Source organism: Macrotis lagotis, chromosome 1 (genome assembly GCF_037893015.1).
Source record: "Macrotis lagotis isolate mMagLag1 chromosome 1, bilby.v1.9.chrom.fasta, whole genome shotgun sequence".
NCBI lineage: Eukaryota > Metazoa > Chordata > Mammalia > Peramelemorphia > Peramelidae > Macrotis > Macrotis lagotis.
Genome location: NC_133658.1, coordinates 320768096 through 320840184, shown reverse-complemented (window position 1 = coordinate 320840184; position 72089 = coordinate 320768096). Strand labels below are relative to the sequence as shown.

Here is a 72089-nt window from a genome sequence, read left to right as displayed (position 1 = left end):
AAGTGGCTTGCCCAAAGCCAAACCCTGACTCCAGGGCTGGTGCTCTATCCACTGTACCACCTAGCTACCCCTCTAGTACCATATTCTACATGAAGTCTCTCTTAAGCCCTCTAAGGGTTATTGTCCTCCTTTCCAAACTTCAGTGAATTTATTCTTTATGTATGTATGTATGTATGTATGGGCATATATAGACATATATTAATATACACACCTATACATAGGTGGGTATATATACATATACATGTATACATATGTGCATATACACAGTAAATATATTATTTATATTTATATGTGTGTATAAAGGTCATCTCCCCTGTTAATTGTAAGTTCCTTAAGAACAGGAACTATTTAAATTTTGTTTTTGTAGCTCCAAATCCTGGTACTATGTTTGGCATATATTAAGTGTTTAATAAATCCAACTGAATTGATAAGAACAAGGGAAAGATATAGGCAAAATGCTTTAATAATCCCGAAGAGAGAAAGATGACTTTCAACTGGGATTCATCCCTGAACTGGGCCTAGAAGTAAGAGAAGGATGTCAATTGATAAAGGTGGGAAGAATGTGCATTCCTGGAATTATGTAACTTGATCTTCACAATAAAAGATAGAGCCAGTCATATCATCACTGAAAGGGCCTTAGTGACCATCTAGTCTAGCCTAAATATATGAGAAAACTCCTTTATAATATGCTCTAGAAGTGATTATCTATTTATATTTTTCTTTTTTTTAATAGAAGAGGTAACAACTTCTGAGAAGAAAGGTGACTTCCCAGAGACATCTAGCAGATTAGGTGCAGGAATTCTAATCTAGGTCTCTGTGGAGGGTTCTCTGCATTGAACTACTCAACTTGCCTTAACATCACCTACAGTGGATATAAAACATGAGGCTAGAAAGCTGTGGCTGGTGGCTTGAAGAAAAGTTGAAGACTTTGGTGAAATTTAGGATTCAAGAAGCTTATCACAGAAGTGGCATGCACTGTAGACTGGAAGTTGGGAGAACTGTGCTTGAGTCTGACATTGATTTGTTATGTATGTCTTTTTTTTTTTTTAAGTTTTTTTGGAAGGCAATGGGGTTAAGTGGCTTGCCCAAGACCACACAGCTAGGCAATTATTAAGTATCTGAGGCTGGATTTGAACTCAGGCACTCCTGACTCCAGGGCCGGTGCTTTATCCACTGTGCCACCTAGTCGCCCCTATGTATGTATTTTGTCAAGTCACTTACCTCTGAGTCTCAGTTTTTTGATTGTACCAGAAGGGAGTTGAACTAAATGATCTCTTATAGATTCAAAGGTTTTTGAGATGCTTGAGGGCAGATTACACTGTGAAGTCTGCTCTCTGATAGCCTTTGGCCTCTCTTAATGTGGAGTGGAGAGGGGAGTATAACTCAAGATCCTTTGATGTTTCATATTTCAATGATAGTCCCAGGCCCTGGTCTGAGGCAAGCAGGGAAAGATGGCCAGAACTATGCATGAAAACCACAGCTGAGGCAGGTGGTATCTTCGCTCTGGAATGGGGAAGGAGGTAGAAGAGGCCAGACAAGCTATACTCCACCCTGTGGGGGTGGAATGTAGGCACTGATTGTGTTTACAGAGAAGGAGCTATTTCTAAAGGGAAGGCTGCTGACTTATGAGTAGGCAACTGGAGAACTAAAGTTCCATCTCTAAGAGCCCAGGGATACCCCATGGTATTTAGTCTTCTCTTGAATATGGTGACTTCTATGTTGATCCTGATTTGGACTTTCCTCCTAAATGAGATATCTTTAAAGAAAAGATAAATATATAAAGGCATTTACTGAAATATCATATAAAATAAAGAAATTATAAAATATTTTTGCATTTTTTTTTTTTTTAGGTTTTTGCAAGGCAAGCGGGGTTAAGTGGCTTGCCCAAGGCCACACAGCTAGGTTATTATTGTCTGAGACCAGATTTGAACCCAGGTACTCCTGACTCCAGGGCCAGTGCTCTATCCACTGCACCACCTAGCTGCCCCTTTTGCATTTATTTCTATTCAAATAATGATATTTTATTCTTTTATTTTTTAAGTCCCAGTTCTTTCCACCTCAATTATATCCTTCTCTTAGGATTATAGAAATAGAAATGACAGAATTCAGAGGTCATCTAGAGCAATGCTTTCACTTAAAGGATTTGTTGCTATTGTTATTTTGAACTTGAGGAACACTAACAAGCAAGAACATTTCTGTCTATAAAAAACAACAGAAAAAGAAGATTTCATAGGTAACTGAATCTCCATTAATTATAGCTTGGGTCATTGTTATTTTTTCAAAAACATATACTAAAGTCAGTACATCTTCTCTTGTTTTTGTTTTCAGAATTAAAAAAAGCTTCCTGGACATTCTTTATTCTTTTGACACCTCTGTCATGGGACTTCATTTCTCCTCCTCCAACCTTTGTCTATAGTAAAAATGTCATTTGTAAAAAGTCAATATAGTCAAGCAAAACAAATTTACATACTGTCCACATTCAAAGGCTATGTTACATTCTGTACCATCATTGGTTGATCACTGTCTTTTGAAGCAATCCTCTCATTTTACAAGTGAGGGAATTGAGATCCAGGGAGGACAGAGTAGCAAGGTTTTTTTTTGTTTTTTAGGTTTTTGCAAGGCAAATGGGGTTAAGTGGCTTGCCCAGGGCCACACAACTAGGTAATTATTACGAGTCTGAGGCTTGATTTGAACTCAGGTACTCCTGACTCCAGGGCCTGTGCTCTATCCACTGCACCACCTAGCCGCCCCCAGAGTAGTAAGTTTTATAAATGAGTTAGTGCTTTTCCTAATGCTGCTCTTCCTAATTTTGATCTTCCTATAGCACCTTCTTCTTTCTCTCTCTTTTTTATCTAGGTCTATTTTTACTTCCATTTAGAAAATATTTTTTTTTCTAACTACATTCAAAGATAGTTTTCAATATTCATTTTTTAAATGTTTTGAGTTTCACATTTTTCTCCCTCCTTCACTGTTCTCTTAATAGGGTGATCTAATATACATTATACATGTATAACTTAGTTAAACATATTTCCATATTAATTATGTTGTGAAAGAAGAATCAGGATCAAAGGGGAAAAAACCATGAAAGAGAAAAAATAAACATAAATTTAAAAAATAAAAAATAGTATGCTTTGGTTTGCATTCAGACTCCATATCACTGTGGTCAATTTGAAGATACAGGGCAGCAAGGTGGTTCAGTGGATAAAGCACCAACTCTGGGGTTAGGAGGACCAGAGTTCAAATCCACCATCAGACACTTACTAGCTATGTGATTTTTGGCAGGTCACTTAATTCTAATTTCCTCACATTCAAGATCATCTCCACTTATCCTGATCCATATCTAGCCACTGGACTCAGATGACTCTGGAAAAGAAAGTGAGGCAGTAACTTAGCAAAGAACCCCTCACTCAAATCCAAATCATGTTCTTGTCATGGTATCATCTCCTTGATATCATAGTCTTCTAGAATAAAGGACAACAAACAAACTCCATAATGCCCTCTCTTGATGTGGACGATATTTTCCATCACAAGTCCTTTATAATTGTCTTTGATCATTGTACTGCTGAGAAGAGTAAGTCTATCATAGCTGATCCTCACACAGTTTTGTTGTTAATGTGTACAATGTTCTGGTTCTGCTCACTTCACTCAGAATCAGCTCATGCAAGTCTTTCTAAACCTTTCTGAAGTCCAGTCACTCATGATTTCTTTCTTTTTTTTTTTTTGCAAGGCAGATGGGGTTAAGTGGCTTGCCCAAAGCCACACAGCTAGGTAATTATTAAGTGTCTGAGGCAGGATTTGAACCAAGGTACTCCTGACTCCAGTGCCGGTGTTTTATCCACTACACCACCCAGCTGCCCCCCACTCATGATTTCTTAACCAAATAACAGTACTCTATCACATTCATATACCACAACTTGTTTAGGCATCCCCTTAACTTTCATTTCTTTGCCACTACAAAAAAAATTATAAATATTTTTGTACATGTGGGTTTTTTTTTCTCTTTCTTATGAACTCTTTGGAATACAGACCTGGTAGTGGTATTGCTGATCAAAGGGTATACCTTTTTTATGACCTTTTGGGCATAATTCCAAATTACTCTCCAGAAAGAATGGAGTTCACAACATCAACAATGCATTAGTTCTCAGTTTTCCTATATCCCCTCCAACATTAATCATTTTCCTTATTTGTCATATTGGCCAATCTGATAGGTGTGAGGTAGTATCTCAAAGCTGTTTTAATTTTCATTTCTCTAATCAATAATGATTTAGAGCATTTTTTCAAATGACTATAGATAGCTTAAATTTCTTCATCTGGAAATTATCTTAATATTCTTTTACTATCAATTGGAGAATGACTTGGATTCTTATAAATTTGCCTGAGTTCATTCTCTCTCTCTCTCTCTCTCTCTCTCTCTCTCTATATATATATATATACATACATATATATATATACATGTATATATATATATATATATATATATATTTATTTATAGTTTTTGTGAGGCAATGGAGTTAAGTGGCTTGCCCAAGGCCACACAGCTAGGTAATTATTAAGTGTCTGAGGCTGGATTTGAACTCAGGTATTCCTGACTCCAGGGCTGATGCTCTATCCACTGCACCACCTAGCTGCCCCATTCTCTATATATTTTAGAAATGAATTATCAGGAAACACTAGCCCTATAGAAACTTCTTGAGATAACACATGGAAAACACTTTGTAATCCTTAAAATGCTATGTAAATATAAACTTATTATTCCTAGTTCTCTATTATGTAGTTTCAACAGTTGTTTTAAAACTTTAGTTGGAATTGTTTCAGCAACTGACTGATAATGAGGTTTGCATTTTTTATATTTTTTATTAGAAAAAAATAGGATGGTTTCTATCACATAAAGAATGACTCACTACTTCACTGGCACTATTTCTCTAAAGAGAAGGACAGGTGATCTTAAGTCTTGGCTTTACTATGCTGTGATATTAAGCATGATTATAGGTTGTTGCACTTGGGCTTTTATTAAGCCAGAGTTTGGGGGAAAACATGACCTACATTTAAATAAGCAGAGCACATTTAGAAGGAAAAAAGTTTATGATGCAGTCTTGGGACATTCCACTTCTACTGAAATCACTGACATTCTTATTTTCCTCTCTGAAGTTGAGCAAAGTCCTGGCTTTGGAGGAAAGACCCTAGTCAGGCTGATGCTTCCTTGGGTGATCTTCTTTTGGTGGAGCTAAAGAAGAGATTATAATTTACTGCAGGAGGAATCAGAGCTTTCAAAACAAATAATTCAAAGATTCTAGAGCTCTCTTTTCTCTATAGCCATTCTGTCTGAATTCTTCACAGAAGCATGTATGAACATGACATAGGAAAAGTAGACAATATCCCAATAAGGATGGAGAGAAAAAGAGTAAAAGAGCTCCAGGGGCTGAGCTAGATCATTTTGGAGCCTAGGACTCTTCAAAGAAAACTGAACTGAAGCTGTGATGTGATAACTTTGAGCAATAGCAAACACAAGCTCTTTCTGTATGTGGAGAAAGCCATACACCAGTGGTACTATCATCAACCCATCAGTTAGCAGGCATTTATTAAGTACCTATTATTTTCTAAGCCCTATGCTAGGTGGGTGATACAAAGACAAAAATGTAACAATTCCTGCCCACAAAGAACTTAGATTCTTGTGTTTTTTAGCTCCTTACAACCTGATCTGACAGTTTGGTAACTGCCCCATAGTAACTGACAGTAACTGACTATCTTTACCTGGAAAAGCTGAGATTTAGGAAGCAATACAGTACGGTGGGAAGAACACTGGCGTACATGGGCTTACATTCCACCTTTGTCCTTTACTTCCTGTATGACCTGGAGTATTTAAGTTTTCTTGATTAGCCCTCAAATGAAATGAGGAGGGTGGACTATGCGTTTGTTAAGTTGACTTCATGTTTTAAAATTGATCCTAGGGTCAATATTTGTGGCCTGGACACAAATGTCAGGATCAGGCAACTAAGAGGAACTGACTTCCATAGAACATCAAATCATTTCAGCAACTAGTGATTTTTGAGTCTGTGAAGGCAGAGGAGGCAGAGGAGATGAGGCTCTCCTGACTTGAAGAAAAGTAAAAAAAAAAAGATAAAATAATAGCAATACTTGCTCACTAATCTATGTTTTATAAATATATATATATAATTTCTGTAAGATTTCATTTTCATAGACAAAATAGCTGAATTTGTGTATTTTAGGCTCAAATATGGGGAAAAAGATAAGATGGGGCAAGGGTAATCACCTCAGACTGAGTAATCCCTTACAAACTGACATGAGTACATACAATAAGCACATACCTGTTGCTATTTTTCTGTCGCCAATGTAATGTTTGTAGACCCTTTTATTATATATGCTCATTTTCCATAGTCTGGATGATGCATTTTCACTTGGTGTATAAGAGATTTAGTATCACAGATCTTGATTTTAACTGCTCAAAAAACTACCTGGTGAGGCAGTTAGTACTTTTACTTCACTGAATGTGTGAGTGTGCTACCTCTATTAGGCTTATACGTTGTAAATCCTATTTGTATCTCCGAGTCATAGTCTGGGAACTCTTTTCAAAGGAACAAAGAAAGGAAATAAGGTGAAAAAGTTAGACATGTTTGTATCCAAAAGTTAGTAATGAAAAATAAAGCCATTTATATATATAGCCAGAGTCCCAAAGTCCATTTGTCTGGGACTCTATCATCACTGGTGAAGATAATTACCCTATGTCTTTGTGAGAGGCAATATGGCTTGTAGTAGAGAAGAGAGCACCAGGAATTTTGAGTGTCTTCAATTTCTATGGGCTCTTCAGTCTGTAGTCACTTTGGGCACTTCTGGCTTCCAGCTTTGAGTAATAACTGGAAGATGCCAACCCCACTTCAAATTACTGAAGAAAAAGATTCTGAGAAGAAGCTGATATGAGAGGAGCTGGCAGTCTCCATTGTGTGTCTCCATAACCAACTTACTACACTAGAGACTTTGAGGAACTTCCCCTTGGTGAGATCTAGAGCTCTTTTGGTTGAGCTGTTATCTTGTTCCCAGTGGGAGAAATGCCATTCTTCATTGTCTGGAATATGTTTTTCTGTAGATACTTTCATTTCTCTTTTCTTATCAACTTGGATTAATGGATTTCTTTGCTTCTTACTATGTGAGTTCATTGTGGAACTGGTATTTGGTGGGAAAGGGGTCAAACACTGAATATAAAATTTGGATTCTTCCCCCCCCGCATTAAAGAATTAGAGGTTTGGCATGAACCTGAAAATCACATTTTCTAGATAATAATAATATTTAAGGGATACAACTCTAGTTTGGTACCCTTTCTCTCTAATGAGAGCAGAGTGACCAGATTTCTGGTCTTAACCTCTTGCATTTCTTCCCAGCAGGATTTAAAAGTTTTATTTGGAGAAGTGTGGTTGGTGTTGGTTGAAAGAGGCTAACAATGTCTATTCTACCTCCTTTGAGTCATATGACACCTCTATGTGACATGTAAGGCTGGGGGAGCATTCCTTGCTACATATAACTTTGGAGATATTTTTGGAGTCCATAAGATTTTTTTTTAAGGTTTTTTTCAAGGCAAATAGGGTTAAGTGGCTTGCCCAAGGCCATACAGCTAGGTAATTATTAAGTGTCAAGAGGTTGGATTTGAACTCAGGTACCCCTGACTTCAGGGCTGGTGCTCTATCCATCGTGCCACCTAGCTGCCCTTCAAGATTTTTTTTAATGTTTTTTAATTTTTTCTGTTTATCACATCACCAGTTATTGCAAGAATCCTTTCCCCTCCTCTCCCTCTCTGAGAGCCATCCCAGATTTTTTTTTTAAGAAAGGAGAAAAAATTCAGCCTAGCTATCAATATATTGAAGTGTCATGTGTAACAACTGCCATGAAGGCATAGATTGAGGATATCTTCATATTTCTTCATGAGTCCTGCTTGATCTTTATAATTTTGTTAGTTAATTTTAATTTTTTATTTTTTCAATTTACATGGTTAGTTACTGTGCATATTGTTTTCTTAGCTGTTTTACCACAACACTTCATAAAGATCTTTGAATTGTCATTGACACAGATAATTCCATTATATCTTATGTACCATAATTTGTTTAGTCATCCCTCAATTAATGGGTATCTGTTTTGCTTTTAATTTTTAGCTACTATAAAATCTGCCTCTATAAATATTTTGGAATATAAGGAGACTTTCTTTTTCTTTTTTGCAAGGCAAGGGGGTTAAGTGGCTTGCCCAAGACCACACAGCTAGGTAATTATTAAGTGTCTGAGTCTGGATTTGAACTCAGGTCCTCCTGACTCCAGGGCCAGTGCTCTATCCACAGTGCCACCTAGCCGCCCCGAGACTTTCTTCTTATCAACATCTTTCTTGGAGTATAAATGTAATGGAATCATTGGTTTATTTGCATAATTCCAAATTGCTTTCCAAAATGGTCTCATTTCACAACTCCCCTGACAATGTAGTAATGTGCTCATCCTTCCAAAACCCCTTCAATATTGATTGCCATTTTGGTGTTATTTTTTCTAATTTGCAGGGTATAAGGTAACAGGGTAGAGTTGTTTTGATTTGTATTTCTCTTATGGTGATTTGGAGAATTTTTTTCCAGTAGCTATGAATACCTGCAATTCTTTTGAGAATTCTATGTTTACATTTTTTGATTATATATATATATATATATATATATATATACATATGTATATATATATATATATATATTTGTTGGAGAATGGCTATCAGTCTGACATACATTTCTTGAATCTCTATGGCTAGGTTGAGTCCTTTCTGTGTCCTTAGCCTTCATAACTCACATGTTGTGAAAACATGTGGACTTTGTAAGGGTATTTGGTAGTTTGTTTCCCTTCAGAAGTATCAGATAACTGACATTCCCAGGTATCCATCTGTATAAGAATAATGACAGAAGTAGGTGGTCCCAGATACATATCCAGGTCCTTCATGTCAGGAGGGTGTCTCTGATGAGAGCTATGAAACATTTCTCAAGCTTTTTAAGTCCTCCATGACATTTAACCACCACCTTTGCTTAATGCATACTTGAGTATGGGGCAGGTGGATTACTTCCATGCTTTTTCACTTATACTTCTTTCCCTGAGTTTCTGGTTAATTTTTCTCAAATATCAATCACATTGCCATGTAGGGAACCTATATGAGGCATAGGGATATCTGGGGGGGCATGTAAGAGGTTCAAAGGTTTGTAGCAAGTCTAGGTATCTTTATATGGGAGTAGCAGAGTCTGTAAGAGATGGGGGTGGTGGGGAAAGGAGGAAATTCTATAATATGTTCAGGAACCTATAAGGAATCTCTAATATCTATATGTGTCTGTGGAAGAATCTAATAAGTCTGGAGAAGGGGACTGAGGATCTGCAAAGAGTATCATGGGGGATAATTCTGGGCTTTATAATCATTAATAAGTTTATGAGCAACATGGTTCCCAGGAACTGGCTGTCCTACTGTTCAAAAATTCAGCCCCAATTCACATTTATAATCAAACTGGATAGTTTACAGGACATTATGCTAAAGACATGAATACTAAAGCACTTCTTGGCTTCATTCCTCGTCCAAATGTCATATTCTCAACTAAAATGGGCCTTGGGCACATAAAACAAATAATGCTACAACTATAACATGACTGCAAATGAGTTCTCAATGGAAAAAACAAACCATTGTTGGGCTAACAGTAAGAACTTAAGATATGATTTATTAGAATAGAAACCAAGCCCTTGTCTGCAACAGGAGGTAAAACTCCCATCCATTTTCCCCAAACCCAAGCTTGAGATCCCAAATCCTGATCTAAAAGGGTTCATCGTCATCATTTCTAAGACAGTCCAGCTAGATAAGCCCGACTGCCTATCTATGATGGGGATGAGAACTACCGGGCACTAAAGAAACAAAAAAACTATTACAGTTAAGATAAAGTGTATGAAGCCATTCCTTTTCTTGTACTGTTGTCCCATACTGCAGACTATTAGCTCTTGCAACATTAAATAGCAGAAACATAGACAACCTATCTTCTTTATGAAATGAGTATGTTGCTAACAAGGAAGAAATGAGGAAGATAAAGAATTTAGAGAAACATAGGGAGATTAATAATGTAAAAGAAAGGAATATTAAGATAAAACTCAACACTATGAAATTGGTAATAATTAAACTTGGTTCTATAAACAAGCTCTCCTTTCATTTCTGAGGTGGTCAAGGAGCCATGTGGGTGTGGGATATTATACAATTTCCTGAATTATTCTATATACCTCCATCTTTTCCTAAACTTTAGAAGGGAGGATAAATGGAAAGGGAAAGCGATATAAAAACAAAAGGCACCCAAAAACTTAAAAGCAGGGTGGGCAGCTAGGTGGTGCAGAGGATACAGCGCATCAGTCTTGGACCTAAGTTCAAATTTGGCCTCAAATAATTACCTGTGTGACCTTGGGCAAGTCACTTAATCCCACTGCCTTACAGAAACAGAAAGAATTTAAGAAGGAGGTGGCTAGGTGGTGCAGTGGATAGAGCACTGGCCCTGGAGTCAGGAGTACCTGAGTTCAAATCCAGCCTCAGACACATAATTACCTAGCTGTGTGGCCTTGGGCAAGCCACTTAACCCCACTGCCTTGCAAAAACTTAAAAATTTAAGAGCATATACAACATAAAACAAAACAAAACCCAAAACTGCTGGTCAGGTGAGGCTGATTTGGGCTTCCTATATTTGGAAATAGGGACTATATCTGTTATTAAATATGGTAAACTCTAGAATGAAAAAACTTTCATTTAATACAAGATGGTAGCATCTGTGCAACTAGATCCAAGTCCAGTTCTCTCCCCTATACCATGTTGCTTCTCTCTTATGTAAGTCATTATTAAATTAGCCCCTATATGTTCCCAAATATCTATCAACAGTTTTTTTTCCTCAGGTGGGATCTGAACATAAATCTGGGCTCCTGAAGACTATTCAATATTCAAGGTCAGAACCTGAATCTTCATTATTAACAGGTCTGTGTCATGACATCCTAATGCAAACTATAACCTGCTAAGTTTTGCTCCTAGAAGGGAAAATGTTGACTAGTCAGGAGAATGAAACTAACCAATAGGCTAAGAGGAAAGATCTTTTCATTATTCCTGTCCCTACCCCCAACATCTGAATATGTACAAACTATGGTCCAACTAACCCTATTGCTAAGGATGGGCTTTTTTTTTTTATCAGTTTAATCAAATCTTACTCTTGATGTTCTTCCTCTGGGGAGGCAGGGATCTCTGGAAGTTGGGTGGGCCATCCAATCTAGATGGGTCCTGCCAAAACTGAAGCTACAAGGTACTCTGAGGAAGATATGGGGCAGCATGTGCCAGTCAAGTCAAATCACCACCATCATCTTGACCAGTATCTCTCTTTGGACCCTGATGGAGAACAGTCAGGATCTTGAACTTTCTAAGTCTTTGGAACAGTATTATTTTTAGACATCATTCTGAATGTTAGCCAACATTCTGAGTTGAAGCCTGACAACTCTTCCTCTAGGTGCTAGTCATCTCTACTGAAGATCCAGAAAAAGTTCCTGCCACCTGTCCCTGGCACTGCCAAATAGTTCCATATCAGAAACTGAGGCTGTTTTACTTCTGTAGGGTAAAGACCATGAGATCTTTCCAACTGACCTGCAGTTAAAATCTTATTTAAATTCTGAATTAGAATGTAAACCTCTGGGGCAGCTAGGTAGTAGATAGAGTACAGATTCTGGAGTCAGGAGGAGTTCAAATCTGGTCTCAGACAATAATTAATTAGTTATGTGACCTTAGCCGAATCACTTGAACCCTATTGCCTTGCAAAAAACAGGAAAAAAAATGTGAGCCCCTTGGGAACAAGGACTTTCTTTCCCATTTACTTCCCCAGCTCTTAGTACAATACTTTATTTAGAGTAAGTGCGTAATAAATCTGATAATTTATTCATTTATGTAAAAGAAGTGGGTAGTCCTGGGGACATCAGTAGAACAGGGAACTCAAACAGTTCTTTGTTTCTTCACTCTCCTAAAGGTCTGATGACTTCTGGGATGACCAATAAGGTACAAACACTGAGTAGGGGGAAGGGGAGAGGAGTCCTTGCTGCAATCTCCATTCTAAGGACCTGGTACATTTGAGTCTTCCATAGCATGAAATATGGGGGTTATTTATAGGGATTCAACTTTTTTAGCTTGAGCCTCCCCCAGAATACCTTGAGAAAACTCACTAGGGGGTAGTTCAGGGTTTGGCTTCCCTTCTTTCTTGTAAAAAGACTGCTGGCAGCCTGATGAACTGCATGCAAACCAAAAACAAAAGTATGTGTGCCATTATGGATAACAAATCAAATGATTTTCCTTGTAGTGTTTTTTGGTATTTCTTTCCCTTTCAAACACACCTAAGAAGTGATGGAGCCAGAGTGGGGTGGTCATTAATCAAAGTCTTTCATTTGGCCATGAAATTGAGGCACATAGATGTTAAGTGACTTGCCTAGTCATACAAGTATTGAGTGGTTAAGACTAGGATTTGAACTTAGGTCTTATGACTCCCAATTCAACCTTCAGTCAATATAAATTCACTCTTCCCCTTCTTCCCCCTTATTTTTGAAACCTACCTTTGCCCTTTATGGTCAGTTGGGCTACAAATGAAAAATAGGTCTGGCTTTGTAATGTGGGAGGGGCCCAGTCTCTTGAGCTTTCCTGGAAAGGACTTCATTAGGTTTCTGGTGGAGGGTTGTCAAGTTAGATATGATAGCTACTACCTACATCACCTCAGCCCCTAAGGGATGTTAAACTGGGCTCAGGCAGGTCTGAGAACCAAGAGGTTCAAATTAAGTTTATAGGTTTTAGTTTCTTGCCTGAGAGTAACAAGTTAGAACCAAGCAGGCCCAAAAGAGTTAACATCAAATAAAATGTGATGGGGGATGTTTTCAGGAAGGGGATAGCATCAAGCTCCAACCAAGATTAGAGAATGCCAGCCCAATTGATTCTTCCTCTCTTGGTTAATGTTCATCTGCCCAGTTGGAGAAAACATCTTGGCAAACCTAGAATGAACTGACTTCTGAGCCCAGATGCCCAGTGTTCATTATTATGAACTCAACTTGATTGCAGACTAAACTGATTGTAAATTTGTTTTTGGATCATGAGTCCTCTGTTGATAGCCCAAATCATGCTCTTCTGGCCTGAACTGTCTTCATTCAAGGGATCTGTATAACTGACTTTTGATTTGAAGATTTCAGAGACACTAAACAAAAGTACAATTGCTTTTGAGAGTGGAAGAAAAATGATCACTGGGGCTGTCAATGAATATGCCTGAGAGCACAAGGAGACTTCTGAGAGGTCTCGAGTCTACAGGTGGTCTTGACCAAGGTCCTGAGCTGATCAAGTGGGAGTGCAGAGATCTCTGAGAGGAGAATCCTGATGGACAAAAAAAAAAAAATTGAGAGTGCTCCATGGACAAGGAGGATTTAGAAAGGCCCTCAAAGATAGCTGACTGTAGGTGCAAAGTTCAAAGCATCAAATGATGAAAAGAGATTCCCTTTTGGCTCAAGTGATGTGTTTTGACACCAGAAATCATCAGATACTCAAACTGCAGGGACATTCAATTCCTTCAAATGAAGTCCTTTTAAAATCCATTAGCTCTCCCTTTGCCAGTGAGTTATTCTGCTCTATGCTTAGTGGATGATAGTCATTACAGTCCAAATAACTGTCACTTCCCATTAGAATCTGCCCAGTCTGTTTAATTTGCCAATGTTATTTCCCAGATCCTCTTTTGGACAAGTCTTGTCCAGGAGTCTCTCAGGGTCCTGGGGCATTGGGGGGGGGGTTAAAGTAGAAAACAGTCTGGATCCCCTCTCCCCCATCAAAGTTCCATTTTGGAAGCACAAGTCACCTTTTATACTTGATCACTCATTCAGGTCTCTTTTGAGAGCTGACCAGTCCTCATCAGATGACTTGTGACAAAGATCATATCAGTAACACACACACACACACACACACACACACACCAGGGAACAAATATACAAATAAAATATATTAATTTCAAAGTACAGAAAAAATATTAGAAGTTCAATCATTTTCCATTCCCCTACTAAGAAGTATTTTTATTCCTGTAACAATTTACTAGCAAATACAATGAAGAGTTGTAAGATGATGATAACCAACACAAGGGGAAAGGGATTGTCAAGTAGACTGGCAGAAGACTGACTAGTTATCAATTTCCTATTTTAAAACCACTATACATCAATGCAGGTGCCTGTCAAAATTCCCTCCAAAGGATAGAGCATCTGGCCTGGAGTCAGGAAGAGGTGAATTCAAATGCAGCCACTAGTGGTGTGACCTAGGCAAGTCACTTAACCAGTTAAGACTCAATTTTTACATCTGTAAAATGAAGATAAAATGAGGATAACTCCCAGGACTGTTGTGAAGATCCTATGAGAGAATAATTGTAAAGAGCTTAGCACAATCAACTAGTATTAAAGAAATATTCACTGGAAAAATTTCTAATGGGGCCATTTCCTCATGGGGCTGACTGAATTCTTCTCTGGAGATTTCTGAAGTCTGGTCTGATAGCTAATGTGGAAATGGGCATATTTCCAGGATGAACATTTGCCATACCACTTTCTTCTTAATTTTCTTCCTCTTGACCTTCCATTAATAAATTTCAATAAAACAAACTCTCTGAAAAGTGCTGGTATTATATTTATTTAACTTTCTATCCTATAACTAGAAACCAAAAGTATGCCCCCATATCTCATATTTCTAATGGTCAGAACCTTGGATGTGTGAGGAATAATAAGACAGACTTTAAAATCATATGCTAAAACAGTTGTTGGGGGCAGCTAGGTGGTGCAGTGGATAAAGCACTGGCTCTGGAATCAGGAGTACCTGAGTTCAAATCTAGTCTCAGACACTTAATAATTACCTAGCTGTGTGGCTTTGGGCAAGTCATTTAACCCCATTGCCTTGCAAACACCTAAAAAAAACCAAAACAGGTTGTTAGGAGGGGAAAAAAATTAACAAACAACTTATGAAGCAGCTTCTCAGATTCCAGAGAGTCACAGATCAAGGGCTTGTTCTTGAAGTACTGGGGAAATACTATACATCAAAGTTATATTTCCCCACTGGGAGGCGCAGTTGTATAGGCATGGAGGATGGCAATCACAAGAAATCATTTCAAATAAAATTTTTAACATTCCAGTGATTCAGATGCTAATTTTAATTGACCTTTTTAGCAAGAAAGGAATTTAATCCAACTTTTTAGAAAGAATGGTTTATATTCTCCACCTCCTCAACACCAACTTTCTTCCTGCAAAATTTGCTATTTGGCTTCTGAAACTGGAGGTTTCTAAATAATTCTTAATCTCCATATAATAGGTCTTTTGTCATCTTCCTAAAGTGGATATAGGACATGACTTCCCTAGATTAGGGGTTCTCCATTTACTTTCTAAATTAAAAAAATTGTCTTTACATCATCTGTATTTTCCTTTGTATTCCTCTCTTGTGAATTTGAAAAAATCTACCTAATATATTTAATGAACTAAATCAACAAATTTATAACCATATAAATATATAATAAATAATAATTTAACTAACATACATAAATATAAAAGCTACTCAGAAGCAGGTTTTAGGGCAGTAGTGTTGTCTTCTGTCTCTGAGGTCAAGTTTGGTTTCCACTTAATTCCTATGAATCCCTTTTGTTTTTCCTTTCTATCCCTCATGTATTGCCAAGGTTCTCTGTGATATTATCAGTTCTTACTGATTCAATGATTATCTGCTTGAAGAAGACTCTCAGGTCCATGTCTCCAGTCCTAATCTCTCTCCAGAATTTCAAATCCACAGCATTAACTACTTATTACCCATTTCCAACTGGGTGGCCTGCAGTCATTTCAATCTTAACATGTGCAAAAAGAACTTATCTTTTCTCAAATTCATCCATCTTCTGAATGGAAATCTCCAATTTCTGTTGAGTACCATTTTTCTACTGCTCAATATGGTTTACAACCTCTGGAACAATGGCAGCTACTCTTCATTCTCTCATCTCCTTCAGTCAATCAGTTGTTAATATCCTGGCTCTCTTCCTCCAGATCTCCTTTTAATCACTCCCTGCCTCCCAGCCCCCCTCCCCCCCAGATATTCCTAAAATACAAGGTCAGTTAGGATCATTCCTACTTAAAAACTCCAGAGGTCACCCTGTGCTTCTCCAATAAAATACAATCTCTTTTTTGGCACCTTCATTCCCCCTTCAGGTTACCTTTATTTAAAATTTTTTTTTCAAGGCAATGGGGTTAAGTGGCTTGCCCAAGGCCACACAGCTAGGTAATTATTAAGTGTCTGAGGCTGGATTTGAACTCAGGTACTCCTGACTCAAAGGCCAGTGCTCTATCCACTGTGCCACCTAGCTGCCCCAGGCTACCTTTCTTAATGTATAATGTATTTTTCTCCTTCACACACTACACTGGTGTACTTGTAAGATGCGTTCCCTCCTGACTTTTCTCTTCAAATCCTTGGTTTTCTTCAAAGCTTAGTTCATGCGCTATCTCCTATAATCTTTTGTCATTCCCCTAGCAATTAAAATCTCCCTCACCCACAATGAACTTTCATTTTGTATTTACTTTTATGAGTATTTGTAAATAGTAGATCCTTGAGGTCAAAGACTAGATCTTGTTTTTATCTTTGTAGCCCTATGCCTAGTATATACCTTCTCCAGCCTGCACTGGAAAACATTAGATCAGGAGTCAGGAAACCTGTCTTCCCTTTCCCAAGGCTTGTTTCCTCATCTGTAAATGGATTATATTTGAATATTTCTAAAATTCTTTCTAAATCTGAAATTCTTCGGTTGAATCAATCACATTTTAAAATGTATATTTTTAATCTATTTGGGAGACAGTTTAGGCCACACGGCATAGAGAAGAGCCTGGAGGTCAGGAAGATTCAAGTTCAAATTTGGCCTCAGACATTCATTAGCTCTGTGGTCCTGGATGAATCATTTAACCTTATTTGCCTTTATTGACATAAGAAAATGGCAAATCACTCTGGTATTTTTGTCAAGAAAATCCCAGGGACAGTATTGCTGTGCTAATTCCAAAGATCATAAAATTAGACTGAACAACAAAAATAACAATAAGTCTTTTCTTTGTTGTATATTGCAGTGTATCCATTTACAATAAATTGTTTGAACTGAATGCTTATCCCATGTCCTTGTGCAATTCAAAGTTCCATGTCTTGGGAAATACAAAAGTGTCTCTAGATTATTTTTGGTTTTCAAGTAATTCTTAGGCTAGCTATCAATTCTTAAAAAAAATATGTATAATCTATATCAGATTACTTGCTGTCAAAGGTGGGGAGAAAAATATGGAGCTCAAAACCTTACCAAAAAATGCATCCTTTCATATATTTGGAAAAAATATTTATTTTTTTAAAAATGGTATGTAATCTTTTTTCTCAGCTGTTGATTCCAAGACACTGTCAAATTTCATAATCCTTAAATTGGAATTATATTAAAGATATCCTTTTAACTAGTCATAATTCAGGTCAAAAATCAAAGAAATGTTCAAAAAGGAAATTGGTATAAAAGGGATTAGTGGACCATTTAGATTAAGAACAGAAAAGGACCTATAGCTGGAAGACAAAAGAGCTTTATCTTCTCATTTACAGATGAGAAAATTAAGTGACTTGCCTGTGGTCAAATAATTGTTTAATCAGAGGTCCAGGCTTTATGACTCTTATTCTGGTCTCAAGCAGTATTAATCTCATTTAATAAGAAACTTTTGTGTTTCCTGTTCTAATTCTAGTTTCTCCTTTAAGAAAAGGCTAATCTAATTAGTGATTATAAAAATATTAGGTTAAATTGATTATTATTTTTAAAATCTTATGTTATATTAATTGGATTGAGACAGAGTAATAAGTATCTAAGTAAATATCTAAACTACAAATGATAAAAGACGAATGATGTGTATTTCCCTGCATAAATAATTTAATCAAAAGAATTCTGATGGATTTCTATTTTGATCCATAATCCAAATCTAGTAGGTGCTAACAAAAAAAAGTATATAAGTGTATAGAAGAGCCAACTATTTGTCCTGCACAAAAATCTGTCCAAGCAATCTGTTCCACATTTCATACTGAAGTACCAGTGAGTAGCAACTACTCTCTTTCAGTCTGAGTGGGACTGATACCCCATTTAGTTTTCACATAACTAAGAACTACTGTTTCTGTGCAGGCAGATACTGGTGATTCTAGAACAGAAGATGATTCCACTGGCACTAATATTGGCTATATAGTATATGAGGATGGATAGGTGGATGGGATGTCAAATCTTAAGTCTAGGTAGATTCTAAAAGTGTTTATGTTTTCAGTTCATTAGTACTAATTCATTTTTCTAACTTTATTTAACTGCCCTGATTATTCACTCCTACAGTCATAGTGTTTTAAAAATAAGTTGGAAACACTAAAGAGAATGATAGCTAAATTTACTCCAGAATAAGAGCATAGTTCACCATCAAAACTTCACTATTGAGCAGTGGATAGAGCACTGGCCCTGGAGTCAGGAGTATCTGAGTTCAAATCTGGCTTCAGACACTTAATAATTATCAAGCTATGTGGCCTTGGGCAAGCCACGTAACTCCATTGCCTTGCAAAAAAAACCTAAAAAATTAAAAATAAAAAACTTCACTATCATACTATATCCCTAGAATAATTTTTTTTACATTTTCCCTATCTCTACCCCTCCTCTTTTTATGAGACAAACCTCAAACTTTCAACAATATGTGTGTATAGTGATATGCCAGTTTTCCTTTTTCAATTCTAAAGCATAATTCAAATACAATGGACTAATGGAACATGAATATTACACAACACAAAAAGTCTTCTGAGTGCAACTCACAGTTTACAAATGCCATATTTATAACTATGACTGGGGGGTACAGAAGTAGCAGTCAATCACCTTTCAGGAACCTATCAGGACAACCACAAACAAAGGCTGAAGAGACAGCTCCATCTCTATGGCTTCTTTATTTACTGACCTATTAAAAACAGTACTTTTGTCAAAAGGAAGGCAAGGAATCAAGCAGAGACTAGATGAGACTTAGAAACTAACAATAGCCATACATTGGGGTCAAGTGTAAGATCGCTTACTTACTGTTATTTTAACAAAGAATAACACAATGAGGAACCTGCGCTGCTTCTTAGTTTTTTCCTTCCATGACCTTTAGACACTGAATTAACTAGATATCAAACAGGGTCACAGGGATTGAAAAGGGGATCACAAAACAGTAAACACACTCACCAGAATTTGCCAAAGGGAAAGGGCAGATGAGATATGTGCTGTAAGTAAGCTGATGCCTTCAAGCTTAAAAATTCTATGATTTTATGACTATAATCTAACATTTGGGGCACCAATTTAATTTCAGAAATGCCTGTTGATATCAAAGTAGAAAGTCACCAAACCTTGATTTTTTAGGCCACACCTAGATGACCTTGGTAAAAAAGATAGACAATGATTTGGTCATAATGCTTGAAATTGAGCTTATTTGGGATAATTCAGATGTGAAAGGGTAAATTTCAACAAAATGATACTAAAAGTATTTTTCTTTTGGTTTCACTTCATATTTTGCTGTTCAGAAAGTAATAATGTTGAAAGGAGAAACAACTTTCACATTTTTTTATTGAACAGTTTTATTCTGCCTTAGAATAAAAACCTTGCTTTAATGTTGCAAGGTACACTGCAGGTATGCCATGCTGCCAGTTATTAGGGTACAAAATACCCCACTCATTAACCCAAAAGGCTAGGGAGACGCACCAATTCATACTTTCACAGCATGTATCACTGGTATTATTTACAATTTCTTGTTTAAATAAGCCTGGGACGTCTCAGACAGTCTACATAGTTATTGCAACAGTACAGCACTTGTCTTTATGTTCAAAAATCCCAAAAAGTTGTTCAGTGTCATGATTTATGGGTCCTCAAAAAGATTGTGTTGGTAACATGCAAACAAACAGTACTAAACAATATTATCTCAACTATGGCTGCCAAATACTGGATCTTAATAAGGAAACCAAATTACAAAATACTTCCTTTGTAGTGCTATACAAAAGATATAAAATTAAAATTAAGATAAGAATATCAACCACCTTTAAATATTCCCATTTTCTTTCCTACGGTGCAGTTCTCCACTTCTTTATCACTACTGAACATTTTGAGGATAAAGTTAACAAAATCAGCAAATTAGATAAAAACATTTTAATCTTTGGATCCCTTTATTCCTGTGGCCTCCATAATAATACCTGAATGGCCAGATTTCATTTTTTCCATTATAACTTAAACATATCAAAAAGATTTACTAGTAATTTTTAATTGGCAATGAACTCCATACTGAGTTGCTTGAGGTTCACTGGTCAAGGGACCAGTACTGTAATGTCATAAGGGCTATCAAAATGCAGCAACTTTCAACACTCAGAATGTTCTTTCAATCCAATGGAATGGGTCTACAAGTATCACAACAAAGACAATTTTAAGAACCAACAGACTTTTTTTAAGCCCAGGCACATCAGAAAGAACATATTAACTGATGCCTAGTATTTTCTAAAAAAGTTATTATTTATCAGCAAGTAAAGCTAAGTGCATTCTGATCTATGATTATTCATGTCCTTATAATCTTAAAGATCTTCTTTATTTGGACAAATCCTGTGATATGCCATAAGCTACAAAATGAAGTTCTTGCAAGTGAAAATGAAGAATTTATCCTCTTTTATATAATGGAAGAACATACCAAATCTTCATTTATATTCCAAATATAAAAATCAAACAAATTTAAAGCCTGAAAAGCTAAGAAAAAACCAACTATTAACTCTGTTCCTTAGCATATCAACTTTTGCAATAACACAGTATGTTTTGCTGACTTAAAAATGTTTATTTTTTTTTAAAAAATTAGTTGCTTTTTATACAGCTATACAAAGTTCTTAATGTTTCTTTGGCAATGGGATATAATGGAATTTTACAACTATATAAAAAAGGTACCTTTGCCTAAGAAACAGTATTTACTGTGTGTACATAGTTGACTGACAAAGAAAATTCTCTACCATCCAGCACCCTAATTAGTTGACGAAATAAGCTACCTCAAAAGGGATATTACAGGATTTCCCAAAAAACAACCTTCTGTGGCTCAAAACACTCACAGTATCACGGCCCCATCTGCAGGTAACTTGCAGTAATTATCAAATACAATTTAGTGATAAGAAAAATCCTCTCAGTGATGAAAAAATACTTATAAGTTCCATCGAAGTACTGTTTTAGCTTGTGTTTAACTATACATAAGAAATTACTTATCCTTCTGCTATTCCAAATATATTTAATGCTCAACATTTCTGAAGATGGCCATTTTTCAAAAAGTAACTGCATTATACCCTTTGAAATTAAGCAGTGAAACCCCAGTGCTGGTGACAAGTATACAGCAAATTCACTTCTTCATTTTTTTCAAGGATTGAAGCTAATTCTCTGGACCATGAAGACCTAGATAGACTTTCACCTAGTTCCAAGACTTTTCCATGGACTATGCAGCAACTTTGTTGTCTTTCTAAAAAGGGGAGGGAAAAAAAGGTTACCTTATAATTCAAATAACAGTCTTACGAATAAGTTTTTGTTCCTTTACCTATTGGGGCAGTATAATTTTCTTTACTTGTAGCCTAAATTCATCCCCTCTTCCCATTCTGTTTAATGGTTTTTATATGGTTATGTATCTTTTACATTTAACAATTTTGAAATTACTTTGTTCAGAGAGAGAGAGCATAATCTTCTCATTAAATCGATTTTCCAATTCACTAAGGGTAATATTTGTACAGAAATCCTGAAGTGTACATTGATGTTCTGTGTTCTGTCATATAATACAATGAACTGGTCCTAAGGAATACCTTCTCAGATGTAAACAAATGCTGTTACATGAACATTCAATAATTTATTTTGGGGAAAAATATAACTGATTAGTTGGTATTATAAATTGTTCAATAAGGAACCTTAGCACACACTGAAAAAAAGTTCAAATTAAAGTGGTTACTGTTGGGTATTTCAAACATTCAAAGATGACATGCTGTTACAAGTATGTAGAATAGTATTATAACATAAGGCAGGATGGTTAACAAATTTAGGAGCAGATTCAAGGATTTTTTTTTTTGCCCAACTTTTAGCCTTCAAAATGACTATAAGTTCTTATAGTCAATCTACAACTATTTACTCATAATCTATTTTATTCCCAAGAGGATGAAAGGTGCTATAGTATAGAAATAAACTCAAGAAGATTATGGCCTAGTTGGGGAGACAATACAAAAACAGAACAACAGCACAAAGGGCGCTAGAGAAGGGAGACCTCAGACTTGGCAGGAAATTAGGAAGAGAATTTAAGGTGGACTTTGAAGAAGGAATTGAATTTAGATGGGGTTGGAAGGGACAGTAGGTACAGCTTCCCATGCTAGATAACAAGATATGGCACAGAGATATGTTTTATAGGACACAAAGAAGATCTGTCTGACAAGAGAAGAACAAGAATGTTGGAGAATAATGAGAGATATGGGTGAATATATAGCACAAAAATTTAAGCAAGTGAGAAACAAGATACTTCATATTTTAAAAGAAAGAATGTTAGAGATAAATGAGAGTTAACTCTTTCATTTTATAGATGAAGGCTGAGAGAACTAAGGAAGTGAAGGAATTTGCTCAAGATCACAGGAATAGGACACAAACCCAGGTCTTTTGATTCCTATTCTACTATCCTTTTCTCTATAGCAACAATCCTCAAACTTTTTGAGATTGTTAAAGTAATCTAGGCATGAAATTGGGAGGCCTTGGATTTTGGAAGGTGGCAGTGGCAAAATGTAGGGATAAGTGTAAAATAGTAAACAATTCAGAAGAAACAGTAGGACTTGGTGTTGGAATAGATTCGAAAGAGTGACAAAGATGACTGTTTGATTATTTGGTCTGGGGGACTGATAGTCCCATTATCAGAAACTTAGAGAAAGGTTATAATCTGTTTGTGATATGGATTATGTCAGTATGTTGATGACAGCAATGATTCATATTTACTGAAGAGCTTTAAGAGTAACAATATATTTTCCAAAGAAGGCAGGTATATGGCGCAGAGGATAAAGCACTGGCTTTGCAGTCAGGCATAAGGGAGTTTGAACCCAGTCTCACTCCTAGCTGTATGGCTTTAGGCAATTCATTTAACCCCGAGTGCCTCTCATTTAGGGTCATGTCCAGTCATCCTGATTCATATCTGGCCACTGGAGTAAGACAGCTCTGGAGGAGAAAGTGAGACTGGTTTAGCATAGCACCCCCTCACTCAAATCCAGTTCATGTGCTTGTCATAGCATCACTTCCCTGATGTTGTGGTCTTCTTTGGGAATGAAGGACAAAACATTGTGTTGACCATAAAACAATTCTGTTAAGTTGGTAATACAAGAACTTAGATTATGAGTTGTTAATAGTTATATTTATGATGTTTTAAGGCTAAAATTCTTTTGCAAGTCTCTCTAACCAAGCCTAGCATGCTCTCTACTATATGCAATTACTCTTCCAGATGATGGCTGGGTATCCAAATAATAATGTCCTATTTTGAGAAGCCAAACATATGAGCCTCTAGAGGAGGGGTCAAATCTGGAGGACTGGAGTTATAGAAATAAAGAAAGTGCAGTATCATGTAAATGAAGGGAGGATAAAATTTCAAAGAGAGGGTGGGAAGAGTGTCAAAGAGATCAACAAGGATCAAGATTGGGAAAAGGTCATTGGATTTGGCTAAGTAATACAGATCATAGATGAGAAATTTTGGTAGAAATTTGGTAGAAGGCAGATTTTAGATCTTAAGATTGCTATGTTTGATCTCTGGTAAAACTTGGGATGAAAACTATCATGTTCTTAACTCTTGAATTGCTGTCAGTATGTCTCTGCTTTTAGCTACCCTTTCTATGTGTTCAGCAGAATTTTTAAATGCTGTTTCCCCTTTCTCTTGGAAGACATTTTTGGGTTACAGATTTAAGGAGGATTTCAGAGGTCATCTAATTTAACCTCCTCCTTTTATAGATAAGGAAATTTATCTGAGCCCTAGGGTGATTGTGTGACTTGTGCAGGCACATAGATCTTTCCCTTGTACTGCACCCTTAGAGACAAAGTAGGGCAATAATATGAATGTGATTCAGACTCCTTTTTAAAATAATAATCAATTTGTGCATGCACATGTTCTCACACACAGGAATAGATCCACTGTTTTACAGGACAACAGAAGGGAAAAAAAAAAAATCAAACCACATATGTACTACTCACCCTATATTCAAAATCTGCAAATTCCCTGCCCCCTCGGCCACCTCTGAATCCACCACGAAATCCTCGAGGAGTGGCAAAGCTACCACCTCTTCCACCCCCACGACCTCTGCCACCACGGAATCCTATTCCTCCTCTACCTCGGTAGCCTCCACGGCCACGATTTGGACGGAGGGGAATTCCAAATGTTTCAGCATTTAGTCTTCTTTCCTCTGCCCAAGTTGGTCTTCTTTCTCTATAAAAAGAACAGGCCTTCCAATCTTGTCTACATTTTGTTATCCTAGGTTTTTTAAAAAAATTCTTTAGTACAAATTAAATCAGTAATTTCAGTATTGTTCAAAACTGAGTTCTAAAAAGGTAATAAAAAGTACCTGGCCCAAGCCATTATAAGCTACTAAAGTATAAAAAATTCAGTGAATTGCTCTTACAGACTAAAAGAAAGATTTTAACCACATGAAAATATTCATATCAGTCTAATTATGTAAAAATGCTGGCAAACCTCACAACAAAAATGCCCTAATTTCAGACAATTCATAACTGAGATTTTCTAAGGATAACAAAACCAAGGGACAGAAAAAGTTTTTTTTAATCCCATTAGAATAACTGTGATTCATAGCTATTAAATTTTTTAAAAATTTATTAAAGACAATAGGGTTAGGTGACTTGCCCAAGGTCACACAGCTAGGAAATTATTAAGTGTCTGAGGCCGAATTTGAATTCAGGTCCTCCTGACTCCAGGGCCAGTGCTCTATCCACTATGCCATCTAGCCACCCCCTGTAGCTATTAAATTTAAAGTGTGAGGGGTGGCTAGGTGGCGCAGTGGCTAAAGCACCGGCTCTGGAGTCAGGAGGACCTGGGTTCAAATCCGGCCTCAGACACTTAATAATACCTAGCTGTGTGGCCTTGGGCAAGCCACTTAACCCCATTTGCCTTGCAAAAACCTAAAAAACAAAAAACAAAAAAAAATTTAAAGTGTGAATTCCAACTTAAAAATTTACACGTTGGTGCCAAAATAGGTCATATTCTCTCAAAACTATTTTGAAAATAATAAATGGTACCTGAACAAAAATACTCTGCAACACACCCACACCCACACAATGTTAAACTGCCTTAAAAGCTAATTCTGTTTACTAGATACTTCTGTTTTTTTTCATGCAATAGTGTTCATACATTTTTTCCTTAAACTAAGAAACTTCAGGACTCTATCCACCTAAAAGACTATACCTATTATCATCACAGGAGATGTTATCGAAGAAGGATTTAGTTTTGTCATAATAACAGTTAGGTCCAAGTGGATCTTCTTCATCAGCATTTCCTTCACTGTTTTGGGTGTCTACTCCTGAATCACCTTTATCTTCACCATTTACAGGCTTCTCTTGTTTCTCAAGTTTATCTTCTAATAAAACAAACAAAAATGACCATAAATACTGCAGAAATAAAAGTTTGTAAATTCCTATTAACAAAACTTAACATTGGATAAAAAATCAGGCAAACCACTGGTAATTCACCAGTCATACAAGATGGTTTCTGGGGAAGAAAGATGATTTACCTTTTAATTTAAGCTTATTATGAAATTCTCTGTCAATTTCCTCCTTGTTGAATTGTGCATTAGCACTTTCAAAGTCAAAGTCTTTCTCAAACTTCATTGGGCCATCCCGCCGAATCCCAAACCTTCCTCTGCCACCACGATGACCTCCCCGTCCTCTTCGAGGTGCTGAAGGGCCACCTGGAACTATGAAAATTAAGATAAAGCCATATATTACTCTTTTAGTCTTTATAAAATTCAAACCTATTTTGATGCCTTAATACAGCATGGAAGCAACCTTGGTAAATGATGATAAGGATAGAGCAAGTGCTGGAAGGTCTTTCTAAGTTAGGAAGGTTTTGAATTTGAGTCTATCAACAGACTGAACTAAAGTTTTCTAAGGCTAATCATTGCTAAGTTCAAAGGAGCATGTCATTAAAAGGTAATAGGTTAACATGATTTTTGTGGAATCTTAACTCATTCAATCTTCTACTACTAATATGTAGAGGGGTTTGATCTGCATTAAAGGAGAATCCTCCAAACTAATTAAATCACAGACCTGAAAGGAACTGAAGTCTATATTAAAAAAAAAATACACCCAATTAAAAGCATCTGCAAGAACATATTGTACACATATCTAAGGATTTTGTTAAAGAATATAAGATATAAAGACATGGCTAGATTTCCAGAATACCAGAAAAGGTAGCATATAAAAATCAGATTTTATTTAATCAGTTATATTTGGTGAGTTTGCTAATTTTAAATGAATTTATAATAAATTGTAGTAGAAAGGGTGCTAAATTTGTTGTCCTAAGTAATAAGTTCAAATATTTGTCTTGCTAATTAATAACTGCGTGAGTATGGACAAGGTACTTCACATCTCTAAGGCAATGAGGCAGGGAGTCAGAGTAGATGAACTCTTAAAGTCCCATTCAGCTCTAATTCCTATGATCTGTAATAGTGACAGCGAGATTCAGTTCTGAGTAACGTACCTGCTTGTCTCTTGTTTTCATTTCTGATTTGTTCGTTTTCTGGTCTGGAAATTTTGTGTGCTTCAGCTATAGAACAAAAAATATACAGATCAACAAATCACTATTAGATGATAAATAATTGAAAGCCTTGTGAACAGGAATATGAAAAAACTCTCATGTTATGGTCATGCTCATATTGATCTTCCATTTCCCCCACCCACTTTAAGGGTTAAATTTCACAGACTGAACATTATAAAGTTCAAGTTTGATTTAAAATTTTCATCACTTGGATGAAAAGAGGACTAATGGAAAATGTTTGGTCAATCAATTAAAGGAATAAACATCTAAAGTTCTACCTCGCCTGTGCTCTTGATTCTCTATTGCTTTTTGGCTGGTAGATGGCAAAGGTCTGGCTGATACAGGGCTCCTTCTCCCAACAGGTGCTGGAGCAGGTAAGTGGGCCGAGGCGGTCTGTACTGCTTGTTCCATGGTTGGGCTTTTTCTCAAAGGGTCTAACTGAGGGCTTGAACGACCTAAAATGTAACCAAAAGATAAGAAACTACCCTAACCTTGTGGATTTCAAAGTAATCAATCCAGGCCCTAAAAGGAAAAAAATATTTGCATTCTCAGCTCCACAAATCCAGACCGAAGGGAGATATCGTATTCTTTCTATAGAAAGGGTTGGGTGGGCCAATTATATTTTACTCAGACCATAACTGAAAACTGGTCAGCTGTTGAATATTAGTGCATTTCAACTGAGGATAACTTCACATCACATAAAAATCTGATCTGGAAAAGTGTTTTTTTTACATAGCCTTTTAGAATCATTGTTTATAACTTAAGACTTACAAATCGAGGAACATAACTACTTAATAAAAGCTTCTTGGTTCCAATGAAATAGCAAGGACCATAAGATTAAATAAACAGCCCACCCCTTCATTTACATATGAAAAACTGAGGCCTAGAGAAGTCAAATTTAAGTCATTTAAGTAAGTGGCAGATCCAGATTTGAATCCAGACTCCACTCCAAATCTACTTCTCTTCCACCTGTATTACATTTCCCCCTACCCCCAACTTCCTACATGGTGCCAAAACCATGTTTAAGTATTATATCATAATCTCTCTGTCTCTCTCTCTCTCTCTATTAAAAATTGACATAAAACATTCCATGGAAATCCCAAATCAAAATCTGAAAGTCATTTCCCCTATTTTTGTTGAGGCAAACTTTAAAAAGATGTTTGAGTAAATTCACAATGTTTCAAACATTCTACTTTTTCTCTGGAAGCTAGTAAACAAATATAGAGTCTAGAAAAGTAAAACCTTAAACTCTGAAGAGTAATTTTTATTTAAATAATTTTTATAGAAATCTAAGGAAATATTCATTGAAACATACTTTTAATACATAATTACTGTGATGAGGCTATTGTTACAGATGCTTTTAATGTTTTTCTCTATGTTTAAGGACTCTATAACTTTTGTATCAAGTGCTTCTCTTCAATAAAAGGGATATTGTGATAAAGCATGGAAGAACCACAAGTTGAAGCATAATGGTAATAAGAATTAATACTTTAAAAAAATTGTTTTCACTGAAAGTCTACAAGTCAGTGAAATTAGAGACCAATAATAGAATACAACCAATAGGCTACTTCTATTTAAAAGTCTACTTTGTAGGCTGCCTTCCTATCTTTTCCACATTTCATAGAAAATAAAAGGGAAAAATAGGCTGGATATTCATTTGCACCCTCATTTTCATCCAAATAAGTAGGACAACTTTTTAAAAGTACTTATATTGATAGCTGTCAAATTCAAACTAGCTGGTTTTAAATGAGAATTTGTATTCAATTGCTAACCAGTTTATCTTCCAAAGTGATGCCATTTTGAAAAAAATCTGATTTTTTGTATGGATGAGAGTGATTACAAAACTATCGTAAAATTATCAAATGGAAACTGTATATGACTGGGAGTTTCATTTTTCTTGCTTTGAATAGTCACATCTTAATGACATTTAAAAGTAATATTTAAAAATCATATATATTCATATAATGCCTTTCTCTGAGGTTGATATGTATAATCTGTAGATGTTAGCTTTAAATCTAATCTTCAATATTTTCATGAAAACAGGAAATGAGTATATACTGTATCCATAATAAAAATGGATGAAAATGAAGTGAAAAAAGTTAAGATAATTCTTGCAGATCATATAGCATGGTAGTAGTGGTGGATAATTGTAAGATAAAAATGAACATTAAGTTTAGTACATGGTAAATAGTATTTATAAATTAAATAAAGTTTGAAAAAATGTCAATTTTTAAAGGACTATAATCAGGTCTTTTTTTGGCAAGGTGATGGGGTTAAGTGACTTGCCCAAGGTCACGCAGCTAGGCAATTAGTTTCTTAGGCTAGATTTGAACTCAGGTACTTCTGACTTCAGGGCCAGTGTTCTATCCATTGTGCCACTTAGTGGCCCTAAAGGACTATAATCAATAAATATTTAGTAGTGCCTAATATATATACATACACACACACACACACACACACACACACACACACACACACACAAGGTACTTTTCTAGGCACTGTGAGAATACAAGTAAAGAAGCAGTAGGATAAACAACAGTGGAATTATTACCTACTAATTGATTATAGATTTAGAGCTAGAAGGAGAAAGATGAGCAAACTTGGGTTCAGAAAAATTAATTAAATGTGCTTAAGGTGACAAACAGAAGTTAGAGTTCATTAGGGATATTTCTTGCTTGAAGGAATAATCTATTTTAACTGTAAATTAAGATTCTTGTGTTATAAAATAATCTAGTAAATTTTATAGTATTAGGGACCTCACCTTTTTTCTTCCTTTTTTTTTTGAGTTTTGTAAAACTTAGAAGAGTGATTCCTAATTTTGAAAATTTTTGTAAATTCAACAGGACATGTTTCAGAGTATCCAGAATTTTCACCATGTTTCAAAAACTGTGTATTGAAATCCATGTAAAATTTTAATTTTAAAAGTAAAGCTTCCTACCTCTCAGAGAAAGGCAAAAAATACTGTGGATTACTTTTTTTTTTAAAAGACACACTTAAGGATTAAAGAAGAGTACCTTGAGATGGCTGTGTTTTTGAAGACCTTGCATCCTGTGTAAAGGCAGACCCAACTGCACTGCTCTGGGATAAGGCAGCACTGGCTGTTGTTTCTGTCCCAAAAGATGTCAAGGAGCTACCAGCTATAAAAGGGGAGCAAAGCAAACATCTTTTAAAGGTAATTTAATAAGTCTTCCTGTTTTTACATAATCGTTTAATTTAGGTTTAGCAAATGATTTTTTTGAGCAAATATTTGGAAAAAATCAATGACCACTACTATTAAAAGAATGTAAACAGTATTTCTACTTGTAACTTTTCTGGCAAAATAGCTGAGATTAGGTTAATACAGCCTTGTTTTGCTATATGTGTGTGAATATCTGCTGGGTGTGGGAGATCATGGAGCTATGGAAGGGCCAAAAGGAGGAAGAGATAAAATAAAAGTAATAAGAGTCAGTGACTGAAGAGGCCAACAGATTAAGTTTATTAAATATTAACACAACTGGCATAATTATGTTGATAAGGATTTTAAATGGATCCAAACTAAATCTGTGAACTAACATTCTATATGAAAATGTCTAATTAGATAAATCCTGGAGCTCAGCCATGATGATATCCTATGGGTCTGTGCTGAGCTTTTGGTAGGGAGTTCTGGGGCTTGAGTGATAACAGGTGTTAGATAGGATTCAGAGTGGATGTCTGGCAAGTCATACAAATATTCTACTTCTCTGAGTTCCTATAGTATTGACCCTACCACTAATTTTGGTGCTTAATCGTCAACATTATTTAACTTTCTTATGACTTGGCTCCTCAACTAGACTATAAACAACTAACTAAAGGGAAGGGGTAGTGTTTTACAATGCCTTTTATACTATCTTTATCCCACAATGCTATTCATAAATTAGGTGACAAAAAAATTACTTGTTCAACTGAATAAATACAAGCTATTTTTTCAAGATGTCTATATGTAAGCTGGCATACCTATTACACTGTAGTAGGGTACAGTGCTAAATTTAGGATCAAAAAGATCTGGATTTGCATTCCACCTCAGCAACTACTAGCTGTATGACTAAGCAAGTCACTTAACCTTTATAGACCCATGATTTCTTATTTATAAAAGAGAACCAAAAACAGTATTTTCTCATAAAGTTGTTATAAGGATTATATCAGATAGAGTATATTAAATATTTTGCAAACCTTATTGTTATATAAATTTCAGCAGCTATAGTTAATCATAGAATATTGATGGAAGAAACCTATGAGGTCATCCTGTAAAACTTCCTGTATTATTAAGGAGTCCCTACTTCATCATAACAAACAAGCAATAATCAAGTTTTTATGAACCTTTAAAAGTAGTCTTTTGATTTTTTATTAGAGATCTGTCAAAATCTGCACCCTTCTAACTATTTTCTAGTATAGTATAAAAGTAGGGTATTATAACCAGGAAACACATCATTTTCCCTCTCTTTAGTTTGATGGATTAAAATGGGTTCAAAGTCTGCAAAATGTAAATTTGAATTGCAAATTCTTCAATTGATCAGTCAATGTGAGAAGAGCAGAGCTAGTCTTATATACGATAATCATCTTGTTTGGAACCTGACAAGGCTCCGATTTCATGATTAGTCAATTCATACTATCTTTTACTAGTAAATCAGTTATAAGTTCTTACACAATTAACTATTAATTGTAGATGGAAGAAATACATCTTAAGGTTTGTCTTTTTCATTTGCTTATTTCCATATTAAAAAAAAAAGACTACTTAATTAATTCACATTTTTGGAGCTTCATTTTTTTCCTATGGACACCTAATGAGGAATTCAAAGATGAAAGTGAAAAAAAAAGCTAAAAATGATGTAAATGATGATGATATGATGATATAATTACTTTAAATATTTATTAAATGCTTACTATATACACAGGCCTGCAAGAGTATGAAAGCAGAAACACATCTTTCTGATTTCAGTTTGGGACCTGATTAAAACTGAGATGAATGAACAGAGGGGATTACTAGAGTGAATTACTGAACAATCTTAGAAAAATTCATATGACAAATTAGTTTATTCTTGCCACATAAAAAAGGAATTGGTTCAATTCTAAATATGACAAGATTTAATAAAACACTTTTACTATATCATATTTTCTTATACCAATAAATTATTTTACAAAAATCACTTATTAAAAATTCATAAATATACTAAATCATCATAGTAATCTAGTATGTAAAAGTTTGAAATACAAAGGATAGCACTGTCTCATTTAACCCCCCCCCCTTTTTAAATAAGAAAGCAGTCATTTATTGCTGTGTTTATAGACACTTGGATAGTTATTGACATGCCAAAATTAATCAGCTCTTCTGACTAGGTTCATTGTTCTTTCCATTGCACATTATTCTATAAATGGTTACTTCATATTACAGTATGTTTTAACAATATCAAGCAGCTATTTTCAAATAATTTTTTTGTCAAGGTAATGGGATTAAGTGACTTGCCCAAGGTCACACGACTAGGTAATTATTAAGTGTCTGAGGCAGCATTTGAACTCAGATTCTCTTGACTCCAGGGCTGGCGTTCTATCCACTGCACTATCTAGCTGCCCCTCAAACAAATTTGAGTTATCTTGTCCCCAGTCACAATCTTTTTTTGATCCTACTATCATCTCTGCTAGCTATTATCCTATAATTTTTTGTGTTCTTGGTCAAGCTCTTCCTCTTCTTTCACTTTCCTCTAAAACCTCAAAATTCTGCCTCTGAGTCCTAAAGTCAGAAAAGATCTATTAACTGTCATATCTAATGGCTTTTTATCAATTCTTATATTTTTGAATTGCTACTTTTAACATTATTGATCACTCTTCTCTTGGATACTCTAATCTCTCTAGGATTTTGTGACACTGCTCTTTCCTAGTTTTCCTCATGCTTTGCAGGATCTTCATCTAAGTCACATCTACTAACCATGAGTGTCCCTCTATGGCTCTATCTCTACACAGATACAATCTCACTCTGTCTTTCTACATTTCTTAGTGTCTCTCTTGAACTCCTCCAGTCCTGAATGTCTTTTAGACATCCCGTGGGCACCTCAAAACTAACATATTCAAAACAAAAATGATTAACTTTTTTTAATTAAAACTTTTGGTTTATTCCCAATTTCCTTATTACTGTTGAAGGTACTAACATTCTCCCAGTCAGCCAGACTTGAAACTTTGGTGTCATCCTCAACTTTTTATTCACATTTGATCAATTTATGTATTTCTTAATTAAATTTTAATTTTTCTACAACTTCACAGCATTTCTTCTATATGTTCCTTTCTTTTCATGCTTTATAGTCAACTTACTTGTGGATACCATCATTATTTCTTCTCTAGACTATTTTTAACAACCTTCTAATTAGTCTCCCTGTTTCAAGTCTTTCCCTACTGCATTCCTCTCTTGTTACCAAAGTGGTCTTCCTAAAGTGTAGGTCTGATCATGTCACCCTCCACACTCCCATACTCAGATTATGGTGGGGTTCCTTATTCCCTCCAGAATCAAATGCAGAATCCTATCTGACATTTAAAGTCCTTCACAACCTGGTCAATTCCTACTTTCCAGCTTTACACTTTACTACTCACCCCACATTATCTTTCTCTGTATTAAAAGTTTCTGGTATTATCACAGTGCCTGGCACATACTAAGCATTTAATCTTAAGAGTATATGAACAAAACCTATAAATAACTTAAAAACAAAAAAGCCCTCAATATCAAAATATATAAACTCATAACTTAGTGTTTACAATTCTCTTTAATATGTTGGTTCAACTTGTAGACTGAATGAGGAATACAGGAAGATTTAGAAACCTCTCAGGTCTAAAGATCTTAAGCACATAAAGGTTAAAAATTTCCTGAAATTTAAAATAATTTATTTTCAGTTCCAAGGCTGAATTGATTTAATAACCCGCCCCCACCACATTTCCCCAGCATTATTCTCAAAAAAAGGAAAAAAACGGATTTTAGTTTCCTTTGAGATTAATAATGACAATCAAACGACTAAGGATATGGTTGGAGATATAGTGTGTGGTTGTCACAGGAATATTCAGGATAATCATAACTACCAATTTTGAAAAATTCCTCCCTTCTTTCTTTTTTTTTCTTCTACAAAATGATCTTTTAACTCAAATAGAATGCCCCAAACTAGCAATGACAAGTTGGAAAAATAGTTCCTGAAGTTTACTTTTAAAGCTACAAAGTATAATATATGAAACTAAAGAATTAGTCAATGTTTCTTTTACTACAGTAATTCTATAGATATTCAGACCTAGTTTAAAGGGTTTGTCTACCTCATATAAAAAAATTAGGGTCACTGGGGAACAAAATTAAAAAGCAAATCCTAGCTTAGTCAGTTTGAGTAATATCAACAATGTCAAATAAATAACAAAGACCTATAAAAAATTTGTTATTATGAGTGTAGAGAAAATTATGGTTTTTCTCCTTCTTTAACAACAAATTTTTTTATAGGTCTTTGTTTTCAGCATATAATGTTACCTAATATTTCACAGGATGATAACAACCTGTTATTATTCTTGTTCATCTACCAAAATTAAAACAGCAAAAAAACCCCAAAATTTAACCTTTCTTTTCTGGTACATTTAAGCATAATAAAATGGTTTAAAGAAGGCAAAATTAGGAAAAAGGATTCTATAAATGTAAACTACTATAAAATAAGTATGTAAAATATTTTGGTAGGTCAATATACCATTAGAACTAGTAGACTAAATTTGCCCCTTATGTAAGTGGCAAATTTTATGTAAAATTTGACTTAAAATATAGTTGAAAGGATTAAATTAAAAAAGTTTTGCTTTTTATCTGGATTGTAAGCCTGGTACCACTTCATTGTTATGATCTTATTTTGAAATAGAATAAGATGCTGTAAATAAATTTAGACTCGTAAAAAAAGATTATCAGAAGACTAGTATTGTTTTGCAATGAGCCAATTGTTATTAAGATCTGAAAAGTTTATAGCATGAAGTCAAACTGTCCTGTGTTATCATGAAACAAAAAAAAGTGCCTGATCAAATATTCAAACCACTATACCTTCTTTCTTCAACTGTTTAAAACATGCTCAAATACACCTGGAATTTGGGTATAAAAGAAATGATTGTACTGAGTGAAGTTTACCCAGGTCAGAAATTTCTAGTTATTTAAGAAAATTTAGAAGTTTAGCTAATGTGATGTAATAGGAAAAACAATTTAATTTCAGTATTAAGTTTGTAAAATAAAATACAGCTTAGAAATCATGTACAATGTAGTTAAAATGATTTCATAATTGTTTTATCAAGATTATAGGGAAAAATAAACATTAACATAAAAAGACACAAGTATGATTTCTGAATATGGATTTTAGATGAAATATCTAATTTTATTTGTTTTTTAATCTTCATAAGAAAGAGTAAATTAAAACAAAACAAAAACAAAAAACACACCACATACCAACACCAACAGCACCAAACTGCTGCCCGACTAATGGACTGGGGCTGAACTGACTATATGCTGGCATCCTACCAAAAGGACCATAGGAACCCACTGACTGGAATGAAGAAGTAGATGATCCTAGTGAAGACTGAAGAAAAAAAAATGTTATTCTTTTATTTCATAATTAGCACTGTTAGAAAGGAAAATTTTGTTTTCTACAATTAAAAAAATGGCAACTATTAAAATCTTAATAATGCAATGAAAAGGCCAGAATGTTCAGAACACACATTTAATATATAAATGGTGAACCCTTAAGCAATCTTCTCATTTCATTATGGTACACCTGTGATTTACAAAGAAGTTTTGTGTAATAGTATCCATTCTGAGTGAGTAGCATATAACTAGTCAATAGGGCAATGAATTAAGGAAAAATGCTTGATTGAATTAGGTACCTTTTGCGAAGTATCACTTAGAATGACCTACTTTTAAGCATTGGCACCTCTATTATAGGATTGAATGAGATAAATTAAAAAACTTGTTATATTGAATTAGGCAATGAAGGTTAAGATTTTCAGTAATTATGGTGAAAAGTGTTTTCTGAGATAACCTCTTTAGTATTCCATTTCAAAATATAGCAGTGGTTAAAACTTATTTATGTGCTTGAACTTAAGACTTTTTATATTTCAAAGCAAAAATTCAAGAATTAGTGAAATTTTCACATTCTTTATTCAACAATTATTTAAAATATGCCTCCTATTGACAGAAACCCATAAATCCAGGATTAGATTTTTATAGGTAACAAGTTAATGTTTTCTCCCTCTGAAGACTATAAACACCTTACATAAAGGGGCTTTTTTGCATACTGAAATGGAATATACTGATTGCTTAATAAATGTTTGTTCTTGAAAGACAGATTTATATGACATCACTGTGATTATTTCTTCACTAAATAAGATTAAGCAAAAAAAATTTCATAGCTCACTATACACAAAAGATGGCATGTGCAAATAGAGTTCTCTTGATGGAAATTGGTGGACAGTTCTAGTGGAATAATCACTTTCTTTTTCCATTAGGCAATATCTATTTTGCTGGATTTTCTTCAATTCAGGTGGTGGTAATCAGCACCTCTCTAGAAGAATTAGACTTAAAACTATAGCAACTTTCTTCTCACTTGAATGGGTAAGAAAAAAAGTCTAAGAACTTCTTTTTAAAAAAATTTGCTTTCTTTCTTTTAAGAAAATTATACTCTGTCTTATATTTACTTTGGAAAACTTCATACAGCTCAGAAAGGTAACATGGCTAGTCCTAGGTCACAAAGAGTTAACAGTGAAGCTAACACTAGAACCCAGGTCTCCAATGTTTTTCTATCACTCATAAACATAGAAATATTTCTCTTATATATAATGTAAAATGATTAAATTGATGATAAATAAAGAGTAGGCAAATGTTAGTTCATAGTATAGAATGGTGAATTTTAAAGAAAAAAAAAGTTATGCATTACAGAGATAGATCAAGAAGAAAAATGTCTTTTTTTATGCTAAGAGAATATTCTGTTTAAGTAACTAGTTCTGCTGCTATGTTATATCTGGGATTCAGCAATTTTCTATGTATTTCAGGTAAGCCTTAACTTGTAATCACATAGAAAGTAAATATAAAATGAATAAATACTAGTTTAGATCATTTAGATTTGTGAACTTTAGATTTAACATATGTGACTTTGGGATTCCTAAATAAAAGATATGATTAAAAATCCTTAATTCCTTGAATTCTTAGTTTGTGAAAGTCACTAATTGTAAAATGGATTCCCCTTACTTATAGTAAGATCACATGAAGAACGAGAAATATATTGAGAATTATGTATATTTTGGATACTTTACTTTCAAGTTTTATGATATATTTTATACTATAATTTTTGGACTATGAATTTTCATTGCCTTACATAATTTTACTTAATATTCATAATAATTTATAGCATATTCTTAAAAAATAAAACTCCACTACCTTTAAAAATATCCTCAATTTTAATGGTATTAACTATACTCCAATATGAATCATTAACTGTTAAACTGTCACATGTCTTACCTGAACAATAGCTGGGTCCTGAGGCAAAGAGCACTGTGGTTTTGGTGGTTCACAAACAGTGAGGTCTTTAATGTCACTACCACGGAAGATAATGTATTCAAAAACTTCATCACGAGGTGGTATTGGTCGATCTGTTGGTCTGTCTTCTGTACCAAAGGAACGAACTGGTGATAGAAAAAAACAAATATAAAAAGTAACTTAGATTACATTTAATCACCAGAATTGTATATTTCTGTTCATCTGTTAATTGGAAAATGGACCAAAATTCCCACTGCTAAGTCTATTTTGAAATTTCAAGTTCTAGGTACTTCAATACACAAATAAACATTTACATGCTTATCAGAAGATATGCAAGCTAATGGGAATACAAATACAAAGAATGAAATAATCCCTACTAAGGAAGGAGCTTAGAATAGAATATTTCTTATACCTATATCCTGAAATATGATTTACCATTTTTGAAGAATTCATAAGAAAAATGTGGCTTTCTAAAAATTTAAAGAGCTTACTAGGAATGACTGTCCACATAACAGCTAAAAACGTGAAATTTTAAGAGATATATTGTACAAATCCCTAAAGAGCTAACTTAGAATTAAGATTTTTGAAAGTCCTGCCTTCAGCAAATGGCTATGTGATCATGGACAAGTTGCTCTCATAGTACCCAGGGCAACACAAGATAGAAGCGTAACTTATCTACATGTAGCAAAGGGCATTTCTACAATGAGAGATCCTTTGCCAATGAGACCACAGATCTAAAATCCACCTCTAAGATATAAATATCATACTTAATTAAATGGAGATGTTTTTATTATAAAGCATACAGTGGATAGGAATTGTGTAAGTTAGCATTTTGTAATTACAGATCAGAGTTATTTCAGCTGAAATGTCATGGACGTGACATATTATCTCAAATCCATTCCCTTCTATGTGCACTGCCACTTTAGTTTGAGGGAAGCTGACTAGACCTTGAGTAATGAAATAATCGTTACTCTTCACACCCTTCCCATTCATCCTTCATACTGCTCCAAAACTTATTCAGAAAGTCTTACCTATCCCTAACCCACCAATCGATAATGAATAACCTTTTTTCCATTAAAGACTTCATACAAAAGCAATTTCCTTACACTTTTCCAATGCACTTTTATGACTCTGTGTTATGTCTACCTGTTATGTATCTGTAACTAATCTGACTGTAAATTCTATGAGGGCAAAGGCTCTCTTATTCAAATTTTGAATCCTTCCCTATACCAGACAGATTTCTTATATTAAAAATTATCAACAGTACTTTCAGAAGATATTATCAGTAATCTCTGAAGTACATAATTATCAATTTATAAAAATGCAATAAAAATTTAAGAATATATTCTCATGGAATGGTGTTTTTGTGGAGAATACATTCAAGACTTCAAAGATTGTATGTACATATGTACAATACCTGATAATTATTTAGAAAAAAAAAGGATGTCCGAGAACAGGGTTACCCAACCTTTGTTCTTGGATGAACCAGAAGAGCTAAAAAAATTAGACACCCCAGTCCTAAAGTAACAGCAAAAAAGAAAAAAATTGATAAATAATTTGCCTTAAATTCTCCATTTTTTCTTGTCTGTCTCTAATTCTATTTTCTACAATTTAACAACTGTTATTAAAATAAAGCTGTTGATTAAGTGACTATGCTTATGGCTTTTCAAATGACTCTTTAACCTTGTATTATTCTTCAGAAGTGGACTGGAAATAGTTGAAGAGACTGCTCAAACTAAAGGATCCTCCCAATAAAAGCTCCTATTCTTGAGCTCTTTGGCCAGTCTTATAGGACATTTAGCCAACAAGTCATATACCTATAAACATGCATCCAGTAGACATTTTATATTTATTTGTTAAATGAATACAACAATAATACAGTTGATGATGATTTTTGATCATCAGAAGACCTTTGGAGCTCCCTTCTAATTCTAAAATTCTGAAAGGAAAATCCTTACTTTCTTTGGGTACTGAAATAGGACAATGAGGTAATTTTTCCTTATGGTTTGTACACCTTTACTATGAGTTCCAATATTTTGAGAACCTACTGTTTGAGCATTATATTCTATATTAACTTATAATTGGCATGTAAAAAAATCAGCACCTTTATCCTCAATGGGTCAATTCCAATCACACTGGTAATTCATCAATAAATTGGGCTAAAAATTACAAGTTTTTGACATAGTATCTAAATACATATGTATGTATTTATCTCTGTAGAGAGAAGAACATAAGTATGGGGGAATGGGGTGATGCAGATTCTAAACAAAAAGTCTTTATGTTGTCCATAGTGTTTACTATACGCATTTTATAAAACAAAGGGGGGGGGGGAATTACTTGAGTCAAACAGAAAGCTTTAATTTTACCTTCTATCAGCATATCTGCCTTCCATTTCAAGAACTGTTTTAGCAAAAGTTCAGCTCCTATAAGAGCAGTAAGATGAGTTTCATCTTTGGAGACTCAAGAGAAAGCAGGGGAAAACTGTCTTTTTTTATTGTTTGTTTGGTTTTTTTTTTTAGATTTTTCAAGGCAGTGGGGTTAAGTGGCTTGCCTAAGGCCACAGGGCTAGGTAATTAAGTGTCTGAGGCTGGATTTGAACTCAGGTATTCCTGACTCCAAGGCCCGTGCTCTATCCACTGTGCCACCTAGCCACCCCAACTGCACCACCTAGCCGCCCCAAAACTGTCTTTTTTTTTAAAAACTGAGTCCTTGAAACTATATTTCAAAAAATATCTTCCAAGCAAATAAGCAAAACAGAGGTATTTGAGTCTTCAAGATTTCAGACTGTAGAAAAATATTAATGAAAAATGATCATTCTATTATAGATAGGGCTAATGGTTACATCTAAAGTGAGAATTTTCTTCAGGTAGGAATTTGAAAAAACTATATCTCCTGATTCTATATTTATAATTAAGATTTATTTTTTTTTGTCCTATGCCAAAACAATTACCATCACACATGGCTCTGCAGTATCAAAAATAAACTCCTTGTTTAAAGACGAGAAAACCAAGACTCAAGGAGGTTAAATGATTTGTCTAGCCACACAGATAATAATTAGAAGTGGAATCCGAATCCTTGATAATAGATTTGACTCCAGCCAGCGTTCATTCTGTTCATGGACTCCAATTTATTGCCTTGGTTTCACAGGTTGAGAGAGTAAAAGAGAATAACTGAGAAAGATACAAATGGCTAACATTTACTCATTTTAACAAAGTTTAGAAGAGGAAAATGCTCTATTTCTGAAATGGTTATGATTCTTAATAATAAGCTGAGGTTAAAGCAAAGCTGGGAGAATTAATATTAATTCTATGGTCAACTTTAGTTCTTTTTCTTTCTTAGTTTTCTGTTTCTTTTCTCTCTTTACCTCTTTCCCCAGTCTCTTTATTCTGTCTCTCTTTTTTCTCTTTGGACTAATGTGATCTTCACTAAGTGAAAGAAAAATGAGGTCTGATGCTCCTGAGACAGGCTCTAAGCTTACTACTGGCTCTCTTTTTGGAAATGTCTAATGGCCCTTATATGATGATAGACTCATTAGGAAGTTCAAGTAGGGAAGATGAGGCTGCCAGATCCATGACAAAGAATGGGAGGGTTGAATTTTTTACTTAATTTTTCTACTATAATTTTCTACTTCAAGAGCTTTTTTTCCAATTGTACTTAGATAATATTTTGGTGCTGTGTAATAGGATGATAGAAACTGTAGTTTAATGAATCTAAGTAGTAATAATAGTAAGTAATAATAGTGTTCTGACCACCTCAGATGAAGCTCAGAAAGTACAGCTTCTCATAACTGAGACTGCTCTGGATGCCTGATTCTAAAGTAATGAATAAATTTAAAAATTAGAGAGCAATAGAGCTGTGATAGTTTTTTTTTTTAAGTTTTTGCAAGGCAAATGGGGTTAAGTGGCTTGCCCAAGGCCACACAGCTAGGTAATTATTAAGTGTCTGAGACTGGATTTGAACCCAGGTACTCCTGACTCCAGGGCCGGTGCTTTATCCACTTTAGCCCCGATAGTTTTTTTAAATTTTAGAAAGGTTTTATTTATTTTGAGTTTTAGTTTTCCCACCAATCTCACTTCCCTCCCCCCAACACCCCACAGAAGGCAGTTTGCTATTACATCATTCCCATAGTATAGATTGATCTAAGTTGAATGTGATGAGAGAGAAATCATATCCTTAAGGAAGAAACATATAGTATGAGATACTTTAGTGCAGTGGTAAAAAATCAGAAATTGAGAGGATGCTGAACAAATTATGGTCTATGAATATTATGGAGTACTATTCTATAAGAAATCAGGAATGGTCAGACTTTAGAGAAGCATTGAAAGAATTAAATATACTGATGCTGAGCAAAGGAAGCAGAACCAAGAAAACATTGTACACATTAACAACAACATTATGATTTGATCAACCTTGATGGATGGAGCATCTCTCAGCAGCTCAGAGATTTAGGACAATCCTGGGAGACCTGTTTTGGATGACAACACCACATCCAGAGGAAAAAAACAAAAAAACCACAGAATCTGAATGGATACTATGTTCGCTTTAAAAAAAAACTTTTCTTATGATTTTCCTTCCTATCCCATGGTTTTCTTTTCTTAGTACTAATTTCTCATACACAAAATTACTAATATGTAAACAGGTTAAACAGAAAGGCACATGTACAACTTTTACCAGACTTTGCCATTGAGGGGAGGAGGTAGAAAAATGGGTAATATGATGAATGCTGAAAAACTTTCCTAATATCCATTTGGAAAAACAAAATATAAAAAAATTTGAAAAATACACAAATTTAACAGAAAAGCTTCACTTCAAATGGCTAAATATATTTATTAATCCATTTTCCTCTCAGCTATCAGTGATTTTCCTAAAGTGAGTCTTTTGACCATGTCATCTCCCTGCTTAATGAATTCTGGTGTCTATTATCTCCAGATTCAAATATAAAGTTCTCAAGTTTAGCTTATAAAGATTTTCTTAACCTAGTCTCTTCCTATTTTTCCAATAAAAACAAACTAAAGCCTTTATTGCCACCTCCATAAACTCTGCAATGATTCAGTTACAGGCATCTATTTCCTAGTTCATTGAAAACAACAATCCATATGAACTGGTTATCCCTCAAACCTGGAATGTTCTCTCTCTTTCCCTTCTGTCTTCTCTCAGTTTCCTTCAAGTTTTAGCTCAAATTCAACTTTCTGTCAGAGATCTTTCCTAGTTACTTTAACCTTACCCTCTTTCGATTACCTACCCTCTACTCTGTATATATATCTAGTCATTTACATGCTATATCATTACAAATGTAAATTTGAGAACACAGTCTGTATTTTTACTTTTTTTTTGTATCCTCAGTGACTGGAACAAAGTAAATGTTCAATAAATAATGAATGATAATAAGCCAACAATTATAGAGCATTTTGAAATTTGCAAAGCACTTTACAAATATCTCATTTGATCTTCACAACAACTCATCTGAAACACACACACACACACACACACACACACACACACACACACAAATTGGTTCTATAAATGTGATGATTAGAAATCACAAAATGCCTTTTTCCTGACATTAGTTCAGGAAAAGGCAATCAAGGATAGGGGAAAAAAAAGAGAATAAGTGAAAAGGTTCTAATTCCTTAAAAACTACCTGCAAGTTCTCAGTTTGACTCCTTCCTGTCTGAATGAGCTCTGAGGGAAGTGGAATGTGTTTCCATACCAGGTTGTTTGGTCAACCAGTCCAGCAAGAAGGTAAGGAATAGTTTTAGGACCCAGCCTATCTATAGCTAAGACAGAAACTCATCCAATAGGCAAGGTTGCATTTGAATGTAAACTTAGTCTGACTAATGCTATGTGGAAACCAAGTTTAGTTTGAGTCTACACTCCCAAGGACAGAGGTGGTGTAATTTGAGAAGAAACATTTATACTTCTATTTTTGTAACAACTTTGAAATAAATACAATTTTGTATAAGCTGATCAAACTGGTTAAATAAAACCAAAGGTGGGGAAAGAGAAATCTTGAGGTGACAGCATTTGAAAAAAGCTCCCTTAGAATCCCAAAGGGGAGAATAAAGCCAGAGTGATTTGTAAAGGTTTGTTTAAAACTGCATCCACTGAATGTGTAGGGACCCTTGTGCTCTCCACCTAAGATTTTTATTATTGAATATACTAATCTGAATATGGGCAGCTGTGTGGTATAGTGGATAGATTGCCAGGTCTAGAGTCAGAACTCTAGTTCATCTCATCTCCCTGAATTCAAATCTGGACTCAGATACTCAATAGCTGTATGACCCTGGGCAAGTCACCTGTTTGCCCTGGTTTCTTTATCTGCAAAATGAGCTGAAAAAGGAAATGGACAAACCTTTTTCGTATTTATGCTGAGAAAACTCAAATAGATCATTAAGAGCAAGAGATGACTGAAAAATGACTGAAATTCTGAATCTTTCAAAGAAAAAATGGCAATTTTCCCCTTTTCTTTATTTTCGGTTATAATTGTGTGGGAAAAATTAGTCCTTAAATACTTAAGTGCCTTTTGAGATTAAATTTGCAGTCTATATACTTGTTCAATGAACAAATTCAATATAAGTGTTTATAATGAAGTCAATAAGAAATATGGACATGGCATCACTGAATGCTAGTGCAAAGGAGAAAAAAGTTCTATTTTGCTGTTGTTGTTGTGTTTTAAATAGATCTAAATTGCCTGCCTTATTGTGCCGTGCTCTAAATCCAAAGGGTAAGGTTTACTTGCTCAAGTAAACAAATTAGTGTTTTAATCCTCTTTCTTGGGAAACTTATCCTCCTTCAGGATTCATTTATCTGAGTTGTATTTTCCTATTAGATGAATTTGGAATTCCAGAAATGTCCTTGCAATGGCAGGGATCCAGGGAGGAAAATCTTGGGGACCCCTTGAAAAACGATCCAAAAAAATGTGCTTGGATAGATAAGATCACCTAGGATATAGGGACTCCTGCAGAAATTTTGAAGTATCCTAAATAGAAAAATATCCAGTATTTTTTCAACTTATAATTACAATCCAAAACAAGGGAAAAAAATGCTAATTTTTCTTTAACAGATTCAGAATTTCAGTTGATTTTCAGTCATATTCAACTCTTCATGATCCCATTTGGGATTCTCTTGCCACACATACTAGAGTGGTTTGCCATTTCCTTTTCCAGTTCACTTTACAGAAGACTCTTAGAAAATTCGGTCCAGATCGATAATTGGAATCATGAGAATTTTTACCCAAGAGAACTGGTCCTCCCTGTGGAAGGATTTACATGCTTTGAGTCTATTGAAAGAACTCAGCTTTTCTTCTGAGTTGAGAAGCTTAATATTCTTTTTCTTTAAGTTATTCAATAATTGAACCTATTATGTAATTGAAGGATAGGGGATTGGGAGTGAGGGGCTAATGGAAAAGGGAGAGGGTGAAAAGTACCAGGTCTTGGAAATGTAGAGTCAATATGTAGGCTCTAACCCAAATTAGGATGCTTTGTCACCTGAAGTTAGGGAGTATGTTTTACTTCTAGTCAACTCCAGGCCCTAAATTTCTTTGGAGAGAGTTACATAATCAGAGAAGCTCTATAAATACCAGGTTTCCTTTGAGGTAGGAAGCTGATTTTTTTTTTTTGCATTTGAATTGGAAAACACCATTTCAAATACTTGTTTAATATTAACAAGCAATAATATTTGGCCAATTTTGTAAAAGTTTCTTCATTTGTTGCATCTGCATAATTCTGTATTTTAGAAAATAGTGTTATTTTGCATGTACACAGGGGAATTGTATCACCTGAATTGTTGAGACTTTCCTGTATGGAACTGAAGAACCAATTGGAAGGACAATGTTTTTGTTTCCCTGCTCCAGAAGGTTGTTCTGGATTGGAGACCTGGATGATGTATTCAAACAAGATGTTCCTGGACAATTTGCTAAAGAAGAGATTTTTTTTAGAACAGGGAAGAATAGGAGGTTGGTGACTAGGTACCATCAAGTTTTGTTGATGAAATCTATCACATAGAAGACACTTAGGAAAGTCATCATAATGTGCAAAGAAAATACCTTGAAGAAATAAGGAGCCAGCATAAACATTTGACAACTGTTTCTAGTCTGTTAAGCATGTTGTGAAGAAGTCTTTTTTGATAGTATAAGCCTAAACTGGGGTGCATTCAAAAGATACCAGACCACCAGGGTCAGTTCTCTTGTTCTAACTCCTTTTTTCCTGGCTATATGCCAGCCAGAGAAGAGAGTCAAAATTATTAACAAGAGGTTTAAGCTTTCCCTATCTAAAGCCCAAACTGAAGAATAATATTCTCACTTTATTTTTCATACTTTTTTGTGACATAGTTAATATGAAATATGATTTGTTTGACTTCACATGTAAAACTGAAATATTGCTTGCCTTCTCAATGGATAGGGGAAAGACTGGAGGAAGGGATAGAACTTGAAACTGAAAAAAAAAGAAAGAATGCAAAAAAAGAGACAGAAGTAAAAAAAAAACTACAAATACAGGGTAAAAATTCACCCCTCCCTATACAATCCTTTTTTAGGACACTGACAGGGGATCAGCTTAAGGAAAGATAATGCTGAGCTTGACAAATCTGCTTTGCTCGGGGTCAGATGAATTTATCGGATAAGTGATGTAAAAGGGCATCTTCAAATGATTATTTTAAAATTGCTATCTCTCCACCGTGTGTGTGTGTGTGTGTGTGTGTGTGTGTGTGTGTGTGTGTGGTCAAATAAGCGAGAGGAAAGAGAAAAAGTTTTCAATAAAACCAACTCTAATTTCAAAAAAAAAGAAATCTGAGATGTGACCCTTCACCATTTCCTGCTCAAGCTGCATAAGCAAGTTTGATGAGAAACACTGTGGTAATAGATAATATAATCTAACTGCTAAGAATGGTGCATTTGGAGTCAGAAAAACTGGCATTCAAATCCCATCATGGATTCTTAGTAGTTTTGTATCCAAAATACATTGTATATGGTCATTAATTTTTCTTAAATAAATGAATTAACAGAAAGTGAGATAGGAAGGTAATCTTCATTCCTTTGATTGATTTCATGCATTATCCAGAACTCCTTGGTATTATGTAATTTTTTTTGGTTTTTGCAAGGCAATAGAGTTAAGTGACCCAAGGTCACACAGATAGGAAATTATGAGGCTGGATTTGAACTCAGGTTCTCCTGACTCTAAGGCTGGTGCTCTATCCACTATGCCACCTAGCTGCCCCTGCAATTCTTTTTTTTGTTTTTGTTTTTTTTTTTAGTTTTTGCAAGGCAAATAGGATTAAGTGGCTTGCCCAAGGCCACACAAGCTAGGTTAATTATTAAGTGTCTGAGACTGGATTTGAACCCAGGTACTCCTGACTCCAGGGCCAGTGCTTTATCCACTGTGCCACCTAGCCACCCCATGCCCCTGCAATTCTTAATAAAAACTTTCAACCATATTTTTTTATTAAAAATGTATTTCTCTTTGCATATGTAAATCTTCAATACTACCTGTTCCCTCCCCCTTGTTGCCTCGTTTCTTCCTTACTTCTTTTCCTATATTTCCTTTAGATGACTGCACACATGAAGAAATAAGCATATTTGAAAACATTTTAAACTACCTTATGATTGGTTTTAATTAAAATGTAGTTGAGATGAATGTTTTCTATTTCTTTTATTAAAAAAAATAATTTTTTTTTACTTTTGGCCCTTGACTGATTGATATACTTACCTCATAGGTTAGTGGAATTGAAAGTCCCAAAAATGAGAATGAGAGCTTGCCAAACTCAGTTCTTATACCCGTGTTTAATTCTCACCCACTAGATTTTAAAGCTGTAAGGTATCTTAGAGGTGATCTAGTCCTTTGCTCGATGCTACAATTCCCCACCAGTTAATCCTCTGGACTCTGCTTGAATACTGCATTTCCATTACAAATTATTATAAAAATGCTTCTTTGAAGGCCAAATGATTTATAGAAGCATTTTAAAAATGGGAAATAGTTAGAAACAAAGTAGCTGCCCATCAATTGAAAAAGTTAAACAAAGTACATGAATATTACTCTATAGGCATTTATTAAATGTTTAGTATGTGCCAGACACTATGTTAAATAAGCACTAAAGATACAAAGACAACAAACAATATGGTACCTGCCATCAAGGAGTTCATATTTTAATGAAGGAGAAGATATTCTTGGAAGGGAAGCGTTCTGGGGAGGTGCACAGTCAGGGAAAAGTCAGAGTTGGGCAACAAGTGAAGTGAAGAATAAAAAGGCAGCATCAAGACATCAAGGAGTATGTGAAGTGGACTAAAGAATAAGAATACAAAGAGGCAGCTAGATGGCATAATGGACAAAGCACGAGCCCTGGAGTCAGGAGGACATGATTTGAAATCCAGCTTCAGACACTTAATAATTTCCTAGCTATGTGACCTTGGGCAAGTCTTTTTACCCCATTGCCTTGCAAAAACTAATGCCCCCCCCCAAAAAGAATAAGAATACAGGAGAGGTAGGCAGGGGCCCAGCTGTGAAGTGCTTGAAGAGTCAAACAGGATTTGTTATTTGATCCTGGAAGAAAGAGGGACCTGATGGAGTTAACTGAACAGGGAATGACAAGGTCAGATTTATGGCAGTTGAATGGAGAACAGATTAGAATTTGTAGAGACATGAGGCAGAGAGACCAATGAGGAAGTGCAACAGACCAGGCAAGACGTTATGAAAACTGTGTGGTAGTTGGGTTTAAAGAGAGAAGGGGGAAGGATGTGAAAAATATTGAGGAAGTAGAATGGATAGAACATGGCAGACTGAAATTAGTGAGAGACTGCCAGTGATAGATATTATAATCTATTTGAGAATACAGATTGGAATGGAATGAAGAATGTCTGTTGAAGGATTTATTGTTAGAGAAGGGGGAAAAGTAAAAGGCAAAAAATTCTGAATAGGGCAGCTAGGTGGAGCAGTGGATAGGGCACCTGCCCTGGAGTCAGGAGACCTGAGTTTAAATCCAAACTCAGACACTTAATAATTACCTTTGTAATTTATTGTGACCTTGGGCAAATCACTTAACTCCCATTGCCTTGCAAAAACAAAAACAAAATTCTGAATAATGTGATTAGAAGATGAGACTATTGTTCCAATAGTCTCAATTTGTTTGGTGAAGTGTGAGGAAAGGTTTTCAGGTGAGAGGAAGAAGCAAGCAAATGTATGAAAGGTTTGGAATAGCTGCTATGGTGAATGGAGGAATGAATCAATTAGGAAGCTGTAAAAGAAAGTTCTTGTTGCAGTAATGTCCTAGTTGAGATTATGTGATAAATTTATAATAGACACCATCAGCATGGATTTATGACTTTCTCCAGTTCTATTCAGAATTACATAAATTGGAGCAAAGGACACACATGGGGAGATATCCAAGTTTGGTGGTGGGGGAATTGGTAAGGCATAATTAGTGGTAGAACATGAACTGGCAGTCCACCAATATGGACAAGGAATTCAAATATAGCATAGAACTGATTTATCAAGGTATAATGACGGAGATTAAGTGTAGCTGGTAGAGCGATGGTGGCTTGGGGAAGAAGATGAAAAGGACAAAGAACAGAGTTAGCAGTCATAGGGCAGATAAAATTGCAATTAAACAAAACAACATGAAGCTCATGAACTTGGTTAGTTGAAGTTGATGACAAGATCAAGGGTGTGACCCTTTTTGACTGTAGCTGAGGTAAAATGGAGGAATAGATCTTGGAAATTCAGTAGAATGAGGAATTGGGAAGTCTAGAAAATTGAAGGAGTATGACTGGAAGTCCCTTAGAAACTAAAATCTGTCTGAGTAGAGAAAGACTATGAGGCAGGTACTGAACTTAAAACTTTGAAGGTAAGGTAAGTTTCTTTTTTTTCCTTTAAAGATTTTATTTGTTTTGAGTTTTTCCCCTAGTCTTACCCCCCCCCCCCACAGAAGGCAATTTGTCAGTCTTTGTTTCCAAGGCATACATTGATCCAAAATGAGTGTGATGAGAGAGAAATCATATCCTTAAGGAAGAAACATAAAGTGTAAGAGATAGCAAGATCAAAATAAGATAAGTTTTTCCCCCCTAAATTAAAGTTAATAGTCCTTGGTCTTTGTTCAAATTCCACAGTTCTTTCTCTGGATACAGATGGTATTCTCCACTGCAGATAGCCCAAAATTGTCCCTGATTGTTGCACTGATGGAATGAGCAAGTCCATCAAGGTTGATCTATCACCCCCCCCCCATGTTGCTGTTATAGTATGCAAAGTTTTTCTGGTTCTGCTATTTTTTTTTTAGGTTTTTGCAAGGCAAATGGGGTTAAGTGGCTTGCCCAAGGCCACACAGCTAGGTAATTATTAAGTGTGAGTGCGGATTTGAACCCAGGTACTCCTGACTCCAGGGCAGTGCTTTATCCACTGTGCCACCTAGCCACCCCCATGGTTCTGCTAATCTTGCATAGCATCAGTTCATGCAAATCTTTCCATGCTTCCCTGAATTCCCATCCCTCCTGGTTTCTAATAGAACAATAGCATTCCATGACATACATACACCACAGTTTGTTAAGCCATTTCCCAATTGAAAGACATTCACTTAATTTTCAATTCTTTGCCACCACAAACAGGACTGCTATAAATATTTTTGTACAAGTGATGTTTTACCCTTTTTCATCATCTCTTCAGGATATAGACCCAGTAGTGGTATTGCTGGATCAAAGGGTATGCACATTTTTGTTATCCAAATTGCTCTCCAGAAAGATTGGATGATGAATTTCATTTTCAAAACAAGATAAATTTTTGTTGTTTGCTTCCTTTCAATCATATCTAACCCCATCTGGTTTTTTTTGGCCAAGATACTGGAGTAGTTTGTCATTTTCTTCTCCAGCTCATTTGACAGATGAGGAAAATAAGGCAGGATGGGATTGACTTCCCCAAGGTCTTTCACAATCTAGTAAGTGTCTCAGGTCCTCCTGTATCTGCAGCCAGGGCTCTATCCATAGCACCAATTGTACATTTATTACTTATAACAGATGGTAATAGGCAAGTTAAGATTTTATGTCTTAGTTACTCTTGCAATTGGGAAACTGAAACAAAACTTGACCTCTTAATTCCCCAATGATACTATATGGCTACAAATTGTAGAATACAATCTTTGGAAAATAAAAATCTCAGGTACTGAAAGTGCAACAGAAAGATACAGAATGGGTATAGGGCATCATCACATTATTATTGACAAACTGAAAAACAAAAATGAAAACAACACAGGGATATAGGATTATTAAATATATATGGGTCATTCATATAGAGGAAATTATGGATAGGGATAGGTCATAATGATATCTGATAACATGTGTGCCTACTTAGATTAACAGAAAAGGTCCCCATTCACCAAGTTGTACCTTCTGTGGAAAATTTAGTGGAGAACATATGGATGAGAATCCCAAGTGAACAGAAAATTTCCACATCAAAGAGATCAGAAATCTAATTATTTAAAAAGCACATGGTCTAGGTCTTAATCTTATATTCTACTGGGACAAGTAACATGTACACTTATAACTTAAACAAGTTAAAAACTAGGTAATAGGGAAGGATCACTAATAGCTAGAGAAATCAGAAAAAAACCTTAAGTAGGAAGGAGCACTTAACTTCATACCTGTACAAAGGTATGAAGGGAAGAAATGGGAAGAAATAAATCTGGAAAAGTAGGATGGAATCAGATTGTGATGGGTTTTAAATGACAAGGAAAAATTATATTTAATTTTAGAGGCAACTGAGAACCACTGAACTCACCGAGTAGAGGAATGTTATGTTAAGATTCCTGCTTTAGGTATATCACTTAGGTGGTTGTGCATGTATAGATGGGAGAGACTAGAGGTTAGGAAACTAATTAAGGGATTGTTGCAATAATTAGGGGGCAAATGAAAAAATTATCAGAGATACTGTAGCAACAGTAACAGCTGTGAAAATTTGAGCATTCAACTCTGCTGGCACTAGGTAACAGTCCAACATCACTTTGTAATGGCATCATTAAGATATTATTACTAAAACAAACCATACAATTTGATACAAAGAATTTTTCCTAGCTGAATGGTTTTTCTTCTTTTCTTAACTGGAGTAATTCTGTTTGCACAGGAGCCTTTCACTTTCCTGTAACCAAGATTATGTTTTATTTTTTTGTAATTGCCTTATCTTTTTTTTTTTGGGGGGGGTTAAGAATACATCTCCCAGGGCAGCTAGGTGGTGCAGTGGTAGAGCACCAGCCCTTGAGTCAGGAGTACCTGAGTTCAAATCTGATCTCAGACACTTAATAATTACCTAGCTGTATGGCCTTGGGCAAGCCACTTAACCCCATTGCCTTGCAAAAACCTAAAAAAAAAATACACCTCCCTTGCACAGACAAAACCACTGTAACCAAGATCAAAAGAAATGTAGTAAAATGAGAAATAATTTTTATGAATATTATTTCTGATAAAGGACTCATTTCTAAAATATAAAGAACTGAAACAAATTAAAAAAAAAGACAAGTCACTCCCCAATTGACAAATTGTCAAAGGATATGCAAAGGCAATTTACAGTTGAGGAAATCAAAGTGATCCATAGTCATATGAAAAATTCTCTAAATCACTACTTATTAGAGAAATGCTAATTAAAGCATCTCTGAGATACCACCTCACCCCTCTCAGACTAGCCAATATGACCAGAAAGGACAATGATCAATGTTGGAAGGGATGTAGGAAATCTGGGACACCAGTACATTGTTGGTCAATCTGTAAACTCATCCAACCTTCCTGGAAAGCAATTTGGAATTACACCCAAAGGGCAACAAAAATGTGCATACCCTTTGATCCAGCAATACCACACTACTGGGTCTATACCCTGAAGAGATTATGAAAAAGGGTAAAAAACTTATACAAAAATAGTCATGGTAGCCCTGTTTGGGGTGGCAAAGAATTGGAAATTTAGTGAATGTCCTTCATTAGGGGAATGGCTTAACAAACTGTGGTATGTGTCTGTCATGGAACACTATTCTATTAGAAACCAGGAGGGATGGGAATTCAAGGAAGCCTGGAGGGACTGATGAACTGATACTGAGCGAATATGAGCAGAACCAGAAAAACACTGTACACCTAACAGCAACATGGGGGCAATGATCAATCTTGATAGACTTGCTCATTCCATCAGTGCAACAACCAGGGACAATTTGGGGCTGTCTGCGATAGAGAATACCATCTGTATCCAGAGAAAGAACTGTGGAGTTTGAACAAAGACCAAAGACTATTACCTTCAATATAGAAAAAAAAGTTATCTTATTATGTAATTCTGCTCTCTTACACTTTATTTTTCTTCTTTAAGGATATGATTTCACTTTCATTACACTCAACTTAGATCAATGTATACCATGGAAACAATGTAAAGACTAACAGACTGCTTTTTGTGGGGGGTGGGGAGTGGAGGGGGGGAAGCAAGAATAGGGGAAAAATTTTAAGACCCAAAAATAAATAAAATCTTTCTTAAAAAAAAAAAAAGAATACATTTTTTAGTTGCAAACTGATCCAACCTCTCTGGAGAGCAATTTAAAATGACTCAAAGTCCAACAAAACTGTACATGCAATCTACAATACCACTACTACTAGTTCTGTATCCCAAAGAGATCATGAAAAAGGGTAAAAAAAAATCCACATGTACTAAAAAATATTTATAGCAGTTCTTTTCGTAGAGGCAAAGAATTGGGAATTGAGGGGATGCCCATTAATTGGGAAATGACTGATCAAATTATAGCATATGAATGTGACTGAACATTATTGTTCTAGAAGAAATCATAAAGGATGGGACTTCAGAACACAGCCTGGAAAGCCTTGTATGAACTACTGCTGAGTGAAATGAGCAGAACCGGAAGAACATTATACACACTAACAGCAACACTGGGTAATGATCAACTATGATGGACTTGTTCATTTTAGCAGCACAATAGTCAAAGACAATTCTAAAAGACTTGTGGTGGAAAATATCATCCATAGCCAGAGATAGAATTGTGGAGTTTAAATGCAAATATTATTCAATTTTTAAAAAGATGTTTTGGGGTAGCTAGGTGGCACAATGGATAGAGCACCGGGCCTGGAATCAGAAGGACCTGAGTTCAAATCCGGCCTCAGACACTTAATAATTGCCTGGCTGTGTGACCTTGGGTAAGTTACTACTCCACTGCCTTGCAATAAATGAATAAATTTATAAAGTTGTCTTAGGCGTTATGTTTCTTTCCCCTTTTTGCTTTAATTCTTCTTTCACAATATGATTAATATGAATGTATGTCTAGCATGGTTTTACATGTATGGCCTATACTAGTTTGTTTTCTACTGAAAACTACCATTTCACCTAGCTGGAAAATTAACTACATAAATAATAGGAAAAAATATAAAAGGAATACATTTCCTACCCATATACCCTTTATTTTTTTAGTTTTTGCTAGGCAATGGGGTTAATTGGCTTGCCTAAGGCCACACAGCTAGGTAATTATTAAGTGTCTGAGACCGGATTTGAACCCAGGTACTCCTGACTCCAGGGCCGGTGCTCTATCCACTGCGCCACCTAGCCACCCCTGAATCTTTTCAATCTTATGTAATCAAAATAGTGCATCTTATCTCCCATGGGTCTCTCATGCTTTATTATTATTATTCAAGAATTCGTTCCCCAGTTCTATTTGTGAAAGCTACCTCCTTTTCCATTCCTCTAATTTATGACTACATATGGTCATGTATCCATTTAGAGCTTATTGTGCTACAAGGCAGTTAGGTGGCACAGTGATAAAGCCCTAGTTTTGGAGTCAGGAAGAGAGGAATTCGAAACTGGTCTCAGACACTTGACACTTACTAGCTGTGTAACTTTGGGCAAGTCACTTAACCCTGATTGCCTGGCATCCAGGGACTCTCCAGTTGTCCTGATTCATATCTGGTCATTGGATCCAGATAGCTCTGGAGCAGAAAATGAATCTGGTGACTTAGCACAATACCCCCTCACTCAAATCCAGCTCATGTGCTTGTCATGGGATCATCTCCGATGTTATGGTCTTTGAAAATGAAGGACAAAAAAAAGAAAGAAAGAAAGAAAATGAAGGACAACACATTGCACTTTTTGTGAGATATTAATCTAAATCTAATTCTATTTGATTATAGTGGGTCAATCCTTGGCTGGAAGTTCTTACAAATGCTTCTCTTTGGATATACTGATCTGATGCCTTTTGTATAGCACCACTGAAATAATTTGTACAGAACTAAGTCCTTTGCACCTTGTAAGGTCATTATTTTAAATGGAACTCAATTCAATTGAATTTAACAAACATTTATTTCCTTATTTTTTGCAAGGTCCTTCTCAACTATTAGTTCTCAGATGGAAAGATCTGCATGAACTGATGCTGAGTGAAGTGAGCAGAACCAAGAGAAAATTTACACACTAATAACAACACTGGGAGATGATCAACTATGATGGATATAGCTCCTCTCAGCAGTTCAGAAATCAAGGACAATACTGAGAGACCTGCAATGGACAATGTCATTCCACATTTTCTTCCACCTTCCCTTCCTTCCTCACTGTGGAACTCATAAATTTGCAAATGGATAAATGTTAAAAAGCTAGTTTTGCAAGTAATTGAAAAAAATTCAATTAAAAAACTATTAGTTCTCATCCACCACATTGTATATGTTTATAGGCAAACAACTTGTTTCTTGGATGTAATGTTAATTCCCTAGAAGAAGAGGTTATTTTTTTTCCTCTCGATTTTCATCTAGCAAAATGTTTGGCACATAACAAATTTGTTAATGGTTGGCTGCTATTTTTAATAAATACTTATTACATACAATCAATAAATACTTATTGATTAAAAGTCTTGTGATGGATTCTGGGGACACAATAATACAAAAACCACAGTCCCTGACCTCAAAGACCTTACAATATACTTTTTAGTGTATGTGTGCACATGCAATGATATATGGTGAAGGTGAATAGAGTCATAGATTTAGATCTGAAAGGACTTTAGAGGTGATTTATTTCCAATTCCCTCATTTTATAAATGAGTATCTAAGGCACAGAAAATTTAAGTAACTTGTCCAAGATTATTCAAATAGCATGTAGCAGAGCTAGGATTTGGTGATAGTCCTCTAATTCCAAATCTACTGATCTTTCCACTATACCATGTTTGCACTTATAATAAGTAATGTGAAATAAAATGGGGAAAGTAGTTTAGTGTCAGAATGTGGAGGGCCTTAAATGGTATATCAAGGAGGCACTAAAGGTTTTTGAGCAGGGATATGTACTAGGAAGATTACTTTGGCAGCTGTCTGAAGAATGGACAGTTGAGAAATTCTAATAACAGTACAAGGAGGGATGAATGAGATGAAATATAATAGAGGTAAAATTCAACAGGGCAGTAACTGGCTAGATGTGGAAGGGTGATGGAAAGGGAAGAGTCAAACCAACTCCAAAGTTTGTTGTCTGGGAGGGATGAATGGCAATGTCAGAACAGGAAAGTTAGAAAAAGAGCAGCAGGTTTAAGAATGAAAATGATGGGCGCAGCAGATAGAGCACCGGCCCTGGTTAAGTGGCTTGCCCAAGGCCACACAGCTAGGTAATTATTAAGTGTCTGAGACCGTATTTGAACCCAGGTTCTCCTGCCGCCAGGGCCAATGCTTTATCCACTACGCCACCTAGCCGCCCCTAGGATCCCCATTCTTAACATAAAATTTGCATCCTGATCTCCTCAGGCTCCACCTTCTACCTAATTCCGAGTCCAGTAAGGGAAAGGAAGTTCACCTTTTGCCCTCTGGATGAGAGTAAGACATAAAAAAGCTGGGTTGGACTACTGCTCAGGGCTGCAGTCTTCTCTGATCTGCTGGCCCAGCCGACACTACTGCTTGGCTGTTTCTCTCTCTCTCTCTCTCATAGAACACTGTTTTGTAACTCTATTGATTTTTCCCCCATCTGTATTTGCAACTTATTTCTATCTACATTTTCAACTAACCCTTCTATTAGACTAAGAATCCTTCTCAGTTAGGATTGTATTTCATCTATACTTTGCATCTTATGACAGTGCTCTTGCACAGAGGATAAAAAAATGTTTATTGTCTTATATGTATATATACTTCTGAAACATCAATTTGATAAACAGAATACATTTGTTTAATATTACACATATGTCTTGGGGAGAAAATACAGTTAAGTAAACGTGTTTATTCTAGAGTGTGGTACATACTACCATAGGATAAGCTCAAATTAGTTGAAATTTCAGTGTTATTTTGAAAGTGAGTCAAGTACAAAGTTGTATTCTGTACTTTAGTCCTAACAGCACTCCTCACTTCCATCTTTCAAAACGCTACAAATGCTACCCATTTTTCGTCATCTTTTACATTCCCCTTTCTTACTTTTGGTTCCAGCTGAAGGTTATCTTAAAAAGAAAAGTTTCTAGAACATTCTTTGTCCAAGTTTTCTATGGAAAAAATTACTTGACAATAAGAAACCTTATCCTAAGTCCTTGTAGGCTATTAAATACAAAAGAAGCTATAGTGAGAGCCTGAACTGGTTTACTGCAGTTTTTTCTTATACTGCAAGATGTTGGCTTCCAAATCAGTTAGCAAGAATGGAATAGAATACCACAAAAGTATCTTTCTAATCTACATGTATCAAGTTACCTTAAAGCAACTGGCGCCAATATAATAGCAATTCTGCAAGGGATTTGAATCAATTCTAGGTCTTCCTAACTCCAAGCCTCTATCTTCTATTCACAATTTGGTCTCGTGATCAAATGATTTTAATATGATTCTAGAACTTGAGAAACAAAACAAAAAAAAAATGTCAGGATACTCAAGGCTAAAGCTAAAGATGTTTTCTCTTATTATGTTTCAGAGTGAAAGAATCTGTACTCCAGGAATTCTAGCTTTGATTTTTTAGGAGTGTGAAAGGAATGAAGGGAATTTAGAAGCTTTAGGACTAACAGCAATAGTTAAAATTTTAATGTTGCTTTAAGGCTTGCACAACTTTACATATAATATTTAATCTACTATTTATAATGACCCTTTAAGAAAGGGATGCTAATACATTGTTGGCAGAGTTGTGAACTGATCCAGTCTTTCTGGAGAGCAATTTGGAATTATTCCCAAAGGGCAATAAAACTATGCATACTCTTTGATCCAGCAATATTCCTATTAGGTCTGCATCCCAAAGAGATCACAAACTAGGGTAAAAAAAGCCACATATACAAAAATAGTTATAATCAGCTCTTTTTGTAGTGACAAAGAATTGGAAATTGAGGGGATGTCTATTAATTGGGAAATGGCTAAACAAATTGTAATATATGAATGTGATGGAACATTACTGTTCTAGTAAAAATCATGAAGAATGGGGCTTCAGAGTAGCCTGGAAAGACCTGCATGAATTAATACTGAGTGAAGTAGGCAAAACCAGAAGAACATTATATACACTAACAGCAATAATGGGTGATGATAAACTAAGATGGACTTGTTCTCTTCATCAGTACAATAATCAAAGATAATTCTAAAAGATTTGTGATGGAAAATACCATCCATATACAGAGATGGAACTGTGGAGTTTAAATGCAGACTAAAGCTTACTATCTTCAATTATAAAAAGTGGTCTTATGTGTCATTTTCTCTAATTTTTTTTTGGTTTGGATTGGATCCTTCTTTTACAACATGATTAATATAGATCCATGTTTTAGCATGGTGGCATATGTACAACCCATTTTAGATTGCTATCTATCAGAGGAAGGGGGGGAGAGAAGGGGATAAAAATGTAAAACTCAAAACCTTGCAAAAAAAATTGTTGAAAACTACCACTGAATGTAGTTGGAAAAATAAGTAAATAAAATATTTAAAAGAAAAAAAAAGAAAGAAAAGGAAATTAAAGCTGAAAGATCGATTTTTCTCAGGATAAAGTAGCTACTAGTAAGTGTCAGAGGCAGGTCATTAGTCCAATATTTTCCTGACTCCAAGACAAGCATTTTCCATTGCTAATCTGATTCACCATACCATGATGCCTCTCAATAAAACATAAAGATACAACAAATAGGTAGATTACAAGTGTCATGGAGTCAAGTAGCCATAGGAAGTGTTACCTTAAATGGAATTTTAATTTCTTTTTCTAAGCGTATTCCTCATGGTCTGTGATATATGTCAACAGTCAATTAATCATTTAATTTTCCTACTAATAATTTTGTTTAAACATGATTAAGAAAAATAGAAAAGGAATTATTTTAGAAGAGTTCATTCTATCCTGAAGAAAGAACAAAACTAGGAATCAAAACCTTTAATGTACACTGGCATGGAATTGTATATATTTTATATATATTATATATTTTAAACAGGAAGATGCCATGTGACCCAATCTCATTTTCTGAGGTAAGCAAAATGTTATTTATATTTCACAAATCATAAACAAGTCCATAAAGATGAATGACTAGCTAAAAGTAAAAAATATGGTAAAGAGCAGACTTCCTTTTCCACTACAGTGGAAAATTTATAATTCTCCTAATTTTCCTTGAGACTTTTTAACCCTTTAGAATAATGCTGGAGGAGTTGCTAATAGAGGAGCTGTGAACTGGTTAAATCTTTCTGGAAAGAAACACCTAACAAAGATCCTGAATTGCCCATACTTTCTGATCCAAAGATCCCATTGCTATGTATGTATATGTGTGTGTGTATACATATATATGTATACACACACACACACACACACAAACAAGATCAAAGACAAAAAGAAAAGTCCATATATACAATGTGTTTATAGTATAGTTTGGGAAGTAATAGAACTGTAAAGTCAGTTCAAATTCATTGATTGGGAAATACAATGTGTGAATATAATTTAGTATCACTGTGTTGTAAGATGATGAATATCAAGAATTCAGAGAAGCATAGTAAAAACTTATCAACTATATAAAATCAAGTTCAAAAAGCAAGATGTACAAAGATAATGTAAATGGAAAGAACAAAACCAAAAAGAATGCTGTGTATTTATAAAGGCCAAATTTGACCTGGAAGGAAAGATATAAGAATTCATATCCATCCTTAGTTGAAGATACTATGAGAAGAGGTATGTTGGCAGTGTTTAACTGGCTCTCCAGGAAAAAAAGATTTTTTTGTACATGATCTTCTTTTTTTTGTTTTTAGGTTTTTGCAAGGCAAATGGGGTTAAGTGGCTTGCCCAAGGCCATACAGCTAGGTAATTATTAAGTGTCTGAGGCCGGATTTGAACCCAGGTACTCCTGACTCCGGGGCCGGTGCTCTATCCACTGCGCCACCTTGCTGCCCCTGTATGTGATCTTCTTTAAAATTTTCTCTACCACTTTTAGACCAAACAATCAATCAGACAAAAATAAGCCTGAATTATTATATTTGCCAAAGTATAAATGCTCACAATGAAAATTTAACTCTCAGCTTACTGGAGGAATACTACTGGGAAGGAATTTGGTATAGGTTAGTATAGATGCTGTCATAAGTTTTGCTGAATTGACTTTTTTCTTTATTAAAAAGCAGGGCTCTTTGGGTGAGAGAAGGACATATTTAGTAATTAAAGTGGCATAAAACCAAAAGATAGCAATTTTAAATAAAAAGATTTTTAAAAACTATCTGGGTTATGATTCCATCCCTGACACTAATTCACCATGTGAACTTAGGCAAGGATCTTCTTCTTTAAGGGGGAATTTCCGCAACTGTAAAAAATGAAGCCACAGGTGAATTAGATAATCTTTAAGGGTCCCTTTTAATTCTAAGCTTTCATCATTATCAATGATAAGGGAAGAATGGATGGCATTGCTTAAGCAATCTTACAGATGAAATCAATGTACTTATTTTTAAACTGTCCCAAATGTCTTGATTTTGATCAAGACTTGATAATTCTGAAAGCAGGTAGTTTTTATACAGTTTCTCTACAATGTAGCACCATAATAGGTTGCATTTATAAAGTGTTTTCAGATTTTCAAAATATTCTTTAAATTTCATCTTACTTTATCCTTACATTAACCCTGGGAGGTAGACAGTATAGATGTCAAAATGAATAGAGGTTTGGACCTGTACTTAGGAAGAGCTGAGCTCAAATTTGGGTGTAGACATTGAACTAGCTCTGTGATCTGAATTAAGTAACTTTACTTCTGCTAGTCTCAGTTTCCTCATCTGTAAAATGGGGGCGGGAAATAGTATTTATTTCATAAGATTTATAGTTTTAAATTTATTAAGCTTAAATAATTTAAAATATTTAAAATAAATTAAAAATTAATTAAAATATTAAAATTTATTATAACATTTATACATATATATTTTTCAAACCTTAGAACACCACATATATGACAGCTATAATTATCATCAACATCATCACCCCTATTTTACAGATGAGAAAACTGTCAGACAGAAATTAAGAGTCTTGCTCAGTTACCTAGCTAGTAAGTGTCCAAATCTTCTTGGCTCCAGATCTAACTCAGATCTTCCTGACTCTAGATCAACTGAACCCCTATCTACTGTGAAACCTAGCTACCTTTATTTTTCCATGAAATGGCAATCGAACACCCACAGAGTATTTTACCAGAGTAAGAACACATGGAACTGTTTTTACCCATATAAACACTTCAAACAAATGCTTCTGTGCTTTGGACTAGGGTCTTTATTTGAGGTTCTTGTTATTTTAACTGAATGAGTGATCTCATCTATAAACCTCACTTATGTGTTAAAGACTGTAATCCCAAATTACAATGCTTACCAGAAATGTTTCCCAATACTGGTATATTCCATGATTGGGAGTATTTAATAACTATAACTGTTCTATGTGTGCTCAGTCTTGTGATATTAAGTCATAGCTGCAAGAAATGATCTTTAAAGTATTTTTTTGGTTCTAAAATTACATAGAATCATTGATGAAGGGACAGGGACAATGTTTAAAAAAACATTTCAGCAACATCAGTACACTTGTTTAAACTCCTTCAAAAATGCCTTAATTTTTAAGGATTGATAACTTCAAAGGATAACAAGTAATAAAACAATGACACGAATTTTACAAGTCATAAGCAACACAAGCCATCACTTTATCTTGAGTTTTCTAGATAAAATACTAAGGTTGGTAATTAAAATTGAAATTACATAAATCAAATCCAAATCTTAAGGAAATCACAATTTCTCTGAACCTCAATTTTCTCACTTTTCAGAATAGGGACAATAATATTTGCAAAATGTTGTCACAGAAATGTTTTAGGGACCACAAAAATGCCATGTAAATGTGAATTATAATAAATGATATATAGCGTTTTCAAGATTTAGACATTTTTTTATTTGAGCTGTATGTGTGGTATTGTTCCAATTTTACAAATGAGGAAACTAAGGTTTGGGGGGGGGGTCAAGTGACTATCACAGAGATGGTGCAGCTGGGAGAATGGAATAAGTACAGGGCTTGGAGCCAGGAGAGATCTGAGTCTGGTGGTTGTTTAGAAAGCTTGCTAGCCAAATAAAAATGGAGAAGTCACTTAGCTTCTCAGAAACTCAGTTTCAGACTATAATGAGATTTACAATATTTCTAGTACCAAGCTCACAGCATTATTTTGAGGATTGATTGAATTGAATTGTCTTTGTAAATCTCAAAATTGTATATTCAAGCATAAGCTTCATATGATTAATTATCCCAGTAATATTAACATTGCTATCAGTTTTACTACTCCTATAGCAAATATTTCACCCATTAAAGTCCTTCTCTAATACCACAATACCTTGAGGAGTACTCTAGGCTGGTGAAAACTATGCCAAAGACTGGTGGAAGTCAGATTTCAAATAGAGATCTCTACTAAATGACTGCAAGCATATCTAAAGACCACCTAGTTAAGTTTGGAGAGGTCATTATCATTGAGCAAGCTGGATATTAAGTAAAAAAAAAATTTTCAGCAAGCTAGAAAAGCTACAAGTACAGACCTGGGGATGGCTTTATTCCTGTCATCTATGGGACAGGAGATGTCTGTCTTCAGAAGATGACTCACCCCTTTTCTCCCCCCCAATCCCCCATATATGAATATTGTCAGCTAAAGCACCAAGAGGTTGTGCTCTCTAGCAGTAAAAGAAGCCTCCATTCTGATGAAATCATGGATCTTGGAGAAATGTTAAAAAGAGAAGATAGTTCACATTTAGATAGGACTTTAAAAGTTCACAAAATGCTTCTTTGTATTAAAATATGAGATCCCATGCAAATCTGCCAACATAGCTTGAGTAACAAATCCAAATTGAAGTCTTAAAATTACACTGTTGGGGCAGCTAGGTGGTACATTGGATAGAGCTCCGGTCCTGGAGTCAGGAAGACCTGAGTTCAAATTCGACCTCAGACACTTAATCATTACTAGCTGTGTGGCCTTGGGCAAGCCACTTTTGACCCCAATTTGCCTTGCAAAAAAAAAAAAAATAAAAATAAAATTACATTGTACTTTATGCTTTATTTTTTTAGGGTTTTTTTTGCAAGGCAAATTGGGGTTAAGTGACTTGCCCAAGGCCACACAGCTGGTAATGATTTAAGTGTCTGAGGTCGAATTTGAACTCAGGTACTCCTGACTCCAGGACCCGAGCTCTATCCACTGTACCACCTAGCTGCCCCTATGTTTTGATTATTAAACTAATTCTGATTGTCTAAGAATGATTAATATAATTTTATTAAATTTTATTATATGAGTATTTTTCAGATATATGATGGGGTGATAGATAAGAAGAATTACATTTATTCTCTGGAGGGCAAAACTATGTGATGAGTGAAGCTGCAAAGAAGAGTTCACTGAAGGGTAGAATGGGTTAGCCAGGGATAAGTTTTCTCTGGAGATCTTCAAGCAAATGCTGAACAATCTCTAATCTGGTATAGCAGAGAAAGGATTCATGTTCTGCAAGCAACCAAACTTTATGAACTGAAGTCCCTTCCAACTCAAATTCTTTGTGACTCTGAAATTGGAATTTCCAAATTTCAAGGGAGCAAATTAAGTATACATTAAAATAGGGTGCATTAAAACTGAAAAACAATAAAAGTATTAGATTTATAATATGTAGATATCTACTTTTTTGAGTTAAATTGGATTAGATTTCTATAGGAATCCATGATATAGCTGCAACAAGTTAATTAATTTTTTGCAAAGCTGATACCTTTTTTTCATAGGGCAAAAATCCTCTAATACACATTTAGAAACTATTTTTTTACTCAAGAAAATGTTAAACTGATGAATTTCAAATGCAGAACCATATGACAATAAAATTTTAAACTCGAACAACAGCAAGTATTGAATTATTTACTCAGTTAAGATACAAGAACAAATTATGTGTGGGTTGGAATCTTAAGTACATAAAATTGCTTACAAAGCAACAAAGAATGTAGCTTTACCTTAAGCAAAACACAGAATCTTATCTAAGGCTGCTTAGAAGTCAACTGAACAATAATGACTGCTGGTTCAGTAAAAATGTGGTTTTGTGACAGAATGTAATTTTGGCATAATGCAAAAAGTTAGGTTTAAGCTTTAACCAAGTACATTCTTACTGGTCATCTTTTGCTGGTAGCAAGAATGGAGAAAAAATGAAGTTGCTGATAATGAAGACTGAAATTTTCAATTTGCACTGTTTCCTTTTTTTATTCCTCAAGGCTTATTAGACAAAATAATGTGAACACAGTATTTTTTCAAAAGCTAATATAAAGCCAAAGTACCATTCTAATTTGGAATTATTTTTCAGTTGATCCCTCTGAATTATGCATTTGTGATAACCTTTTGGTAATTACCAAAAAAAGTATAGGAGAAGTAGATGATGGAACTTGTATAAATATAAACCTATAACTATATTTTGAATTCACAAAAACAAGAAAATTTGTGTAAGATCAGCAGTTTCTCCAAAGAAGCAATAACTATATCATGTATAAACCAAAAGGGTTTTCTAGTATTGTGCTCATTAGAAAAACTCTATTCAAGGTAGTTAAGTATTATTTACCTGGGCATCTTTTTGTTATAATGAAGCAATGTTTTTAACAAGGATAGTTTTACAATGCTTTCCTATTGTACTACTTATGCTCTTGGAAGGAATTTAGTTTTTAGAGAATGATTTTAAAACACCAACAAAACCAAGAACACAAGAACAAGACCACTAAAACTAACTAAAGAAGTAAACAATAAAACTTCGTTATAAAAAGCACCCTTCCACATTATGAATTTAGTTATAATATACAAAGGAGTTCAGATTGTGCCCCTTTAGACCCAATGACAACACGTCTTTTTTCATTATAACAAACAAGCTTTGACAGATGTTATCCTTGCCTCTCAACAGCGTCACAGGAGTCATTTGGAAAAAGGACAAGTAATACTAATATTTTTACTGGTTTGGATCAATGTGAAATAGAAAAGTGTCAACCAGTGGCTATTTTCTAAACTTCAAAACTTTGCTTGGGTTCTACAACTCCAAGTGCATGTTCAATTCAAAACATCAATTAAACTGGTTTAAAAAAAAACTTTTATTTTTCCTCACACTCTTAGTTATTCCTCTCTACCCTCAGGAAATTGAAGACTGAACCTTAGAGAGAAAATAGGAATAACCACCTGTTTCCTAGGAAGGCATTATGTTAGTCTTTCTAGTTTACAATATTGTCACTTTTGAGCAGTAGGAGAATCTCTATGCCAAAAAGTCTGAACAGGTTATTCTCTTCATCTCTTTCTTCCAGCCTAAGGTGCAAAAACATGTGAAAGGAAACAAAAACCAGACATCCTGTGGCAATGCTGAACGCTACCAGTAGGACAAGTCTCATAAATATCCCAGCTCAGAACTTCCCCCTTTTTATCACAAGGCTCCACAAAGATCCACATTATCACTACACCATCCATTCAAGTCTGCTTTTTCAACGTTCATCTTAAATTCAACTCTCTTTCACTCTATTTCCAAGATAGAAACGTACTCTAAGAACTAGCTGAAGCTCAGTCTTGTTTTAGAATGAATTCACACCCTTAAATGGGTCATTGCATAAGCTTTCGGAACTCTTCTGGTCTAGCAGGTAAATATTACTTTTCAAACAAGTTTGCAGCTTAAGGTGTTATTTATAGTCTTTTTAGACGCTTTAATCTACAAGGTACAAACTGAATCTTGGCTCAAGGTTCGCAAATGCTTAAAATTTCACGTCGCTTGAAACACTTCTAGTTGGCAATACAAAAATGCTCTTTTCTAAAGAAGAGCGACACAAAAAGGCTACAGCCGCTATTAAGGTTATAAAGATAAAGAGATGACATTTACTGCGAGGGGGAAAAAAATGTAAAAAGGTCCTTAGCTTGTGTTTAGCAATATCCGAGCACAATCTGGCCCAATTTCTGCGCTCCTCGCGGCCCCGGCGGTCACGCTCGCCCGCCCGGGGGTGCGCCGGCGCCCTCCCCCCACGCTGACCACCCGAGATTCCACTCCAGCCCGGGGCGGCTTTTGTGCCTAGGCCTCGCCGGGCGCTCCCAGGCACCGCTGGCTTCCGCGGACCCCGAGTCGGCGTCGCAGCGTGCGCGAGAGGCCGGCGGGGAGGAGGCCCGAGGTCGGGGCCGCGGAGCCCTCCCGCCGATCTCGCCCGGCCGTACCTTTGGCGAGGGCCACGGTGGAGTTCTCCGTGTCGATGGTGTAGAGGATGCCCTCATAGCGGATTTCCGCCTTGGAGATGAGGCTGATCTTGCTGCCGATGTAGGGGGTCCCTCCGCTCATGGCGCCGCCCCGGCCCCCGGAGCCCGGGCAGGATCCTTAGAAAGGCCGATCCGCCGGCGCCGCCGCCGCTCCCGCTCCCGCCCCCGGCTCCGGCCCGCCTGGCCTCGGCCCCGGTCCCGGTCCGCTCCGCCGACTACTGCAGCCGCCTCTCTCCCAACATGGCCGCCCTCCGCTCCGCTCCGCTCGCCCCGCTCCCTCCCCCCTCCAATCAGCCCAGAAGCCTTCCCTTCCCCCTCCTACAAGCCGCGGCGGCGGCGGCGGCGGCGGCGGTAGCGGCGGCGGCGACGGCGGCGGCGGCGGCGGCGGCGACAGCGGCGGCCGCCGAGAGGGATGCCGGGAGGAAGCAGTCCCGTTCCGTCTCGCGAGAACTCCGCGGGTCGGACTCCACTGCGTGGGGTCGGCGGAGAGGAGCCGAGCGGCGCCGGGGCGGTGGTTCCCGAGCGCGTGGCAGCTCCGGCCCCGAGATCCCAGCGAGCCCATTCCCGGAAGTGCCGGGCGGGAAGCCTTCGCGCGCGGCCCCCGGGTGCCGCTCTTCAGAGACCCTTCCCGGGCGGGGGGGGGGGGGGGGCCGAAGGAAGCTAACCCTGACCGTCGGGTTCCGGCACCCCTAAGCCCGGGGAAGCCGGAACATGTGCCCCCCGCGCCCCGCCCGGCCGTTCTCACCGCGATATGCCTTCTCCTCCTGCACTCCGCCGCGGCCCAGCCGTCCCGGCTCCCCCGCCGGTCCTCACGCCTCAGCTTCCATCTCCTGCTCTTTGCATTGGCCGTTGCCATCCCTCAACGTCGCTCCTAAACCCGCTTCTCTTAAAAATCTCTGTTTTCTTTCAAAAGACTCCAAGAGAACCAGAAGGTTCTCCGTGAAGCCTTGCCTGATCTCTGCCAGGTCCCAGTGCCTGCCCTCGACATGCTCGTGTGCGTGTTGGTGTGCCCCTCCATCTGTACATGGTGTGCCCTCTTCCCCCCAGTAGAATGGAGGCTTGGGTTGTTTCATTGAGGGACCTGATTGGTAGGATTTGGAACTGGAAGAGACCTCCATTTTTGGATGAGGAAACAGACCCCAGAGAAGTGATTTTCCTTGTGCCGACACAGACGGTTTGATTCTGATATTTATTAATGCCTCCTCGGTGTCCTTCATTCATGATGCAAGGCCACTGAGGAAAGACCAAAAAAAAAAGGCTTTATCCAGAAGCTTTTGTCCTCTTAGGGAGAAAAATCTGTAATCTTCGCCATTCAGCTAGAGGAATCTGGAGTTCTTAGGTAAAAGAACTCTAGAAGGAAAGCTAAACATTTTTAGAGGTTAAGATGAGGGAAATGTCCTGTAAAATATGGGAGAGAGGGGACCAGTCACTGCAAAAGCACAGACTCTACCCAGTTTGGGGATCAGCAAGTTGATAAATTTGTCAGAAATAGGAGGATTGGAAGGGAAGTACTATGAAATAAATCCAGAAAGGTAGTCTGGAGCCAAATTAATGCAGGGATTAAAATGTCATGCAAACAGTTTGCATTTTAGCCTTGAGGCACCATAAAGCTTGAGAATTCATTTGAAAAGAACAGTGACATAATCTGATCTGTGTATTAAGACAATTATTTTGGCAGCTGTGTGGATGATTGATTGGTTCAGTCTCCCACTTGTGTTTCCTTAGACTTGGTTTTTTTTTTTTCCTCTAAAGTCAACTTTTTTTGAGATAAAATTACACATACTCTTATCAGCCTTCTCTGTGAGGTTTTGCAAAGGAATTTTCATTCTAAACTGTTGTAATGTGTTGTCATCTCTTTCCCTTGGCAAGTAGATCAAATGTTGGTCTTCTCTTTATGGCAACTAATTAATTTTATCCTTATTTGTGATTTCATTGGTAGATTGGTAAAACTCCTGAGGAGGCTCTACTAATGTAGATGAGCATCTCTTCTACAAAGAGATGTCTGGAGAACTGAAAGATTATTACAGCCAGTATGTATCTTGAGGGCTTCTGACTTTGAGACCAGCTTTCTATCCTCTAACCCAGCACAATTGATTTATATTATTAAACTTCTTTTGAAGAAGGTTATCAGTGGGCAGTGACTGTTCATTTTTGTCTGTTTACTCAGCGACTAAAATGGGACTACCTTATAGTTAGCCTTTCTCTATCTCTTTAGTTCATCATTCTGTTCTATGTTAGGTGCTGAATAAATTTGTATTGATTCAACAGCAAAATTCAATCTTTTCCTCTCAACAATGTTTCTTTACATATGTCAAAGTTATGCAAGATTTTTGACATCAAAATCTTGTTTGAGAACTTTCATTGCAAATATTAATTATGAAACAGAATGATGTTTGTTTGTCAAAGGTATCTAACACTGTAATGAGGGAAATCCGATTGGAAAATGGATTTTCTAAAGAGTGATGTACTGCAGATGTCCAGTTTTAACTGACATTGTGCTGATTGTGTTGAGTTCCAGAACATTGCAAATCCTCTTAAATAACATCCATTAAAAAAAATATTTGGCACATCTATCACTTAGGAATAGCTAAGTGAATGAATGACTTTTACTCAGACATGATGTTTATTTGGATGGACAACCTTTAGAGCTTGTCTATCAGTATGGATGTGTATCTGGAACAGACACTTTAAATAGAAAAATAGCTCATGAATTAAACAAGGGCAGAAGATTGGGTTTGTGTGGGTTATTGTCCGGTATTGTTCTGTTTCTTCTGTGAAACGGGCTTATTTTTTAAAAACCACTATTCTTTTGGTAGTTATTGGACACTATAGTGTCACAGGATGCTGTAGTCTTCATAGTTGTTTTTTTTTAAATTGAAGATAAAAAGTTTTGGTCTTCATTTAAATCCCACAGTTCCTCCTTTGGATATCAATTACAAGTCTTTTAAAATTGTCTTTGATTCCTGAACTACTGACATGAACAAGACAATCATGGTCAAGTCTCAGTTGTTGTTAGTATGTATAATGTTCTTCTCATTCTGCTCATTTCACTCAACATCAATTCCTGCAAATCTCTCCAGGTTTTTCTGAAATCCTATCCCTCATGATTTCTTATGGAACAATAGTGTTCCATCACATACATAAACCACAATTTCAAATGATGAGTATCCCCTTAATTTCCAAATCTTTGCCACTACAAAAAGAGCTGCTATGAATATTTTTGTACATGCGGGATTTTTACCATTTTTCATGATCTATTCAGTAATAGTATTACTGGATCAAAAGGTATGCACATTTTTTTTATCCTTTGGGCATAATCCCAAATTACTCTCCAGAAAGATTGGATCAGTTCAAAACTCCACCATGAATGCATTAATGTCTCAGTTCCATAAATTTTTAAGTTGAGAATCACCCAGACGGCAATGAAAAGGTATATGGTGAGTATGAGGTTGGAGCACATTAAAGTAAGAAATTATGAAGGAGAAGCTGTGTAAAAGATGACATCAAAGAAGTGTATGATTATAAAATATAAGATAAACTGCTCACATGGCAAATGTAAGTCCTGAACAACTATTATATCCCATTGGTTTCCTCACACTGTTAAGAGAACATAAGAAAGACTCCAGGACATGGGGTGGTTAACTTGGGAAAGAACAAGGATCAGAGTCACCAGGGTAGATAGACATAGTTTTGTAATGGTCATTTTTGGAAGCAACTGCTTTATTGAGATCATGCAACCAATTGAATTGTAGTTGTGTGGAGGGTGATTAGGAAGAGAAAGTATTAGAATAATTCTGGTAAGGCAGTGAAGTGTAGGGGGGTCTGACTTCCAGAGAGGTCATGCAAAGAAAGTGAAATGGAGAGATTAAGATGGAATCACCAAGACTTGGCAGCTGATCGGCTGTGGAAGTAGAGATAGGGAGTGGTTGAAGATATCTCTGATCCTGAGAAAAAAGGGTGACTGGAAGGATGATAATGCTCTTAAACAGAAATGGGGAAATTTTGAAGTAGGAGAAACATAGGTAAAAAGTTAAATTTTAGACATTGAGTTTGAAATTTCTGCCAGTTGGTGTCATGGGACTGGAGCTTGGGAAAGAGATTTGGAAACCATTAGCAGGGAGATGATGTTTGAATTCATAAAAACTAGTGATATCATTAAAAGAGGAAGTATGGATTGTGAGAACAGTAAGGGAGTCAGGCAAATTTTACTAAATTGATCTGAACTCTAGGTGATAAAACACACTTTCCTTTTTAAAAAATTTTATTTGGGGGTGGCTAGGTGGTACAGTGGATAAAGCATTGGCCCTGGAGTCAGGAGGACATGGGTTCAGATCTGGTCTCAGACACTTAATAATTACCTAGGTATGTGGCCTTGGGCAAGCCACTTAACCCCGTTTGCCTTGCAAAAACCTAAAATAAAATTTATTTGAGGCAATGGAGTTAATTGACTTACCCAAGTTCACACAGCTAGGTAATTAAGTGTCTGAGGTGGCATTTGAACTCAGGTCCTCCTGACTCCAGGCCTGGTACTCCTATCCACTTTGCCACCTAGCTGCCTGACTCCCATCTTTAATAAAAATTTCACTAGACTCCACATACCAAACTATCATCTTCTATCATGCTCTATCCATTGGGGCACCTAATTGCACCCACATACTTTTCTCCACTGAAAGGTGAGGGACAATGGATGTAGAATATTGTTGTATTGGTTTAATTTCGTTACGTTACAAGAAAATCTTGGAGAAGTATATTTGAAATGCTTTATTGCAAAAACAACAGACTGTAATGCAACTTTTTTAAAATGAGAGGAGAGTGTAGAGAAATGAGAGGGGATCTAAGATCGAACCTCTGGGGATGTCTATAGGGAAAGGGGGCAGCATATGAATGAAAGCAGTAAGAAGAAGGGTCAGAGTTTGAACCCATTTCCTATGATTTCTGTCTCTTGTCTTTATATTGTCCCAATCACTTTGATCACAAAGCTCTTTGGAGTGTGTTCTTTATTCTTATAAGGGAGGCAAAAGAAATGTTTTTATCCCCGTTTTATAGATGGGGAAACTGAAACCCAGACAGGAAGAGATTTACTCAATGTGGACAGATGAGTGAATTTGGAGTCACAAGGCTGAAGTATGAGTCTAGAGTCTGTCATTCCCTTTGTAATAAGGGACAAATTTCTTAACATCTTGGGTACCAATTTTTTTTTCTTTTTTTTAGGTTTTTTTGCAAGGCAAATGGGGTTAAGTGGCTTGCCCAAGGACACACAGCTAGGTAATTATTAAGTGTCTGAGACCAGATTTGAACCCAGGTACTCCTGACTCCAAGGCTAGTGCTTTATCCACTGCACCACCTAGCTGCCCCTAATTTTTTTCTTTATAAAGGCTATGACCAGATTTTGTTCTTGGTTTCATAGGGCTATGACTATGTAAATTTGAAGGTCCCTTACAGGTCTAAGCTGTATGACCCTATTAAGGCTCTGACTTGGGACTCAAACTCAGTTGTTCAAACTGAATTCCTTGTCCTTTTCACTATACCACTTTTAGATAGAAATATAATTTGGTAAGAAAATAATATGATTATTGACTTTTTTTCATATGTACTCTAGAAACTCAACTTTTATTCTATACAATTACTCTTTGCCTTTAGTAAACATCTGCAAATCCCTGAGAGATTTAATACCTTACCTATTTATGCTGGAAGAATTGCAAGAAAATGGTAGCCTTAGGATTTTAAGTATCATTTTGAAATTATATTACTTGATAATATTTTTCTAAATAAAGTCATAGGTAGAGAGCAACGTGTTTTTAGTGCAACTTTTTTCTATATATTTTTAGATACATCATATTTACCTTTTCTCTAAGTTATCCTCCATATAACGGCCAAAACTAAATTGCTAAAACACAGATCTGACTATGTTACAGCTTCTCTAAAAAATCTTCAGTGACTCCCAGTTACTGCTTTTAGGATAATACAACTGATTATGTAATGCTTAAGTTGCAGAACATTTTATGTGTCTTTTCTCATTTGATTCACACAGTAACCCCTGAAGAAGATATTTCAAGTATTATTATCCCCATTTTCA

The 72089-nt window shown here is 35.9% G+C and overlaps 1 protein-coding gene across 2 annotated transcripts; it reads right to left on the bottom strand.

Annotated features, from left to right (window-relative positions):
• Positions 1 to 14078: 14078 nt before the first annotated feature.
• Positions 14079 to 66259, bottom strand: LSM14A (LSM14A mRNA processing body assembly factor). 2 transcript variants are annotated; one of them, XM_074211501.1, is made up of 10 exons: positions 65975 to 66257; positions 37400 to 37563; positions 35336 to 35465; positions 29901 to 30023; positions 27165 to 27341; positions 26830 to 26895; positions 25862 to 26044; positions 25537 to 25708; positions 24315 to 24546; positions 14079 to 21579 (listed from the first exon to the last, which is right to left on the bottom strand). In XM_074211501.1, exons 1-10 carry the CDS (start codon positions 66093 to 66095, stop codon positions 21556 to 21558), a joined length of 1392 nt encoding a protein of 463 aa, XP_074067602.1. In that variant the 5' UTR covers positions 66096 to 66257; the 3' UTR covers positions 14079 to 21555. The 2 variants fall into 2 exon arrangements, with proteins under 2 accessions (XP_074067602.1, XP_074067603.1); XM_074211502.1 differs by lacking the exon at positions 27165 to 27341 and having other exon boundaries at positions 65975 to 66259.
• Positions 66260 to 72089: the final 5830 nt, after the last annotated feature.

What these genes read in the sequence shown, in the direction of transcription:
- LSM14A (XM_074211501.1), bottom strand. Translation starts at nt 66,095, where the DNA reads ATGAGCGGAGGGACCCCCTACATCGGCAGCAAGATCAGCCTCATCTCC. An exon ending in CACCGTGGCCCTCGCCAAAG is followed by an intron (nt 37,564 to 65,974) that starts GTACGGCCGGGC and finishes TTCTATCACCAG; the next exon opens with TTCGTTCCTTTGGTACAGAA. An exon ending in ATCTCCTGTGATGATAATAG is followed by an intron (nt 24,547 to 25,536) that starts GTATAGTCTTTT and finishes TTCTTTTTATAG; the next exon opens with AGAAAGAAGACCAACTTGGG.